At 40.9% G+C, this 72,089-nt stretch overlaps 4 protein-coding genes across 7 annotated transcripts in view; 1 reads left to right on the forward strand and 3 right to left on the reverse strand.

Annotated features, from left to right (window-relative positions):
- Positions 1-3,025: 3,025 nt before the first annotated feature.
- mfhas1 (multifunctional ROCO family signaling regulator 1) lies at positions 3,026-35,792 on the reverse strand. 3 transcript variants are annotated; one of them, XM_053648136.1, is made up of 4 exons: positions 32,335-35,588; positions 6,071-6,234; positions 5,841-5,929; positions 3,026-4,667 (listed from the first exon to the last, which is right to left on the reverse strand). In XM_053648136.1, exons 1-2 carry the CDS (start codon positions 35,180-35,182, stop codon positions 6,104-6,106), a joined length of 2,979 nt encoding a protein of 992 aa, XP_053504111.1. In that variant the 5' UTR covers positions 35,183-35,588; the 3' UTR covers positions 3,026-4,667; positions 5,841-5,929; positions 6,071-6,103. The 3 variants fall into 3 exon arrangements, with proteins under 3 accessions (XP_053504111.1, XP_053504110.1, XP_053504113.1); XM_053648135.1 differs by having other exon boundaries at positions 5,841-6,234; XM_053648138.1 differs by lacking the exons at positions 3,026-4,667; positions 5,841-5,929; positions 6,071-6,234 and adding an exon at positions 30,597-30,608 and having other exon boundaries at positions 31,372-35,792.
- A 2,978-nt stretch (positions 35,793-38,770) lies between these two features.
- Positions 38,771-46,333, reverse strand: eri1 (exoribonuclease 1). The gene is made up of 8 exons (XM_053649516.1): positions 46,229-46,333; positions 45,989-46,123; positions 44,613-44,764; positions 43,328-43,541; positions 42,257-42,340; positions 42,045-42,154; positions 40,162-40,276; positions 38,771-39,966 (listed from the first exon to the last, which is right to left on the reverse strand). The coding sequence occupies exons 2-8, from the start codon at positions 46,070-46,072 to the stop codon at positions 39,724-39,726; spliced, it is 1,002 nt and encodes a 333-aa protein (XP_053505491.1). The 5' UTR covers positions 46,073-46,123; positions 46,229-46,333; the 3' UTR covers positions 38,771-39,723.
- Positions 46,334-47,323: 990 nt separating this feature from the next.
- Positions 47,324-55,782, reverse strand: ppp1r3b (protein phosphatase 1, regulatory subunit 3B). Of its 2 annotated transcripts, none has more exons than XM_053649502.1 (2): positions 55,221-55,782; positions 47,324-50,657 (listed from the first exon to the last, which is right to left on the reverse strand). In XM_053649502.1, the coding sequence occupies exon 2, from the start codon at positions 50,636-50,638 to the stop codon at positions 49,772-49,774; it is 867 nt and encodes a 288-aa protein (XP_053505477.1). In that variant the 5' UTR covers positions 50,639-50,657; positions 55,221-55,782; the 3' UTR covers positions 47,324-49,771. The 2 variants fall into 2 exon arrangements, with proteins under 2 accessions (XP_053505477.1, XP_053505478.1); XM_053649503.1 differs by lacking the exon at positions 55,221-55,782 and adding an exon at positions 53,806-55,158.
- A 12,982-nt stretch (positions 55,783-68,764) lies between these two features.
- Positions 68,765-72,089, forward strand: part of tnksa (tankyrase, TRF1-interacting ankyrin-related ADP-ribose polymerase a) — a 107,898-nt gene continuing 104,573 nt past the window's right edge. Inside the window, exons 1-2 of the mRNA XM_053648834.1 lie at positions 68,765-69,408; positions 71,182-71,406. Coding sequence (XP_053504809.1) covers positions 68,958-69,408; positions 71,182-71,406 — 676 coding nt within the window. The 5' untranslated portion in view covers positions 68,765-68,957. The remainder of the gene's footprint in view (positions 69,409-71,181; positions 71,407-72,089) is intronic.

Here is a 72,089-nt window from a genome sequence, read left to right on the forward strand (position 1 = left end):
TTTTAATGACTACAGAGATTCAGGACCTCGGTTTAAGGTCTCATCCGAAAGACTGTTTTTACAGTATTTTTGTCCCCTTCACTATACTGGGGCATTAGGCCCCACACAGACCACACATGGTGAGCGCCCCCTGCTGGCATCACTAATACCACTATGGGCGGCTGTGGCTCAGGTGGTAGAGCGGGTTGTCGGTTCGATTCCCGGACCACATACCGAAGTGTCCTTGGGCAAGACACTGAACCCCAAGTTGCTCCCGATGGCAAGTTAGCGCCCTGCATGGCAGCTCTGCTACCATTGGTGTGTGAATGGGTGAATGAGACAGTGTAAAGCGCTTTGGAGAAAAGCCCTCTATATATATATATAAAAAAAGTGCAGACCATTTACCACTTCCAGCAGGAACCTTAGAAATCTCCCATCCAGGTACTGGCCAAACTCAAGCCTGCTTAGCTTCAGTTGGACACCACACGAGAACTACAGGGAGACATGGCTCAGGAGTAATTGAATAATTCAGGATACGAAAATCTGGGAACTGTAATCCGTTACGGTTACGTCAAAAAACAAAGTAATCAGATTACGGGTACATTTTGTCCATCAAGATTCAAATTTTTTACATTTAAAACCAAAGAAATGTATCTTTTGACATAACACAATACAGACAGCTGCTTGATTAGCGTTCTGGTTCTCTCTCGCCAGTCGTGACTCACACGAGCAACCTCCTGGTGCATGCGCAAGTACATTTCATGCAAATGAAACCAACACAAATTGTTCTCTGAAATGCTTTCGTGATGTAACGTTACCCTCATCGAGGACATCTTTTTTTTTTTTTAAATCTCATTTCATTTAAACAAATCCAAACATCTGTTAATAAAAGTAATCAAAGCTCTAATAAAAGTATTTTAGATCACATTGCATTTCTCTGGACTTTATTTACATACCTGACCTTGAAGAAATCCTAAAACAATCCCGATTACATTACTTTCATATTGTGATGCTTGGGATTACGTTACTGATGACTTTTTTTTTTTATGAAGTCATTTGTAACTGTAACCGAATAAATTGTTCAAGTGACCCTCCCGACCCTGAATGTAAGTTTACGCAAACTCAAGCATGGAACTTCATGAACTTTCATGAACACCATATTTCTTGTGCAAATGCTGCTGAGAACGACTGATGAATAAATGTGTTTCTTTCCAGCTTGTTTAATGAGGCCCAATAAGAACAGGACGGACCTTTTTACCCTGTAAGAACAAACTTGACAGTGGAGGACACCATGACAGAGGACACTACTGTATAAGTTTGTAACGTGCTGTATACTAGCAATGTCTAGTTCGTGTAAAGTTACAACAGTAGACTATAGCCAAAAAAAAGGGGGGGGGGGGGTTTAAAGGGACACACACAATATTCCAAACCAGACATATTTAGTGTCTGGCTATTGCTTCAAGCTAACATGTAATGAAAGCCTGTCTCACCCAAACTCTTCTTCAATTAAAATACACACGCAAATCTTTAGCCAGCTTGAGTTATGTTTAGGCCCATAAAAGCCAAACTGTAATCTAACCAGCGATGTGTTAAGTTTTAATGGCATTTTGAATGTGGGTCGAAAATGCAACCGATAACTTTATGACATTTGACCTACGAGCAGCAAGTGGCCCACGTGAGAGCTCGGCTCTGAGGTTTGGTCTTATTGTGGCCGAGCTGTGGTCGTGTGGTGGAAGTCAGATTCTGGGGAGTTCATCACCTGCATTCCACACTGGTACTTTATGTGGGCAATCACTGGGACATTTCTCATTTGCTATTGGAAATACTTGTTTATCTTGCTTAAAAAAAAAAAAAACACCATTACGCTTGGACCTTTATAAAATAAGACAAATATTCAATTTGTTAAGTTCAAGGCGGAACTCATAAACACCTTGAGGTTTCAAGGTGAAACTTTCAGAGGTGACCATAAAAGAACTTCTACATGTCTGAGATGTCTGCCTCTATAACGTTCCACCGTGCTGAAGTTTAGTTCATGTTTCTAGTTGGCAGGAAGTCCCACTGTGCCCAAAACCCCATTAGAATTTGGATGAGATGGACTTCTATTGCTACATTAGCCTTGTAGCGCCAGTCCAAAACATGAGCAGACACCGAACATGGCTATAAGAGGTGTAGGCAGGACATCATGGATGCACCGTACTGAACGTATGAACTCGTTTCATTTAAACCAAGCTGGATCCCTTAATATGGAGAATGTTATCGTAATGTATGCTATGGTAATTATATTACTACAGGAAACATCTGTTTTGTCTGTAAATATGGACAATCTTTAATAATTTAAAAAACACTGAGGGAGTTTTTTTCCTCCCCTCCTAGTGTCATTTCCAGTATATAAAAAAACGAACTAGAGGCTGTAAAGCATATAAAAAGCATGAACACTCTGGAAGAAGAACAAGAAGAAGTTGTTTCATGAGCCGTATGAAAACAAATATTTGCATTTGGTGCTTCTGCCAGCTTGACGTGCTCGTAAGTCACGTGAGTCTCTACGCTGAGCACACAGTAGCCATGCACGATGTGCAGCAAACCATACGAGTTCGGTGACAACATACAAAAATAAAATTATTATGTACAAAAACATGTCATCAACTGCCTTCATAAACAATATACATATCATAGGATCTGTCCTTTTCCAGAAGAACGACGACGCGATATTTAAAATGGGCGTGTATAAACAGGTTATCTTTTTTTTCCTTCTCCACACCAGCAAATTTACACCTCCGTCTGTTATGATATGTACAACATGTCCTGGCCTGGCTCGCAAGACAGCGAGTGGTGATATGTTACACGTGTATAAACCAATGATAAACCTTCAGCTCAGGCTACAGGCAGCAATCCATGGCTTCTTTACATTCCTGTTTTACAGTTACAGGGGGTTTATTTTTCAGTGGCCAAAGAATGGAACCTCATAGCTGTGTGTTTGCGAAGGTAAGGAGGAAATGTGAGGACGTGACGCAAGACAAGAAACGTCTCGTGAGTGTCTTTTTTTAAAAATAATAATAATAATAATAATAATTTTATCTTACCGTATTTTCTGACCTATATGATGCTTTTTATTCCCCCCTTCTTATATCACGTGCTGGGACTTCTAGAACAAAGCGATTTCCCGAATTCTCCAAGAGCTAAGCACTTTTAGGCACGTGTGTTGAACTGAACACGACATCTACACAATATTAAGTCTAATAAAATGCCCGGTACATGAAGGACACTTGAACATCACAGCAAAGTAAGGGTGGAAAAATCTTAGGCACGTGTAGAGAACCGATTTAAATTACGATGTGAAGTTTCTAAATAGAGAAAAAAAAAAAAATGATAACAAAGTGTCGTAAAACAGTACAGAAAAGAGCACGTTTGCCTCGCACTTCCAGGGTTGGGGGTTCGAGTCCCACCTCCTCCCTGTGCGCATGGAGTTTGCATGTTCTTCCCGTGCTTCAGGGGTTTCTCCGGGTACTCCGGTTTCCTTCCCCAGTCTAAAAAGACATGCACTGTAGGCTTCTCTAAACTGTCTCTAGTGTCTGAATGCGCATGTGAGTGTGTGCGATTGTGCCCTATGATAGACTGGCACTCCGTCCAGGGAGTCCCCATAGTTCCTAGGGATAGGCTCCATGCCCGCTGTGACCCTGTGTCGGAAAAGCCGTACAGAAAACGGATGGATAGATGCATATACACGTACAATATCACTCAATTTAATCTGAAAAGTGCTTTATTTAACATGGTGACGAAAAGAATTTCGTAAACCAGAAATGTTCTTCTGACATTCATGCAGAGGACATAAACGTCTAATATTTTTTGTAAATGCTAAACGAACTCTACAGTGCCTGAGACTTTTGCACAGTGCCGTATATTAACCCCCCCCCCCCCCCACACACACACACACTAAGCAGACAGAATTTGAGTATGGAGCAACTTATATTCCAGAAAATACGGTACTGTCCAAAATCATGTTCAGTGTCAGTGATGGCGAGCGAGCGACCTGTGTAAACATTTAAAGCCACAAACGTACTACAGAGAATCTGCTGTCTGTAGATTTTATCAGGCAGTTGTTTCGGTGTCTAAATGTAAAGCCTAGTGCACTTGTGAAGAGAATGTACACTCGATCACATTACAGAAATAAATCTACTCCGAGCCTGTGGAGTTCGGTATAGTGTCCTGCTTTGGTCCTGGTTTCAGTTGAACCTGGATATCAGAACAGAAGAAAGATACGCAGATATGTTAAACTGATTTCATTCATCTGAAAACGTCCTACATTAGCATGCAGTGAAAGAACTCTCACGAGCTACTCCACTACCAGCAGCCACTTTTTCTACAGGACCAATGATTATTTATTTATTTATTTATTTGCACAACAGATTATCCCAATCCTCCATCGACTCAGTCCACGTTTTAATAACACCGTGACCTCTTCTTTCAACGTTCGGCATCCGAGGCGCATAACCTTCTTCCTGCATCCAGTATACGACATCCGCACAGAGCCTGTCCTCGTGTTTTCCTTCGGATTCCTCCCCGTTTAGCAAAGCGAGCGGATTAAACGATAAGCTTCTCGTAGAGACGTCCCATCCTGGGACCTGAGACCTCAGCTCCATAGTTTCTAACACTGTTCTTTATTTGACAACCAGCAGCACGAGCTCATCGACCTGTGAAGGAGACAGTGAGAAAGCGAGGACAGCGGGAAGATATTCAGTGGAAGACGTGGACAAAAATACAACATATTTACCTGACAAGAAGTCAGAAGTCATGTAAAACACCTTCCTAAGACGTATATCCGTGTGCCTGGATGGGATATTTGTGTGTTATTGTATTTTATTTCTATGTCCCAGTAATACTGGAGATGTTGCTACGCAGCAATGTTTAGCTCATGCTTTTTAACCCACTCACTTTTTAAGCAGCTTTTGCTCGAATTAGTTCTGAGATCTTAGATAATGTTCGTTTCTGCTAGCGCTCCACTGTATTTTGAAAGCTAATGTGTGTTAGGGCTGGGCACTATGACAATATAATGCTGATAATCCTGATAAATGTTAGAACAATACACTTTCTGGGATATTATACGTGTTATATCGGACACGCACGTCAGATACAGTATAATATACATCTTCTATATTTGTATATAGTGTTGTGAAAAAGTATTTGCCCCCCCCCAATCCTGATTTCTTCTGTTTTTGTGTACAGCTCATACTAAATTATTTCAGAAATTTAAAAAAAAAATCTAAGATCAAACAAAGGCGACCTGAGTAAACACAAAATACAGGTTTTTTTTTAAAAAAATGCTAATGCTATGTATTGAAGCAAAAAAAAAAAGTTATCCAATACCAAATGGTCCTGTGTGAAAATGTATTTGCCCCCATAATTACTAATTCCCCCAGATTTATTAAACTGCATTCATAATGGGGTTCAGCCGGACCAGGTCTGCTACGAAGTGTGTTTGATACCGAATGAAAACTTCTGTTTTGTTTCTTTTTTTTCCTTTTAATTATTATTATTATTATAACAATTACATATTTAAAATGATAAAATGTAAAAATCCCTTCCTTTTCTGTGCTCCTTATAATCAACCTCTTTTTTTTTTTTTAAACCTCTTTTTAATTTTATATGCTAAAGTTTTGCTGGGAGTTTGTTAGCAAACCTGTATATTGTGATACATACTGTGTATTATCTTCATGTATTGTGATGGATTTTTGTTGAGCCGGCCCTCTGGGTTCTGTTTTAATATGTTGCTTCACTGTGCAAGTCACAGTTGTCGCTCTAGAGTAATATAATATTATAATATATAATAAATAATACTCCAGGAATACATTTCCCATGCTACTTACTGCAGTGTGTGGGATTCTTCATGTCTTCATGTGTACACATGGCGGAGAGTGTGTATCCACACTGGCTCATCCGATCAAACCGCTGCCTTCTGGGCACACATGAAGTGGAGAGAGGACACAGGACACACACACACACACACACACACACAGATGTAGCTCCATCTAGTGTTCTGTGTGTGTGTGTGTTAAAGGGAAGACAGAGGTGCAGCAGGGTGTGTGAGGGCGTTTACAGTCACTGTGCTGTGCTGGAAGGGAGGTTTGTGTCATTTGGGACTGGGACTGATCAGAGTGGGAGAGGGAGGGTACACGAGGGCCACGTTGACGCGCTCCGAGCCGTTCTTAGGACAAATGATCTCGGTCAAGCCCTCGGGTCGAGGCTGGCTCAGCAACTCACCTGCGACAAAGAAACACGTTACACATCATTTAGTGATATCACAAATATAGCTGTGCTACATACAATGTATTACCAAAAGTTTATGGACACCTGACCATAGCCTCCACTCTTCTGGGAAGCTTTATCCATTCGGATTTTATAACATGACTGTAGGGAGTTGCTCATTTGGCCACAAGAGCATTAGTGAGGTCAGGCACTGGTGTGGGCTGAGAAGGCCTGGAGTACAGTCAGCGTTATAGTTCATCCCATAGGTGCTCAGTGGGGTTGAGGTTAGGTGCTCTGTGCAACCACTCGAATTCTTCAACTCTAGCCGTGGCAAATCATGTCTTCATGGAGCTCGCTTTGTGCACAGGGACAGGGGCATGGTCATGCTAGGACATGTTTGGGCCCTTTAGTTCCAGCGAAGGGAAATTGTAATGCTACAGCATACAGAAGACATTCTAGACAATTCTGTGCTTCCTTTTTTGTGGCAAACAACCCAGGACAGGTGTCCACATACTTTTGGCCGTATTGGAAATAGGTGGCGCTTTTTTTGTACCTACATAAGGGGCGGGGTTATACCTTCCGCTTCATGTACATCATACACACAAAACCACCATTTTGTTTTTGTTGAGAAATTTAATTTGAGCTAATAATTGACTTAATTCCGTTATACAGTTGCTGAAATTATCACTCGGTCCTTTTTACCACCTCTCAAGTCTATAGAAAATGAACCAGAACCTCAAGTTGTTGTTTTTTTTTTTTACACCGTAAGACAGAAGACCTTGTTTCCGTTCAGACGTTATATGTGTTCACTAGAGGGCAGCAGTATCCCGTCCTAGTGCTGGGGGAGGCTCCTAAATGATGGAGCTCTGTGGATTACTGAAGAGAGCAAAAATACTATGGGTCACATTACAGGTCATGAAATGAAATGGTCACTCCAAGTTTCATCATCATCATCATCATCAGTAAAGCCCCAGTCAGGGCCATGTGCATCCCTCTACACCTAGATTTCGTTCTTCACCTTTACTGCACATATTTTATACCTACAAAAACACAATATCTGTCCAACACAGGACACGTCACTGACACCACATGATACTTGAGTTTTCCACGTCGTCGCCGTGTTCATCTGGGAATGACATCATTTTCAACCCCTGTGTGTTCGAGCTACAAAATTGGGGGGGGGGGGCGGACTCGAGAGCGGATAAACATCTCCATGTAAAACTCCATGTAATTCAGTGATGAGTGATTTCATCTTTACAAAAGCACTCGGTATCGCAGTTAATCTCACTTAAGGAATCCTAAAATCTGTGAAACAAAGAGCACTGTGTGTGTTGGGGGGCACACAGCCTTGTCAAGACTAGCTCGGTATTTATTAAAGAAAACAGCGAAACCTTTCCCACACTGAAGCGGATGTGAGTCACTCTAAATAACAGAAGCTGCACGAGTGCTCTGGCTCTTGGTGGCGTTCACTCTCCACTCCGCACGTTTTTCTCCCGATAATCAGTTCAGTGCAGCACTTAAGCCATTAGTCTTATTGATTTTCAGCTCTCTTGATAATAGAAGGGTGGAGCTGGCCTGGGTCAATACATCTGAGCTAACACACACGGATACACACGTTCACACACGTTATCTCGGCTCAGGGTTCGAGGCTATCTTGGTGGGGACCAAATATCAAGAAGGAGGCGAGGGCTTTGTGTCTCAGCCCTTATGAAGCAGGCGTGGCCTTAGTGTCTCAACACTTATGAAGCAGGCGTGGCCTTTGTGTCTCAACACTTATGAAGGGGGCGAGACCTTTGTGTCTCAGCCCTTATGAAGCAGGCGTGGCCTTTGTGTCTCAACACTTATGAAGGGGGCGAGACCTTTGTGTCTCAACACTTATGAAGGGGGCGAGACCTTTGTGTCTCAGCCCTTATGAAGCAGGCGTGGCCTTTGTGTCTCAACACTTATGAAGCAGGCGTGGCCTTTGTGTCTCAACACTTATGAAGGGGGCGAGACCTTTGTGTCTCAACCCTTATGAAGGGGGCGAGACCTTTGTGTCTCAGCCCTTATGAAGCGGGCGAGGCCTTTGTGTCTCAACCCTTATGAAGGGGGCATGGCCTTTGTGTCTGTTAGTCCTAAGAACGAAGGCGTGGCCGCTGTGTCTGTCAATCCCAGTGAATAGGGTGTGAACTTCGGCCTGTCAGTCCCAGATAATGGGCCATGTCTTGTCAGTCCCAGTGAAAGAGCTGTGGCATTTGTACCTGCCAGTAACAGTAAATAGGCAAAATGTCCTCTGCCTCTCAGTCCAGTGAAGGAGGCGTTGCCTTTTTGTCTGGTAGTCCCAGTAAAAAGGATGTGGCCACAATGCCTGTAATTTTGACTGACTGAGGCATGACCTCAGTGCTGAACATTACCAGTAAAAAAGGCGTGGCCTAAATGCCTGCCCATAAAAGTCAATGAAGCATGGCCTTATTGATTTTCTGCTCAAGTTAAACAGAGGCATCGCCGCAGTGCCTGACCATTCCACTCAAGGAGGCAAGACCTCAGCTCCTATCAGTCCTAGTGAAGGGGGCAGGGCCTCAGTGCCTGCCAGTCTCAATGTAAAAAGCCTACACTCCTTACCTGCCAATATAAATAAAGGAGACGTGTTTTCTGTGCCGATCAGGAGCACTGAATGGGATAAAACAGGCGTAGATTTCGTGCCTATCCGTCCCAGATGAAGAAAGTGTGGTCTCCCTCAGCTCAAAGCTCACTTTCTGCCAAACAAAACTATAATCCAAAAATCACACTAACAAATATGAACATCTCTGAATTGAATAATAATTATGGGTGGGTCATGGGCACTTGTACTAACGCTGTTTTCTGATGATTCAGGTCGGACCGAGTCATGCAATGGATCATCTCCCTGAGTGAGTGACCTCAGCACTGCAGCACTCCATCCTGCCTCCCTCTGCTCTCGCCTCAGGAGTCACAGCACAGGAATGTGCCATTCATTCTCTCTTTCTCAATAACGTTTCCAGGTACAACAAACGCTCACATTCCTGTGCCGCGGTTCTCTCAGGCCTGTCTGTTCCTCTGCCAGGTTCTCCAGCTCACTTCTTTATTTCCCCCCACTCGCTCTCATAGGAGCAGTTTAAGAGCCTTAAAAGGAAACCTTCTGTTTCTCTTCAGTCTGTTGGAAAACGTTTCTTTTCCTGTTTCACAGAATTTCCTCCCTAACAAAAAAAAACACCCAGGCCTGGCTGAGCGGTTGCTGTCTGTACACTATAGAGGAGAGAGAGAGAGAGAGAGAGTCTCCTGTTCTAACGAATAGAATAACAAAATGCACTGAACAGAGGAAGATCTCACATGTACAGTGTCGATTTGAAGAGGCTGGTTCTAGTGGACAAAAAATCTCCAAGGATCACAGCTGGAGAATTGCAGAAGTTAGTTGCGTCTTGGGGTCAGAAAGTCTCCAAAACTCCAACCCGAAGTCTCCGACATCACCACAAGTTGTTTGGAAGAGTTTCAAGCAAAAAAGCCTCTACTCTCATACAAAAACAAACTCGAGCGTCTTCAGTTTGCGAGACACTACTAGACCTTCAAATGGGATCGGGTTCTATGGTCAGATGAAACCAAAATAGAGCTTTTTGGGAATAAACACAAGAAGTAGTTTTGGTGCACACAGAGAGGTAGCCGTATGGAAAAGTACCTCATGCCCACGGTTAAATATGGTGGTGGCTCTTTAATGCTTTGGGGTTGTTTTTCTGCCAGAGGACCTGGACGTTTTGTTAGGATACATGGCATCATGGACTCTATCAAATATCAACAGATATTCAATGAAAACCTGACTGTCTCTGCCAGAAAGCCTCAAATGGGCCGTGGTTGGATCTTCCAGCAGGACAACGATCCAAAACATACATCAAAATCAACACTAAAATGGTTTACTGACAACAAAATCAAGGTCCTGCCATGGCCATCCCAGTCCCCTGACTTGAACCCCATAGAAAACCTGTGTGGTGAACTGAAGAGGAGAGTCCACCAGCATGGACCTCGAAATGTGAAGGATCTGGAGAGATTCTGTATGGAGGAACGGTCTCAGATCCCTTGCCATGTATTCTCCTGTTATCTTGGCAAAGGGAGGTAGCACAAAATTATTGACTAAACGGGTGCCGATAATTGCTGCGCACACATATTTAACAAAGAAATTTTTTTGGATAAACTTGTGTTGTGTTTGCGATTGTTTGATATCCATGACAGCAGAGTATTTTTGTGAATTTTCTGAACAAAAGATCAAAAGGTTAAACAATAAACACAATTTCTCACAGCCTTCTTTGCTCATATATACCAAGGGTGCCACTATTAACGGAGGGCACTGTATGCTTTCTATCCTTCTTTTGATGCTATTCTCAAACAGTTTGGATATTTTAGCACACCTGAAGGGATGACTGAACCTAATTTGTGAGGTCACAAACTGAGCTCATACAGAACACTCAACGAATCAGCTTTCTACATGAACTCTGAGTAAATGATCTCCGTTTGGAATGGAAACATGTCGGTTTAGTGCTGTGCGAATTCATCTGACGTAATCGTACAAGACATTTAAGAAGACTCCGTGTGTACTTTACGTAATATCTCTTCATTCATAAACAGATGAGTTGTGTGCAGTGCAGATGTAGACACATCTGGCTGACTATTATGAGCAGAGACAGGAAGACAGGAAGTTGAGCATACTGGAAGCTAAATTCGCCAAATACATGCTGAGTGACAGGGCCATGGCTCGATGCCAGCGTCGGGCCTGTCGCTTGGAACCGCTCGCTCGTCCTGTCGTCCATATTAACGAGCGAGAGCGAGACTGGCTTGGACTTCTCCTATCACTGTTTTCACTGGCCTGATCACAGCTTCAACAGTGGCATGGCCTCAACATCGAACCAGCACTGCAAGTGTGTGTGTGTGTGTGGATTCTTAGTCACCTCTCAGCTGCTTAGGATTTGCCCAAACATGGTCCAACACTGACACACGCCAAACCTGGCATCTAGTCCACAATGCGTTCTGTCTAAGACCTTGATCTAATCTGGCTTCCAGAGATAACGGACTTGTTCGGCTCCACCGTTCCCCTCATACGTTCACCGTTATCTCCAGATTTCAGAGCGAAGCGCTATGCACAAGCTTTACGTGACGCGTATCCTTAACCACGCAGTCTGAAACTCCGTCCCGCTTACATCCATCCTCTAAAATGGCAGCACGAAGAGACGCCGACGGCTAAAGAATGACGCTACACAACAGCCACATCACATTAATGTACACACACACGTCTTTTTGGCCCAAAATAGAATTGACACGTTTCACCTTTGAACTATTTTACAAGTTTTAACCTACGTTAGCCTCATCGCAAAGTGTTTCAGAAGTACCGATACTTTCCATCCTAATCTCAATGGATTCGTTTCATGTATAGTTCTTGACATCCATGTGATCAAATTCTGGCTGTAGAAATTACTCGTTCAAAACATCTCAAAGTATCAGTGCTGGGATACTAGTCAGTCTTGGTATGACTTGGTAATTCAGTGCTATCGTCCGTCCTTAACGGTCTATGAACATGGTAATGATCAGCCCTGTGGTGACGTTCCAGCACCTGTGCGAGAGATCCACGGCACAGGCGTCAGTCATACGGCGAAACCTCAGTGCGTGCGTGTCCGAGAGCTGGTAAACCTCTCCGGAAGCTGCAGCGCGCACGGTGAACGTCTCCTGAAGAAAACCTGCATCGCTCTCCCCGGCTAATGCGCTCGTAATGAAAGTCAGTGTAAACATTTTTGCTAATGGTACATTAAAAGCGTCTGGAGCAGCTCTTTATTTCTCCTTCCTGTGTCTGTCGCATGCATTAATAAGAATCTAAAAATAGAGCTCGGTGGAAAATAACGCGCAACCGAACACTTAAAGCTTTGCGTCGTCATCGTCGTGACAAATGAAGATGTACAAACAGTTCGAACGCAAATCAGAGCGTTTGCTAGCAAATCAAGAGCAGAGTCATGGGAAATACTGACGGCAAGTTAAAATACAGATCGCGTTCATTCTCTCCCTCTCTCTCACACACACATACACACACACACACCTACACAAAGACCTAGCTACGTGCTAGTTCTGTCCAGCTGAATTTAGGATTGCAGGACTGCTGGAATGCGTCACCTCCTGTTTTAAGGGGTCAGAGGATGTGGATTGAGAAAACCATCCAAGACAAACATCCTCCCGAGCTAAAAATGAGCCACGGGATCAGAATGTGTTCCTCGACTTAAGACTTCACACACACCTCGATGTAACCTAGATGAATACTTCTAGTCCTTTGAATCATGGGGGTTAGCTACATTAACTAAAAAGGGATCCAGCTCTCATCCCCACAAAAATCATTTCTTTGCTTTAACAAGATCATATAGCTCCATAGTATTGTTCGGGGCATGCTATTAAAGGAAATGAATCAATGACAGACTGGTGTGATGTGACCCGAAGGGCAGCGGAGTTACTGTTCCCACCACCAAGGTGATTATTTTCTTATAACTAGTGTTTTTATTATTCCTCTTATTCCACTGCAATTTGTTGATTTTAAAAATAATAATCTTTTTTTTTTTTTTATCCGTTTAGAGTTACATTTTATGTTGTGGAACAAGACAAGTTAGTCCCTGCTTTTGTTTCTCGGTCTTGAAGGTAATAATACGAAAACAAACACCGCAAAACGTCTTGAAGACGTCTCGATGAAGGAAAACTTAAATTACATACTTCGTATACTCCTCCTATAAATGTTTCTATAGTTCCATGGCTGTATCCTTACAGAAAACGTAACCATAACAACTATACGTCTTTGTAGAATTTGTATGAACAATTTTTTTATATTAAAAAAAAAAAAAAGGGAGAGTCTACAACCCCAAGTACAAAAAAAGTTGGGACGCCGCGTGAAATGCAAATAAAAACAGAATGCAACGATTTGCAAATCTCATAAAAACCCTGTATGTTTTTCACAGTAGAGCACAGAAAACATGTCAAGTGTTTAAAGTGAGGAAATAAATACGGTCATTTTGAATTTGATGGCTAGAAAACAAAAGGCTGGAAAAGTAAGTCTTAGTAAAAAAGAAACAGCTGGAGGTTAATTGGGTCAGTAACATGATTGGGTGTAAGAAGAGTATCTTAGAGAGGTAGAATCTGTCAGAAGTAAAGATGGGCAGAAGTTCACCAATCTGTGAAAAACTGCGTGTACAATTTGTGGAACGATTTCAGAATAATGTTCCTCAATGAAAAATTGCGAAGACTCATCATCTATAGTACATAATATCATCGATTGCACCACAGGCCTCCTCACGTGACATCAGTCAGTGCGTTTACATGGACAACAATAATCCAATATTAACCCGATTAAGACAATACTCTGATTAAGAAACTACCATGTAAACAGCAATTTTTAATTACCTTAATCTGATTAAGGTCATACTCGAAGTCAACACTAATCGAATTAAGACGTGTGGAGTACTCCTGTTTTAGTCGCATTATCGACGTGTATTACAGACATGTAAACACCTTAATCACACTATTAACATCATGTGAGACTTTTCGACAGGACGCGTACAGACACGGCAGTGCTCAACATTTTACGGCGAACAAGAAAGCACGGCTGTGTCCCGAACCGCGTACTTGCCTACTATAGGCCTGTAGTGGGGAAAAATTAATGTATCTCAGCTACTATATAGACGGTTAGTATGCGGTTTGGGACGCAGCCCACGGCTTCAAGCAGTTGTCTATCAGCACGTATAGCATGACAAATAATTAACCGCACTTGACACGTCCGTAAAAATTTTTTTAAAAAACACCCAAAAGTGTACACAGTACCATAATGCAGACAAACTGTATGTTGATACGTGAAATTCTGGAGGGACGTCGGACGGCGTGGCGCGGTGACGTAATGACGTGTGCTGTTAATCTAATTATGTTCTATAACATGTAAAACGGGAACATGAAAGGAGTACTCTAAAAGCGACTCACGTAAACACCTTAAATCACAATATTGTCTTACTCAGAGTAAGGTCAATCATTGGATTACCGCTGTCCATGTAAAGGTAGTCAGTGCCTGACCTCACGAATGCTCCTGTGGCTGAAAGAGCAGATCCCCACAGCCACGTTATAAAATCTAGTGCAAAGCCTTCCCGAAAGAGTGGAGGTTATTATAACAGCAAAAGGTGGACCAACTCCAAATTAATTCATGCCCATGGTTTTTGAATAGGCAAATATGGGTATGGTGGTCAGGTATGCACATACTTTTGGTCATACAGGGAATTTTTTTTTAACAGCAGTTAATAAATAACAGTTAATACGTTTGTATGGGGTTTTTTTTGTTTGTTTTTTTCAAACAAGACCACTGGTTTCCATGTTTCCAGACAACTGGGACCCTAAATGACACCCCAACTTCCTGTGATCCTTTACATCTTGCTACTGAGGATGCAATGGTCCACTGAAAACACTTTCTAATCTGAAAACCAAACAAACAAAAAACAGTTTCTATGGTTGCTAATCTAAGCGGTTACATTTCATTCGCACTCTGAGAGAACATTCCTCGGCCATCCACAAAGCCTCCGTTATCAGCCAGCAGCAGGAGGACGAGTACAAACACCGCATATTTCTGCAGAACAGTCTGGGTGGTAAAGCAAACAGTGACAATGCAGTTAAACAAGCTCCATGACACCGAGTTTAACACCTTCTATTCCTTACATGAGAGGATACAGTGAGATAAAGAGGTCATTGACAGCGGAGTGAACGGAAGAATGAATAATACCGCAATCCGTTGTATTCGGAACTCCGGGAAAAAAATCAACAACAAAAAAAAAACCCTAACCTCAGACATTGAAAAGTGCAATGAACGATCATTCAACTCAGAAATCCCAGTTGGGAACTCGGGGAACATCCATCTTGCACACCCATACACAATGTCACAACTAGTAAAAATATATAAATAAATCAGTTTGAGGGAAGGAAGTGATCCGACTATCAGCCATCTCGTAACAGAGCTGAGCAAATGCGCAGGCGGTGATCAGCCAACCGCAAGCAGTGTACCGATCCCTTTCTTTCATTTTTATTTTCAATACAGTACCTAGGCTGGACAGATCATAAATGTATTCGCCAGCCCACCAGGTGAGTAAAAGCTCCAGGGGGTTGGCACGTAAACCAAATTGATAACTGGTAGCTAACGTAATGTAATAAATGTATGGTGAGCTAGTTAGCTAGTTAAGTGCATTAATACGGAGAAGGGAAAGGAATGAATATATGATCGTGTAAGCACATCGCAAGTCTTCGGCCCAAATTTCAGCTATGAGATGTGATGTTTTGGCAAGATATGACGGCAAGACGTCATACTTAATGAAGCCCAAACGATGATATGTATGGAGGGCCCGAATTCTCAACCTCAGAGTCGTAAAATAACACGGATTCACATGATGATTTTTACAAGCTGTTACGGTAATAATTATAACCAAGGGCATTATCTGCTGTTAATCATCCAGGGGCTGAGCCCAGATTCTTTTCCATCGAAAAACTTTTGCAAACGTACTTCGAAATAGACCGAATCCATTTTCCCCCTCACACTAACTGACTGTGTGAGCGAGCGTTTGGCAGAATTGAGGCCCGTCAGCCAATAAGACACGGGTATTTCCACGTATTTTCCTGTAAACCCCGTCTGATTGTTCTCGCTTCCGTCCACTGAAGATAAAATACAGCACTCCGTTCACTAAAGATACAAAATTACGCCTCTGCCGTCTTCTTTTACCGACGTTCAGTTACCCCTGCTGAAAACAACAACAGAAACCCATCACAGAACTTCGAATGGTTTCCACTTACAAACCATCAGCTAACCATTAAAACTATTAGTCTTAGCATTATTGGTCCATAATGGTATCCACTAGACATAACATGCCACCAATAGAAGGCAACAAATTACCAGTGGAGATCCACAGGAACCATTACAGTTTCCATTATAACCATTACAAATACTATGAGGGTCTTTATTGTTGTTTTTTCTCCCCCAACAGGGACGTAGTGTCAAACTGCTCCAACTGGATAAAAAAATAAATAAATCTTCCGGGCTACAGCCGTGAATGCCGTGGCCAGGTTACGCACCTGATTATACCTATTTATTTATTAAAATTCCAGCTTCTCCTACCCCATTTTCCTGCAGCACCGCCATGTCCAACTCACCCCCGTGTTAATTAAAGTGGCCCTGCAGGCTGGACATGTGCATTTGGCGCCAAATGGCAGAGTATTTTACACTGGAGTTCCAGTTTTGAACTAGAAACGCGACATCATATTCTGAATTAGAAACGCAGACTACATGATGCTAAGATGTACGGTATAAGCCTCCCTTACTCGTTAACAACGTTGGCTGCATTAACTCCTGTACAATTGTAAAATTCAGACAATAAACATGTCTCAGCTGATTATTTTGGGGGAAATGAAAGCAATAAAAGCTGGAATAGACATAAACATTGTGTCAAATTCAATCTGAACAGAATTTCAGGTTGATATCAGTTAAGATAATTATATTCAGGAACAACAATGAAGTGAGTCGTGCTCATCGAGGCTGGCGAGTCCTATTGAGAATCTGGAGAGATGATTCTGGCATATCGGGAGGCTTTTTGGTGCCAGACGCATCTGCAGACGTAAGATGTCTGGTGTCCCGCTGAGAAGCAGCTGAGAGTCTACATTTGCAGCTCAGAGCACACCTTTCAAGAGTAGCTCTGATCAGAGTCTGCCAGGCGCTTAAGTCTCCTCCTGATTATTAAACCCTGAGGATGACCGAGCATTCCTCTTCCAGCTCTCTAATCCTCTGGCCCGGGTGAAAAGCCGAGCCAGAGCTCAGTGCAGACTCTGTATGAGGGAGGAACGTGCTGTGAAAGAGTAGCGCTGTGTTTCTGGGTCTGAGGCACAGCTGTTAACATCTGCCGCATTAATGAGCACAGTGCGCACGGCTCGCTAGCCATCCGTGCAATTAGGGACGTCGACTCGCATCAGTCCACACAGGGTCTGTCCTTGATTTCACTCTGTGATCATACAGCAGGGTCTTCACTCTGTCACTCCAACCCTAAACACCCTGCTGGAAGCTGTACTTAAACCCGACAAGCACTGTACTTAGTGATCTAATTGTACAAAAAAAAACATTCCAAAGACACGGTAGATTCCAACAACGACTACACTACCGATCATAAGTTTGTACACCTCTGCTCATAGAATGTCTCCAGTTTTACGATTTGAGAATAATAAAGAAGACACTAAGAAATAAGACGTGGATAAACAGTGAATTAAGTGTCTGCCAAATCAAAACTATTTCATATTTTAAATCTCCTTAATAAATATTCATATTAAATATTCTTAACAGTATTCCTGATGAAGATTTGCGTACTCTCCATCTTCTCGACCAGGAGCTTCATGAGGGAGTTTCACCCAGGAGGCTTTTCTTAAAACTTCCCAAATAGGTCAAGCACCTTCTGCTACATTCAAAATAAATATACTCCTTTAGGGAAGCAATCAAGCTGTAAAAATGTCCTTTTTTGAAATAATAAAAAGTCAAAATCGTACTTATTTTAAGTACAAAATTAGTTATTAAAACCAAGTTTCATTCAGACATGGATATACACATGGCCATTAACATCTTTATTTGTCTTAAAACAATTGTATACAATTACAGCAGCTTTTTAAGGTTATTACGTGTCACAATGCATGACAGCTCAATAAAACTTTGGCTGAATGCCATTACAGACTATGTGGTAACATGTTCTCCATGTCAGATTACATGATAAACTCCTATAATGACAGATATGTCAATACATATGTCATATGTATGTCTGATTACAACGTCAATTAACGTGATCCGTGCAGAAAAAAAACAAAAACATTCTTCACTGTGAGCTTGATTTTATAAGCACATTACAACCAACATGATAGATCAGTCGGGTTCTTCAAATCTGGTCCTCGGGGTCCACTGTCCTCCAATCTTAAACTCTCAATTTTTTTACAGCAGAATGCTACTATAGAGGACTTATTTCTGTGAAAATTTCAGGTTCGTATCTGGTCCCCTACCAGAGATATTCAACTAGAAATTGAGGGAATTTTTTTTAAAAATTGCACCTTCACACCTCCACAAAAAAACAAAAACAAAAGAGAAGTCTCAAACCTGAAACGTTCTGTATGCACACTATACTTTCCTAGGTACCCCCTAAAAAAATTAAGACTGAGACTCGAACATTCCCCGATATAAACTGACCCTAAAAGTGGAACTGTGAGCAACCGTGAGATTTACATTTGGACGCAAGTTCAAATCGAAGTCTAAGGAACACTAACGTGCCAAATGTTTATTAAAATGTCCATGTACCTTGTAATGTGTTCTAGAGATCAGTTTTTGCCGCAAGAAGCTAAGACCATCCTGAGCCGAGATGTTGAGGTTTCCGAAAACAGCTGTAGAACCAAAATTTGTTGTGCGGCATGATGCAAAAATGGCCGTCGTAGTTAAGCCAAGTAAAATAAAAATCAAATTTTTTTTTAAAAAATGATGGTTTTGCAATGCCAATACATATTGGCAATCACTCAAAAAGAAAAACGGTCAAACAATCAACTTGGCAATTCTTGGACCACTTATTCACACGTACCCTTTATTAATTAACGTGAGCAACGAAATGATCCCTTACTCAAACTAGCATTTCATTTCGCATTTCGAGTCTGGCGTATTCCTATGCCGTCCTCCTATTGGTGGCTCACGGCACATTAAGTCTCATTTGTCTCCATCGAGACCTCTCTAGCACTTTCACAGACCTTGTGTTTCAGGTTACGAATACGTGTGGGTGAGTGTGGCGCTTTGTATCGCTGTGCCTTCAACCGTGTGCACTCTGGATAAGAGCATCTGCTAAATGACTGAATGTAAACGATAAGTCACTGGAAGATTTATGACCGGTAGCCGAGCTGTACAGAAGGAAAAAGGTCACGACTGGGGCAAACTTGGAAACTCCTAACAAGGGGATAGAGCACATATAGCACAGAGTCAAACAAAGATAGAGGGGCAGAATTAGCAGTCTGGTCATATGAGCATTCAAAACGAGTACAGTCATTCCGAGCGGCTCCAAACAAGCAGGGTACGGGTCACTTAATGTGAATAAGTAACTTATCAATCAAGCTTTGATTAAATAAAGCACCGCTCCTTGCAACACACTGAAGGGTATTCAGTCCTGCTGAAGGTGGCTTTAGCTCTGACATGGTGCACTTGGATTATTTATTCATGTGTGCAGTGACCTGAAGGGAAATTCTGCAAACAAAGAGGTGTTGAAGTGAGATAGAGCTCGGGATTGGACATGTCCCGTAAAGCCAGTATGCAGCATGCCATGGGGATAAAAAAAAAAAAAAAAACCTTGGAAGAAGTGAGGGCTGTGTGTAATTTCCTGCCTTTAAATTCCAAACATTATGGTTAAAAAGTTACCTGGTTACTAAAGATCCATAGTGTGCATTAGGGCTGGACATTATGATATGTCACTAATGCAATAAACTGAGACATAATACGTTTGTTTTTTTTTAACATTTCCTTTGTATACAATTTATTCCACCACAGGAAAGTATCAGAGTTTTAAAATATGTCCCGTCCGGTAGCCTAGAGACAAAACGATCTGAAGGAACACCGAGGAAATGGAAAACTGCACACAGATGAAAGGTAATCCCAGACATCCCAGAGTCTCAGGACAGGAAAGCCCTCGTTAAATCAAACCAATCTCACATGGAAGAAGCTCAAGACATCTGATAACGGCACAGGGCCGAGGACAAGTAGTGCACTGTTTCAAGCTTCAATCTGCAACCCTTCAGATCCAGGACAGGTTAAAAATGAATTATGTGATAGTGCAGGCATTACCTAACAACGTGACATAACAGGACTGACCTCGTCTCCTAGGGATTTACCGAGCGTACACACTGGATGACATCATCTCGTGTATACATAACATTAATATAAAGACCTCACATGGCCAAGCAGAACACCGGATTATGTCACGATTTTACATCAAATGAACCAACTTCGATAAAATCAGCAGTAGTTTTTAAATAATTTACCAATTGAGACGTTTCTTATCCGTATTAAAGCTACAACACTAGATTGGGCGGCCAACGAGCTCTATAATATCCTTGTCTCAGAGCTTGTACATTTGTCGTTAATGAAGAGTAAATAGAGAGAGATCGCTGCCTCTCACGCACATGACAGCTACACCAATCCTGCCATTGTAAGCAAATCTGAATAGTTTTCAGTGTGCATGGCCTCACGTGATAATGTTAGCTTTATGTATTAGCTATGAAAACAGCCCAGGCTGGTGATTACTACAATGAAACGTTCCGTCCTTTCAAAATAAGGTCAAAATCAAAAGGGCTGTGTGGGGGATTTTTACAACGAAAGGCCAGAGGTGCAAGCGGTAAACATCACATGCTCACATTTCGACACCACAACGTGGCGTAAACAAGAAAAAAAGGAACGATTTAAACGTAGGGGATGAAATCTTTTTGTTTTCTTTTTGCGTTTGGTTCGATTCATGCCGTTTCTATGGCGCCCCAAGCCACAAAATCAATCAATCAATAAATAAAATGTGAAAATATTTAAATGATAAAAGGTATTGTACAAAATAGAGCTAAGCAATACGATAAAGATTAGCATGATATATAAATTTTTTATGTTACAATCAACATATTTCTTTCAGTCCGTACAGGATTGCGCAGATCTTTTTTTTTTTTTTTTTTTTTGTGATTTTTGCTGCAGCTTTTTTCGCATTTTTTCCAGAAAACTACTTGAATTGGCGTAACTGCAATTGCACGGTCTTTCGCAGCGATGTTTGTTGGTAAATGCGACCTTTGAGCTGTACTCATGTTCGACGCACGTGAACTGAAGAGTGCGTTGGGTGAACGCGTGTTGTGATGAGGTCACATGACGCGTCTTGGCCCAAATCTGTGGAAAATCTGCAGCTTGCTGGATTCTGCGTAAATTTCTGCCAGTGCAAAATCAGGAACTCCTGGTTCTGCGACTGTTCGTTTTTTTTATTATTATTTATTTATTTTATTTTTTTTAAAAATGATACACTCTTGATTGGTAGCAGATGATTTCGTGTTAAACGTTTTTACTAAAATTGAACCCTTATCCTTCAGTGGCTCCAGTGATGATGCACTGAGGTCGACACTGCATTCTCATTCTTCCAGGCCGGTTTGTGCAAAGACAGGAATTTTGTTGTACTGTGCAAATACATAATCACAGTGAAGGAGCGGTTTTAGGACGGGTTTTATTTTGGTGCACATCTTCCAAAAAAAAAAAAAAAAAAAAAAAAAGACATTCCAAGTCAGAAAGGGTACGGAGTATCACACCTGAATAAGCCCTCTGCACTTTAAAATTAAGACATGTTTACTGCACGGAAGCAGTGATGAAAATAATATCGCTTGAAGTGAGTCGCTCAGTATCACTTTCCCTTCCCAGCTTGAGGGTTTGCCAGGAAAATCAGACATCTCGTGAGATCTAATATCATGGAAACACCCAATGAGTTTCCTGTTCCACTCTCCTGTACTGTAGCAATCTTTCCTGCACACAGAAGCGTAACCTAATTTTAGCGTAACCTAATCTTAACCGTATTTCTCGATTTTACGGCATTTTACGGCAGTTGCCGTACACTTCGCTGGCCAGAAGCTTCAGAAGAAAACTTAAAGAAAACAACTTGATTATTTTATAAACAATTATTGACAGGAAGAACTCATTTTGAACGCCGTAACGGTAAAGAGCTTTCCACAGCATGATATACACTACCGGTCAAACGTTTAGACACACTCAGTTTTTATTTTGATCTTTTCCCACATTGTAGAATAATAATAATAAAAGTCTGGAAAACTCTGGAGTAACACAAATGGAACTATGGGAATTATGTCGTGATAAAAAAATCCAAAATAAATCTAAATAATTTAGGATTTTAGCATCTTCAAAGTCGACGCGCTTTTTTGTCAAGAATTTCCAGAAATGTATTCTTGGCGTTTTCTCGATTGATTTCTTGAGGAATTTCCCGGAGATGTTTTTTAAACAGTATTAAAGGAGTTCACGCTGACACCGGACTCTTATCGGCTGCTTTTCGGAATATTTCGCTCCGAGTCGTCCGTTTAAAAAAATATTTTTTTGTGAATAAAATGTTAGTTTTCTAATGAAAGAAATGAATATGTCGGCAAATAAATCCATCAGCGAACGATCGTCAGCTCAGCTAACGTGATATTTGTGAATGCACGTGAATAACCAAACTGATTAACATTAAAACATCTCATTTGAATTTATTTTGATACGTTTAACAAAAATATATATCATAATATTTAAACATTTTAAAAACTTTCCGACGGACCCCCTGCAATTACACCACTGACCACTAGGGGTCCGCGGAAACGCTGCACTAGATGGTAGGGTACATAATGCATAGTGTAAGTGTATAGTACATCATTTGCGAGCCAACTTTAGTATTTACTCTCCGAAACGTGTTTTCGGAAGAGAAGTAACGTAGTGAGTAAATGTACCAGCTAATCGATAATGAGATTCGTTGACAACAACTTTCATTATCGATTATTATCGATTAATTGTTGCAGCTCTAGTCTTCAGCATTTGCAGAAGTCTCCGTTTTCGAGGGTCAAAAAACGCCGGAGTAGTGTAGACGACAGGCGTAACCGTAGCAACAATTATGCGTTTTAAAACGAAAACGCACTGGTGTAAACAGGGCCTCAGTTGTCATTTTGTCCTTATCAGCACTCTGTGAGCTGTCATTTTTGTGTAAAATCAGCCATGCTGTGAACGCGCTCGGTACTTTGCGGCCAAGTGGGATCCATCATCGTACACACGAGTACAAAGAAAATCGTCGCGCGTGTCCAAGCCGCACTACAGTAAACGTGAAACCAGTCAGGATTTTGAAATCTGCTTTACTTTTTATCTTTCACAGAAACCTGAACGCCTTGGAATCCACCCACCAACACGCACAAACCCCAAAAAGGGAACCTTAGCAACCGCTGCCCAAAATATCCAGTGCTTCCTCTGTGCAGGATCAAGTCCTGTTGTGGCTTTCTTGTTTGTTTTTGGCTTTGCATAGAGGTGGCAATCAATGTGTTTCCACTGAGGCTGGATAACGATCAAGGAAACTAGAAGAAAAGCTGCACTGGACTGTGGAGCTGCTGCAGTCATGAAGCTCTTTTCACAAACATTTCCCAGAATTGCCAAGAGGATAAAAAAAAACAAAAAAACAGCACTTTTAAGGGTGGCAAAATAATCATACTAAAAAATTGACAGGCATTTTTAGAAATGTACCGATCTATTTTTTTAATTTAAATCCCTGTTGTTTATTCAATGTGTTTTTTTTTTTATTCAGTGCGATATGATGATTTTAAATATTTTCCTTCAGCGTGTAACGTATCTGTATAAGATCTGCAAAGTTACATAGCTCATAGGGTGGGTTGCACCAATAAGGATTAAGCTTAAATCTAGATTAAATCAAGGCTTGTCTAATAATTCTGTCGCACCAAACTTTAAACCTCGTTTAAAAATAAGCAGGCTTACATTTAAACCATCACTTTAATCCTGGATTTAATTTCACAATAAACCTGGATTAACTACAATCGCGTTGCTCCATCACTTTAAACTCAGATTTAAATTTCAGTTAGGGATTCAATTTAAAACTTGCGATTGAGCAGGTTTAAAGTGTCTAAATGGCAGCACTTATTTGGCGGATTGGAGAAAATGAAAGGAGTTCCTTGCAGAAAAATAAGGGACCGTCTCAACCCTCTTGAGTTTTAGCATCATGGCGGAGAAAATGAATCGTAAATGGAGGTTTGAATCACAAGTTAGAATTCTAATCCCCGACTTGTTAATCTGGGTTTAAGATCAAGTGGTGCAAAACAACTCGATGTAAAATAAAGCCCAGATTAACAAATCCTAGATTAGCTCTAAACCTGTGCTTAATTTAATCCTTGTTGGTTCGACCCATCCATAGTCTCCCACGAAGGGATTTATTCTATCTAACAGAACACTGCTCCAGACCTGCCTAAAACGCCTCGATCCAAGTCCAGACATTACTTCCACAAACGTCTATGCCACAATTTAATCATTTTTAACATTTTTTAAACTGTTGTCACTTCAGGACACAAAGTTGTTACAGTGAAGAAGACAAATGAACCGGTTATAACATCGTATCTGAAAGGTAAAAGAGCTACGACAGAAGAACTTCCCACTGTGAAACGTTCTGTTCAAGTCCTGCCTGCCAAGTCGGTTCCGATTGATCTTTCTTGATCGTCCGCATTTTCAGAACCTGACTCGGGCTCGATCCGATACGGTAAAACCGACGACATTATTAACCGTCTTTATAACGGCTTTAGAAGCCTTGGAAGCCGAGGCTCACGAATATGGTGAAGGCCGTTACATTTCCGACACATGCTTGAGGTTTCTGGCCAATCGGAACACTCGGGGCTTTTCAGAAGGAGGGGCTTTGGAGAAACCGGAACTCATTCGATATCAATCAGTGCGTCTCAGACAGTCTGGGAATAGAGGTACTGCAACTGTGTCCAGTATGTGGAAAAAATAATGTGTTTTTTGAATGTTAAAGCATGTTAACCTATTCTATTACAGCCGATAAACAAAATAATGAACTTTTCAAATCATCATAGGACCCCTTTTATAGGGATGTACTGATCGGATATTCACTCGGTTTCAGTAAGAGTGTTTTCCTGGTCAGGGTGGCGGTGGAACTCTGGGCGTGTGAAGCAGGGATACACCTGGAATGGGACACCAGTCCATCACAAGGCAATATCCACGGTCATATTCGCACCTAGGGACAATTTAGTGTTGCCAATCCATGAACCAAGCTTTTAGGAGGCGAGAGGAAACCAGCGAACATGGAAAAGACCAACATGGAGAATCCGTGAAACTTCGCACAGACAGTAACCCAAGCTCCAGGGATCTTGGATATGTAGACGCAACGCTACTCATTGAACTTGCTCTACGCTCCCAGCTACTGATCCGAAGAAATAAGGACCAGTGATGAACTTAAATTTTGACGGAAGTAACATCCAGGAAGTGGCTGGAATGAGTGTAACAAATAAAGGTCCATCTCAGGGCTGGAGTGGGAACCATTTTCATCCCGGGATTTTAATGCCCAAGGCCAGCCCATTTCTTTCCGTTGTGGAGGAACTGGGAGAAATGCTTTGACAGTTCAGTGGTAGCCACTCCGTCTACCGTCCATCTAAAAAACGATACATGTATCCATGTTCACGCATCGCATCAATACATCGGATCAGTAGTTATTTGTCGATACATCTCGATGGGTCGTTACACGCTGACCAGATCGAGCGAATAAATACAAGAAACAAGCTGCCTTAAAGCATCTCTACAAACTTCTCCTCTCATCAAGTATCACAATATCAACATCAGAGTGACAGGAACCAGAGGAACAGCTGTAGAGCAAATATAGGAATTATCACTTGCAGCTACACCATTACATCTGAATCACATAATCTCTAGATCATTCATTACAGCAGCATATAAATCTTACGATATGGCATTTATAATACATGGCAGCATGAGTTTTTTTTTATTCTAATGACATGTGGCTGCAGGGTCTGCCACGCCCTTAATCACAAAAAAACAGTCATGCCCGAGGGACATTTCTGAAAACCTGTGTAACCTTTCCTCTTAATTACTTAAACCTTATCCATTCACATGGCCCTGGGGAATTAACGTACTGGGTTTTGTGGGTTGAGTTGTTTTGTTGTTTTTTTTTTTTACAAGGAAATGAATGATCCCAAAAAAAAAAAAAAAAAGAAGTCATGATGTGAATGATTTATGCATGAAAACTACACACAGTTGCGAAAAGATTATAAAATGGCATCTGGATGACTTATAAATGCGACTGAGTCACTTGGGTTTCAAATATGCTTTCTGTCACAAAGAGTTGACTTCTACACCCTGACACACCCAACCTGCTGTCAGACAACTTTCCCAAAATTTCACAAACCTCTGCTCACCTGCGGTTAGCTGTATTTTTGCAGCAAAATACTGAGTCACTGGCTCCGTCTCTCCATGATTATTAGTTTGGGGGGGGGGGGGTTTGGGGACACACAATTGCACCATATGGTTAGACATTAACCACATGGTTAGACATGGTCAGAATTTAACCGGACTCGTTTAGCTTTGTTGCTTTTCCGCGTCGTAACGAACAGAAAACGACTACTGGAATGTTGCGTATTTAAATTTATTACAGAAAATTTTGCACTGGCTTGACAGCGAGTCCTGTTCACACTCGCACTAATCCAATTAAATCCATTAACGGGATTACAAGAGGGCATGTCGCTCAGTAAAAATGAGCGCTGTCCATAAACAGCCTCACACACAGGGAAAGAACTGCAGGGACCTTCTAACAATGCAGCACATCCTATCAGAAAATACTTCCTGCTCTAATAGCCATGTCTAATAGCCATGTACTTGTACTATACATGCGGCTATAATATAACCGCGGAGGAAGCTGTACCGTTACGGCTGGATTACAGAACTGTGTCTTATATTTTGGCTTGTGTGCTGTAAGCATAACTTTTATACAACGTTCTTACAATATATAATCGGCAGTCTTTTGAACACTTGCCCCATGGTCAAATCTTGACATTTTCTGCAACACAATAAAAGTTCTAGCATTTGAAAAACTGATTACCTCGAAAAGTAAAACGGGAGAAAACTGTATTTACGGATTTCATTCCGAATGCAGCTTGTTAGGAAGCTGGGGTCGGAGCGCAAGGTCAGCCATGATACAGCGCCCCCTGGAGCGGATAGGGGTAAAGCCCTTGCTCAAGGGCCCAACACTGGAGCTTGAACCCCCGACCTTCTGATCAGTAACCCAGAGCCTTAACAGTCCCTGACAAGCTGAACCAATTAAGCTTATGTCTGTTTCACTATGGCACGTAGCTATTCAACAACTTGATGGAAGCATGGCATTCACTGTGTGAGAAAATCACACTGGTTTAACACTACTTACACGACAGGATCGTCGCAGGAAAATCGCATAGGCAAGAATAAAAATGAAATAAAAACATCATTTTGGTGAAATGCCTTTATGCTTCTTAAAGATGACAGGATCAAAGTATCCTATATATGTAGTATATACAAAATATGCTGTAAACCTAACACCAGATACTGAAAGAAACGGTTCACATACTTTTGCAACTCACAGATATGCAGTATTGGATCATTCTCCCCCCAATAAATAAATGACCACGTGTAATTTTTTTGGCTCAATTGTTTAACTGGGTTCTCATTATCTACTTTTAGGACTTGGATGAAAATCGAATGATGTTTTAGGTCATATTTATGCATATTTATATATATATATATATATATATATAGAAACTCCTAAAGCACCACTGTAGGTTATCCGTTTCATACTCAGAACTGGAAACGGACATAATCTACTAGCTAAAACTGTACACATCTCATACTTGTGTAATCCACCTGTAACAGTGCATGCATCCTCAGTAGTTGCATTATAGTTGCACGTATAGTTTCTGCAGAACCACCACAAAAGCTGGAGACACTTAATATAAAGTGAAACAGTTGTCCATTCTTCACGAAAATAATTGCCATTCGGCGTTGTGCATGGTCTTGCTGGAAAAATGTCGGGTGTGAAATCCGTTCAGGACATACGGACATCGGGACTATGCAGTGAATTACGACCATGTATGTTATTTAAAACCGTTAACATTCAAAACATTCGGTGCTTTGTAGAAAAAGACCATCATGATGTAGCCATGTGTGCTTAGAAAAGTGCTATATAAACATGTGGTTCAAATAGTTTCTAGTCCTGGGCGTAGGACAACCAGCTAAAATTGGACGACCTGTGCACTTTGGACAGCTACGTTATAGCAGAGTACAGAGCATTTCCTTATGTTTTCTAAAGAAGATCACAGCACAGACGAAGAAAGAAATGGGAGTTAATGTTACTACCCTGAAGTTTGACTCAGTATGAGTGTGTTATATTGTCTGTACAATCCGTTATTAATTAAAGTATGACACATCATACTTATTATCCATTTACAGTTACATGTAATGCTTTGGAACATCCATGAAACGAGCTAGTTCCACGTTCTAACAGCTATAAACAGTTGGTCTTTCAGCAGTCTCTCTTTTTCTCGCGCTTTATTACTGAGAAATCGCAAAGTGTAAACTCCTCTATGTTCAAAAAACTAACAGTTACACCTATCTTTGACTTATTAGCTCTGACTGTAATGAAGCGCTGACACTAAACGCTAAAACGTCTCAACTGGCGTCCCTCGAATCCACATGAATGAGCTGTTACCATAGAAACAACCCATTAGAATAAGCACGTTAATGTAAACCTGCGATTTTCACAAACCAGCGACACACCACATCACAAATGCCCAATCTGCTCAAAGTCAAACCGGTTTGAAGTAGATAAACTTGCAGGTCGCTGACCCAGCGCGTGAGTTCAGGTCTGCTTTCAGGTTCTGAGACTCGTCTCTTATTTCTCTCACATCTCTAGCCAAGAAACAAGCGGCAACAAGTCGGGTGTCCAAGTTGGCGCCAACACAAAGACATCTTCTCTACACCCGATCCCTTCTTCTTCACCAAACACGTCTACATGGGTGTAGCTAAAACTCTGCGTATTCTCACCAATACCGATAGGACTGCCGCCATGATGACGGGTGTGTGAATAAGAAAACTCGGCAGCTAATAACGAGTTTCTGAAAGCCAACCGGAGAAATCTCAGAGGCCCGAGACTGAAGAAGTTTCAAAGAGAGAGGGGCTGAATTTGAGGAATGTAAAAGACAAAAATAAACCATCTCCCTAATAAGCGCCTTCGAGACCCGAGGGCAGGTTACACATTCAAAATAGGTTACGGTTTAGTTTAGCTCTACACAGAATTCTCTACTCTGATTGGTCAGAAGATATTGATCCACCTTTTGAAAATAGCAGCTCTAGCATTAGCAGTAGTATCAGCTACAAAGCACAGGTTTATATTAATACACACTGGATTTAAAAAGTGTATAATCATGGATATGCTGAAGTTTTCTGTAAGGAGACATTTATTTTACGTTTATGGAAGGAGTCTCCAGTGTCAACGCGTAGTAGTCAGGTCACTCTTCTCGGACCTCTCTCTCAACAGCAAGAAGCATCTGCCGAGAGAACTGTAGCTCACTGGAACTTTTTTTTTTTATCGCACACCATACATTGTAAACTCTAGAGACTGTTGTGTGTGAAAACCCCAAGAAAAACACTCAAACTAGCCCGTCTGGCATCGACAACCATGCCACGGTTTTGCCCGCTGAGACATTTTATTCCCCTGTTCTGATGTTTGGTGTGAATATTAACTGAAGCTCTTGACTGTATCTGCATGATTTAAATGCATTGTACCGCTGAACGATTAGCTATTGAATAACTGCATGCGTGTGAAGGTGTACAGACGTTCCTATTAAAGCGACCAGTGGTTGTAGTTTGAATAGAGAAAGTAAGGCTGGTTGGGGCCCTTTTAAATGTTCTCATGTTTCCCACTACAATGGCTTTTCCAGTCAAACATTTCCACTGTAATTTTTTCCAAACGAACCAGGTTGTTGATACTCGCATTACCCAGCAAAAAAATCTCCGCAAAGACCTCAAACATATTTAATAATGGATTGATTGTGCTTCTGGATCATGTGATGGGAAAGCCAAGGTTCTGCATTTCCTCTGGGTTTAGTCTGTAAGAACTGAGGAGCTCTGAGACAGAATCAACATGCATGTGGGCCAAAAACATCAGCCCCTAATATGGTGTGATGGAAAAACTGTGGCTGAAATCTGTTGTTCTGTCTAGTCCAAGAAAGTGTGCATATGGCAACAACAACAACAAAACACCCAGAGCTCGTATTTGACCAATAAACAGCATGTAATCATTAAAACTGACCAGTTTAATGAGGTAGAAGCACTGTGTTAACGTTTACATACATATAAAGACATCCTGACGGACTCGCAAATACAACTCTCATTAAAACACTTAAAAAATATTCTGATAACAGGACGTCTGGGTAAATTCGTCGGGGATATACAAAAGCCCAGCTCAGCATATGTATAGAACAGCTCTATAAAACTGGAACCGCAAAGGGATCAGGGATGTTGTAGTAAAATAAACGTTGAGTAGCTCTAGAGTGGCGCAACATAAAACAATGGGTCTATCCTCAAGAAATCGCAAGTTCGAATCTTTATCGATGCCGGGAGTCCAATAGAGCGTCATTGGCTGTGGGATAGATGGCATTCTGGTCTCTTCGGTCAGTTAATGTTCTCCTCAGCTGCTCTGTGACATAACGTGAGCATCAGATGGAAGAGATCTAGAAGCTTCACATGTCAGACATGTCTGGAAGAAAGCACATGCTAGACTTTACCCTCCCTGGTCTCATTTTAGGAGAGAGCTAGTAAGTGGGTAGGAGTTGGCAAAATAAAAAAAAAAAAAGGGGTGGGGCGCTGGTTGGTGAGTAAACCTTTAACTTCTGTGCTCATGTATATATTTACGAGAACTCAAGTATATTTATTTATTTATCCTAGACTAAGATTTACAATGATGTGGGCGGAGCTGCCGGTTATGCAAATGAGAAGCTAAGCAACACAACATTAAGAGAGGTCATGTACACAGTGGGGTCAAAAGCTTACGATCCATTTTAGATCAAAATCTTTCAGCGCATCGTCTGAACACGTGCTTCGATAAAGAAGATTCGGTATGAGGAAAATCTGACCTTTTGTACGACGCTCTTAACTCGATCAATAATCACACACTTGCTTACATTTATTTAAATAGGGACCTAGAACTAGTGTAAAATCCTGAATATGAAATATTCACGATATTTAATATAACGTTTACTTTCTTTGTTTGAAAAATTTCAAAACTCTAAAATCCTTCTGATTATTTCCCATTTTAAATTAAATGTAAAAAAAAAAAAAAAAAAAAAAAAATCAATGTGTTCTCAGGCTTTTTGACCCCACTGTATATTTAAAAAAAAGTACATAGTCCGTGTTTACGTGTGTATATTCATCACATGACGGTGGTAGATGATGAAAAGAACAACCACAAAAACAACAACATTTTCATCCGCCACAAAAACCACAGCAATGTGCACATTTACCCTGTTCTCTAGAAACTCCCAGCTTGCCATAAACTGCCCATGGAGCTGTTATGTAAATCTTCTGCTTGGGGTTTTAGATCAGAACCGGAAAGTTTTCCTCTCTGAGCTGAGTTGCTGGTGAATTACGCCACATCAAGCTCTCTCGATATTGATTTAGGACTGATCTTTGGTCTGTAGCCTTTTAAGGCATCACGGTTTTGTTCCACAAGTTTGAGTGACACGCCAAATAGAGCATTCTGCGGAGAACGGCACGGTGTGAAACGACTGGAAGAGCTATAACCACAGACGTGAACTAATCCACTGCGGCGGCTTAAACAGGGCAACCGAAGGCTACGAGGAAGAGAAATCCGACAGAAGCGTGACGTCTGCATGTCACCTCACAGTAACTCTGCATGAGGAACATGAACAACATGGCTGTCATGTGACATGCAGTCTTTGCTTCACGAGCGCACTTGGCAGAAATCAGGACCATTTTTTGCATCTCGGTTACCATGGCAATCCTCGCATCTTTGGCTCGACAGAACAGTGCTGGTTTATTTATGTTTCTAGGCGGGGCTGGAAACCCACCGAGGCATCCCTGTCCTGTCACTAGCACCCACCTCGTGTGCTTTTGTTTAGGCTCCATCATCTCAGTGCTGTCCACTCAGACATGTCACGTTTACCTGACAATAAATCCATCATTACCTCACATGGTAACGGCGCCGTTATGCCTGCCTGTCTTTATGCGAGTTCGTATAGATAACGTTTGAGAGCTAGTGTTATCTTTTCAAAGCCAAGGCCTTCGTTCATTAACCAGAACTTGATTTGATTAAGCTCTTATGCTCCATTACATCTTATCCAGAAGATAAATCTAAACACTTCCAAATTCTATAGCTTTTTTGAGTTTTAGAGATTAGTTTTTCGATGACCACCCAGAGGAGTCGTATTAATAAATGGTCACAAAGCAAACAATAGTCCACTCACCTGGAAAGGAATGTGGGTTGGGTGACCCTCGCTTCAGGCACTTGGAACACAGGATATGTACAGAATAATGGAGACCAGGCCATTCCTGCAGAAGAACATTCAGCTCCTCTACAAGTGGGGTAATTGCCTGCCAAGCTGTCCAGATATTTGGCAAAGATGCATGACTAGAAATGGCAAGAGTCTCCGGGTGCAGTCTGTTTCGAGACGGCCGGTAGTTCACCATCACAGGCACTTTACCCCGGTAGGCAAAGATGTAATCCTTTCCGTCGGTGCGTTGCACCACGTGGCTGTTGATTTGCACGCTGAACCGTGCAAAAAGTCCAGGAGGAATGAGAAACGGAAAGCTATACTCGATCTGCAAGTGTTCCACCGAGAAGAACTGACCAGGAGCTGATGAGCCACCGTTGTGCCAGGGTTCAGTGCTGGGCTCCTCACTGCTGACCAGACTTGGGAACTTGTAAACTACAGGCGCACCGTTTAGCGGTCTGCTCCGAGGTTTGTTGATGCAATAGCAAACCCCCATCTTTTCAAGCAGCTCCATGATAAGGTGCAAGTCCTGCTGTGTCTGCACAAGAGGTTTGAGGAGCTGGCGGATGACGTTGGAAGGCAGCAGACCATGCAGCAGAAAACTTTCCACGTGGTGCTGGATTTGGGACGGAGCGACGTTCTTGTCAGTGTCTCTCTCGGAATTTAATTTTTCCAGCATGGCAGTACGGTCCTTCTGAAAGAAGACGTTCAAGACGGCGATGAACCGGGGCAGATTATGGAAGACGAATTCTTTTAGTGTTTTGCTGTCCTCGAAGTACAGCAGTTTCCCGCTCTCGTGTAGGTAGGACAGCGCGCTTTGCAGACGGTCTTCCGTCAGTCCCGCTTGCAGGCCCAGGCGAGCAGAGTCCCACCACGACAGCCACAGGTCCTGCGGCTTGAAATGGAGCTCCTCCAGCATCTGCCACGATTTCGGCAGCACTCTGTGAAGGTTAGGAAAGATATCGCGGTGATCGGCGACGGACATGAGTTTCTCCTTTAACCGCTGGATATTTCGCATCTCCACGCAACTCACACAAAACACCGGAGACAGGATCTGCAGTCGGTTGTTCAGCATGTACTGCAGCTGGGCTTTTTTACGTCTCAGGTTCCTGTCCGAGACTCCGTAAAAAAGTACATGTGGGCTTGACGACCTGACGTCATAATCCTGTTCCAAGGCTTCGTCCACCTGCTTAGCAAGTGTCCGCAGACTCTCCGTGTCTCTCTTCTCCTGCAGAGAGATCTGTCTGTGGATATCCAAGCACTTTTCCTCCAATTCTGCCTCAGCACAGAGGTCAATGTGTGTTCCCACTATACACACCACTGCATGGGGCACCTTAGCGCCGAGCAGGTGGAGGAAATATCCTACGCTGGAGTAGAAAGTCTTACACGTGTACGACTTTAAATTCACTACCACTACGTACAGAGCGCATGGCGAGAGGAAAAACGGTTTAATGAGTTCGTAATTCTGCTTCCCTGATAGATCATACACGATGAAGGTAAGACTGCGGTGAGCATCCGCTACCCAGTTCGTCACGTCGATCCCTCTACCACCGGTTATCGTCTTAGCGTCTAACGGTTTGCTTACAATGCACTGCCTGAGCTTAGTTTTCCCTGCATTTGTCTGGCCCATCAAAACAAGTTTGAGTCTCGGTTTCACAGCAGTCTGGGCGTGGGCGAGCTCCTTCTGATAGGCAGCGATATACGGGATGCCCTTCATGCACACCTCATACGGAGGTTGTATGAGAGGATTGTCCTTAACTTTCCAAATGTTAACTTTGGCGAGCTTTCCGAAATTGTCTGGCAGGATGGCAATTTGGTTGCCCTGTAAAACCAGCTCCTCCAGTTTTTCCAGCTCCACTATGGAGTCTGGGAGAAACGTTATTCTATTGTTGTCCAACCACAAATTGGCGAGATTAGACAGCCGGCCCACTTCGTGTGGGAGGAAAGACAACCGATTTCTGCTCAAATACAGCTCCTCCAAACTAGCGATTGTGAGAATGACCTGAGGAAAATCTTCAAAGGAGTTGGACGACAGATTGAGCATTTTCAGCGTTTGCATTTTTCCGAACGACCGTGGCAGCGCCGCAAGGGAATTGTTATCGAGCATCAAGCTTTCCAGGTTCTGCAGATCGCAGAAGGTCTCAGGTAAACATGAGATATGCGTGGAGCTGAGCCACAAAATTTTGAGAGTCTGCAGCATCGTGATATTGCCTGGCAGGCCCTCTAGTTTATTCCCTGAGCAATCGAGTTCCTCCAGATCGCTGAGGGCGAGAAGCTCCGGTGGGAAGTTTTCGAGCTTGTTATGGTCAACGTCCAGCGTCCTGAGCTTCTTGAGCTGCGTGAAGGACCTGGGGAAATCACGGAGCTCGTTGAAGCTCACGTCGACCTCCTCCAGGGCCTGCAACGTCCCTATTTGGGACGGCAGGTACCGGATCTTGTTGTGGCTCACACCGAGCTTTTTCAGCCTCTTCAAATGCTCGATGTCCTCCGAGAGATGGCTGAGGCAGTTGTGACTAAGATCCAGCTCAGTCAAGTGACTCAGCTGGAATATTGGAGAGGGCACATGGGTGAACTTGTTCCTGCGCAGGATGAGGATGCGAAGCTTGGTCAGAGTGGATCCCAGACCCTCAGGAAGCTCTTGGAGAGAATTATTGCCCAGGTTGAGGACTTCGATCTCCTTGATGTCGTCGGGGAAGATGATTTTCTGGTTGTTATTGGTGCTCAGAGTGAGCTGGCGCAGGTTGCTCCTCAGTTTCCTGGAGCGTAATGCTGCGTCTCGCCATATCCTGGCCGTCCTCAGATTAGTCTCATTCTCAGCCATTGCGTTGCCTTCAAATCACGTTACAATTTGACCCCGGCAGCATGGCGGCCCTTTTGTTTACCCTTCTCTGTCCAGCACTCCACACGTTCAGAAGCACAGCTGTAAGGTTTGCTCCACCTGGGGACAAAAACCGTTCAGTCGCTCCCGAACGCCTCGGCGGTGTTTCCCACATCCTCTTTATCTGCGCCATCGGAAAACACCAACAATTAAACCTGATGCTGAGATGTTTGTTGTTTCAGTCCGGACTGTTCTCCTGGCAGCGCCAGCGGCTTCCCCGGAACCGCAGCATCAACACGGATCCAAACAGAAAGCAAGCGGATTAAAAATAACAGCACTACGGCGTGCTCGCTCCGCTCCAGTCCTCTCCTCTCCCTCTTCTCCACTCCCTCCTCACGTCTCCGCCCGCAATCCGCAGGGCTTGGAAAGCAGGGTTGCCAGATTGTATTTTTTTACATCCCGACTGTGGATCAGTGATGAAAGCAGTTATTGATGTTTTAACATATTCAGTGAAAATTAATTTACTGGAAAACAATTAACTGAAAAAGTGACTTAGGTGTAGGATTTATTTTAACAATCTGCCTACTTCATTTGGAAGAAAAAACAACAAGTTTTCATGTAAATAGCCTACATCCCTTCTGTATGTTTATATATCACTTATAATGACTGATTTTAAAAATAATAATAATAATAATAATAATAATAATAATAATAAACAAAATCTACAATTTTTTTCACTTTAGGTTTTAAGTAATTTTTACGTTTATTTTATTCTAATTATTGTACTCATTTTAATTTTACAAATTTTGTTATTTATTTGACATTGTTTATTATTCTGCTATATTATTTTTGACTACGCTTTTATGTTTCTTTATTTTTTGCTTTCACGTCACGATGTAAATCACTTTGAGCTGCTTTATAATAACGGAGTTGCTTTATAAAGAATATTTATTATTATAATTGTCATTATTATTATTATTAATAATAATAATAATAATAATAATAAAAACCAGTACAAATTCTATGAGGGTTTCTATTGGGGTTTTCTTTTCAGCAGGGTACTCCTCCTTTGACATGTGACTGTACTTTAAAACCCCACTTTAGTAAAAAAAATAATAATAATAATAATAATTAATTAATTAATAAATAGAGAGTAACCCATATTTCAGTCAGTAATGCCAGTGGGATTTCTAATGTTATTTCTGACTGTGCTTATATGACCTGTTTATATTCTGCTTTTCAAAAATGTTGAATATTGTAGCTTTAAGTAGCTCACATTATATTTGAACTGTCGTTCAGTATTAAAAAAACAATTAAATAAACTACTACTACTAATAATAACAATAATAAATAATAATTCTTACAAGCTTCTTAGAGGGTCAGTTTTAACAATCTGGCAACCGTGCTGGCAAACAGCGCAATGGCAACGAACGTCACGTGCTCAGCTTCCCCGAGTAACGTGACGTCATCGTTGATCACACTGGAAATGTGTACTTTATTGCTTTATTGTACTATATTATATAAATAATAATAACAATTATTATTATTCTGATCGACAGTTCAAATATAATGTGAGCTACTTAAAGCTACAATATTCAGCATTTTTGAAAAGCAGAATATAAACAGTTCCTATAAGCACAGTCAGAAATACCATTAGAAACCCCACATGGCATTACTGACTGGAATACAGGTTACTCTCAAAAATATTTTTTATTAAATTGGGGTTTTAAGGTACAGTCACATGTCACCCTGCTGAAAAACAACAATAGAACCCCTCAGGGAATTTGTAATGGATTTAATGGTTATATTGAGAATTGTTTTGGTTTTAATGGAAACTGTAATGGTCTCCATGGGTCTCTACTGGTAATTTGTTGCCTTCTACTGGTGACATGTTATGGCTAGTGGATACCATTAAGGACCAATAATGGTAATAGTTTTAATGTTTAGCTGATGGTTATTTGTAGTGGAAACCATTAGAATTTCTGTGATGGTTTCTATTGTTTTCATGTTTTCAACATGGTACCTTTTAAAAGTTGTATATATTTAGTTTGATGAACATATAGTTAGAGCTTACAGGACCATTATTGTATATGTATGGAACTGAAATTGTACCTACATTCCACCTACAGTCATTTTTTCCTGACAGAGTACAGCATGTAGGCTGGCTTTGGGTTTTTGTTCTCAGTTCCCAGCTAAAATAGATACGTACCAAAGCAGGTTGACAGGAATCTGGATGTAGGTTTAGATCTGCAATGAGCAAGCCAGAGGTGACAGTGGGGGGGAGGGGGGGGGGGGGAATCTCCATGAGGAAGAAACCTTAAGAGGAACCAGAAACAAAAGGGAACACATCCTCTTCTGGGCGACATCAGACGGTGCAGTTATAAATGATTACAGTACACAGGTGTTGAAGAGTAAAGACAAGAAGTGCTAAGTGAATGGGATGAAACGTAGCTCAGTGTGAGCAGATCCGGGACTAGCACAGGACCATCCATTCCAGTGCTGAGAGAGCTAGACAAGAAAATATGATGAAAAATATGAACATTATCGAATACGATGTATAAAGTTCTCTCATGTCTGCAGCTGAAGCTGTGATGTGAGAAAAGTTTATTTGACCTCTGCTCTAAGCTGTGCACCACCTAACTGTCAGCTCTCTGAAGGAGAACTTCTTCGGTGCAGCAGGCTCCATCTAGAGGCTACGAGTGGACATGAATTTAAAAAAAATTACAGAATTGAATAAGCAGTTTATATTATCCTAGTCATCCATTATTATTATTATTATTATTATCATCAAAGTAAAAAGAATAAGACAGATCTTATCACATTATATGCTTCCTAGTGTAAATGGTGTTTCCTAACAAATTAATGTCAATTTAGCATGTGTCATGATGATGCACAAAACTACAAGAAGGACAATAGTTTAAATTAAATGACCAGCTAACACTACCCATAATGGCTGAACTACAGTTTGCTTTTTTATGTTTAACCTTTACACCAGAGTTGCAAAGCTAACATGTAGTAACGTCTAGCTGCCAGTTTACAAACTGAACATCTAAAATCATCACACACACACACACACACACGTTGTTTTGGTTTGGAAGAGGTTTGGCTCAGTAACACCCTTCCTACACGTCAGTTTAATCAGACGCATCCGAATTCCATATTACGATTTACTGTTGAAATGTGAACGTTATTTTCATGCAAATACTGTGACTTCTAATATACAAGAGTTATAAAAATGGAACTTCGGGCCACACCCACTATTTGAATATGATGCGACTCTAAAGTCGCACAAAGTGTTTTTATCTCTGTGACTCTGCCTTTTGCCCGCGTTTATAGCCATCAGTGTGTCATAAAGAGTCCGAAACCACATCAGCAAGTCTGTTCGAGATGCTGAACAACTCCACAAAATCATCCACATGCAGTCTGCACAACGCTAATCTGGAGACTATAAGATTCCATGAGTTGGTAGCTATATTAGATTTGTTTCTTCAGTGCAAAACTTATATATATATATATATATATAAATAAAAGCAAACTTCAGACTTCATGTTTTAACTATAAAAGTTTAGACATACAAATTCTTTATTTTTCCCCCACATTTTTAGAATATTAATAAAGTCTGGATTGGCACCCTGTCCAGGGTGTACCCCGCCTTGGTTCCGATGCTCCCTGGGATAGGCTCCTGGTTCCCCCGTGACCCTGAAAAGGATAAAGCGGTACAGAAGATGGATGGATGGATGGATGGAATAAAGTCTGGAAAACTCTGGAGTAACACAAATGAATTATGGGAATTATGTTGTGCTAAAAAAAAATCCAAAATAAATCAAAATAATTTAGTATTTTAGCATCTTCGAAGTAGACGCCCTTTTCGCCTAGAATTTCCAGAAATGTATTCTGGGTGTTTTCTCGACCGATTCCTTGAGGAATTTCCCTGAGATGCTTTTTAAACAGTATTAAAGGAGTTCCCACCGACGCCGGACGCTTATCGGCTGCTTTTCCGAATATCTCGCTCCGAGTCGTCCGTTTAAAAAAAGATTTTTTGTAAATAAAATGTTAGTTTTCTAAAAAAAAAAGAAATGAATACGTCGGCACGATGATATTTTTGTCTACGACACCGATTTCACACATTTAATCCCACACCTTCAGGTCAAAAGGCTTTTAAGCTCATGAGAAACATTTCAGTCGAGTGTCCACAAACTTTTGACCGGTAATGTATCTTCAAGAACGATTCAAGACAGAGCTTAAAACTGGAATGGCACTTTATTGTTACGTTAAAAAAATACGGGTGCAGACTCAGGATGATTGCTGCTAAAGAGTAAAGAATGAATGTGGAGATGTAAAATCCAAAATAAAGACTTCTTTGTGAAATGTGTTTGTGAGAAATGATGCATAGTATAAAAACACAGACAGGAGATTTGGTCCGGTCGTTATTATTAATCTTACGAACTGGCAGTAAACAAAGCACGCTTTTTGTCAAATCAAATTACTCACACTCATTTCCACTCCTGCTCACTTACTGCCTGCTTACCAAATACTCTACTGAATTAGTCTCTGCTTTTGGGGTACTGAGGAGGCGGAGCTACTTCCAACACCACCGTGCTGGACACGTTCTGCAGCTCGCCTTCGTACAGACGCTCGTTCGCACGCAGCCGACAGCCGTCCTTCAGCATGCGGATGGCGACGCGGGCGATGTTGCGTGAGTCGTCCAGGCCGCAGTGCGGTCGGCCCTCGTACCGCATGCCGAGATTCTCCAACATGCAGTTCAGCCTCGTCTGGGTCCGAGCCACCTAAATAACCCGATACGAGACCCTCACTGTTGTGATATTAACTGAAGAACCCCAACAACACGTTTTTGTTTTCCTCTTGGGATTTAAAATTCTGACAGCTCGTTTACACGAAGTCGTTTCATAAGAACACGTCAGAAGACTCGTCAATTAAAACGTGCGCAATTCGCTCGCGCGAGTATAAATATCAGATAGTACCTTATAATAGTTTCCATAAGACTTTCTGATGTTGATCCAATTTCTTGCAAACTGAGGATATCGGAGTCGACTCAGTCGGCATTGCGTGTGAAGGAATTTACTCATATCCCAAGATCTGTGGAAGGAAAACAAATGACTTTCATTCAGATATAATGACATAATGGTCAAAATCGGTAGCATCGGTGATGGCCGTGGACTTCTCAGAGCCCAAACCTTCTGCCTGCATCATACACACCATCTCAACTACAACAACAGATATGAATTTGTCTTTTTTTCACACCTCTCTCTCTCTCCCTCTCTCTCTCTCTCTCTCATCACAGTCTGCTGTGGTGTAGTGAAAACGCCAGATCTGAATGTGGCAGAGTTGATGCTGTGAAAGCGGAACCGAAGTGCTCCTTCTCAAAACTGCTAAAGCACATATGAAGTGACACCAAAAGTTACTTCTGCAACTCTATGTTTATCGTCTCAGACAGAAAGAAAGAAAGAAAGAAAGTCTACGACGGGTTTAGACGAACAACAAGCCAAGACACTGAGACTGATCTGATATATACACCGTAGTTCCAATAACTCTAGCTTATTTACATTTGGGGAGCGTCTGTAGTGTAAGCCTCGTACCCCTTCCACTCACTGACTAAAACGTGATCGGAGCAGAATGAGGTGTGATTTATAAATAACAGTTCTAGGTGTTCACCTGCTGTTTGACTTCAGTACCGTAACCTTACACCTTTGTGTTTTCTGTTCTGTCTGACATCATGATGCATTTAAGCCAAAATACATCGGACTGTGGTGGAAATAAATATGCTGTTCAACGTGTTTATCGTACAACGCCAGTTCCAAAAAAAGTCGGGACGCTGTGTAAAATGTAAATAAAAACAGGGATTGGTGGATTAGTGCCTATGGAATGGACCGCTAGCGTGCACATCTGGAAAAGCACCATCAGTGCTGAAAGGTATACAGTACACAGGTTTTAAAGCAACGTACGCCTCCGATCAAGTTTCCATCCCATATCTTTACTTCTGACAGACTCCGCCTTTCTAAGATACTCTTTTTTATACCCAATCACATTACTGACATGTTGCCAATGAACCTAGTCGCAAAATGTTCCTCCAGCTATTTCTTTTCAGTACCGCGTACCATCCCAGCCTTTTATTGTCCCCGTCCCAACTTTTTTGAGACGTACTGCGGCCATCAAATTCAAAATTCCCCTTTAAACGATACACTTGCTCAGTTTTGATATGTTTTCTATGTTCTACGGTGAATAACATGTGGGTTTATGAGATTTAAAGGCAAGTCGTCGCATTGTGTTTTTGTTTACATTTTACACAGCGTCCCAACTTTTGTGGAATCGGGGTTGTATTAGATAGACTCTGATACAGGGATACATATGGGCACACGTGTTATACGTGATAAAGGAGCATGTAGTTTAGGCCACGTGGCCGGAAAAGTCATGCGTTTGAGTGAATCTACAAAATCAACGGAGCGGAGGAAATATTATTATACTGCCTACGTGCTGCGTTTACATACAGTTGAGGTCATAAATTTACATAAATATACTTTACAGAATCAGCAAAATCATCTTTTTTTAAATTAGTAGTAGTAGTGGAGAAACTAATACATAATACATGATACACAATACTAATACAAAGAGATATACTTGAATATTTGAGACTTACGTCCGCCTTACAAAATGTAAACCTTTGCTTAGTTAAGCAATAAAAGAAACATATAGGTATTATCATTATTATTATTATTATTATTATTATTATTATTATTATTATTATCACAATGTGGAAAGAACCAGCAGTTAAGAGTGTACCGTTATTGATCGACCTCTGTCTGTGAAACGAATTCCAATAACAAACAGCGCAAGGTTGTGTCTTTACCCGTCTGTTAGCAGAGTGTATTTGTACTTGGTGCCCAGCTCTTTCTCCTGCAGCCAGTCCACCACTCGGCGAAGAACGCGAGGGAACGGATCCGCCTCGTCCACCATTTTCTGGAGTAGAAATAAAAACAGGCGTGCGTCGGGAATCTAGTGCGGGGTTTTAGTACCGTGCCGTGCCGTGCTGAGCAAGTGCTGGATTTCCCACTCACGTACCTGTGTTATTCCCGTTAGCTCCACGCAGAAATCCGAGAGCTTCGGGTTCAACTGGGGCTTCACGTATTCCTGAAACGAATCGACCTGCAAGCCGACGGAAAACGCAACGTCAAAATATGCTCCGTATAATGAGTCTTTATCGATCACATAGACGTATGTACAGTGAAAGTGTTTTCTTCGCATACCCCAGCTTGTTAGGAGGTTGGGGTCAGAGCGCAGGGTCTGCCATGATATACAGTAGCGCCCCCTGGAGTAGAGAGGGTTAAGCGCCTTGCTCAAGTGCCCAACAGTGGCAGCTTGGCCGTGCTGGGGCTTGAACCCCCGACCTTCCGATCAGTAACCCAGAGCCTTAACTGCCAAGCCACCACTGCCCCCCGACCTGTTATACCAGTTACCCAAGTGCAGCAGTTTGTGTTTCCAACGTGTGCTAGTCCTATAAATAGTGTTATTATGATGTTTATGTAATAACATAAATATACAGGGAAACATTCAAGTCACAGCTGAATTTTTGGGAATGTACACTACCGGTCAAAAGTTTCAGACACACGGATGACACATGGAACTATGGGAATTATGTTGTGATAAAAAAAATCCAAAATAAACGACGCCCTTTTTGTCTAGAGTTTCCAGAAATGTATTCTTGGCGTTTTCTCGACCGATTTCTTGAGGAATTCCCCTGAGATGCTTTTTAAACAGTATTAAAGGAGTTCCCACCTACGCCGGACGCTTATCGGCTGCTTCTCCGAATATCTCGCTCCGAGTCGTCCGTTTAACAAAAGATTTTTTTGTAAATAAAATGTTGGTTTTCTAATGAAAGAAAAGAATACATCGGCACGATTATATTTTTATCTACGAAACCGATTTCACACATTTAATCGTACACCTTCAGATCAAATGGTTTAAGATTATGAGAAACATTTCAGTCGAGCGTCCACAAACTTTTGACCGGTGGTGTATATATATATATTTTGCAGCCTGACTTTTCTGTGTATTATCAGCATCTATTAATTATACTTGTCAAATGTCTTACTGTTATTCCACAGAGTTTTACATCGTCCCTCACCAACTCACAATCTCCAAAGTGTGCATGTCGATGAGGACCATGGGGAACTCGATGATTTCGTGGATAAAGTTTCGCGGGTTATTCTCTTCACACGTCGCCTCGAAGTCCACCACGCAGATGTAGTCGTAATACGAGCCGTCGGAGCCGGCCGTCGCCGACTGCTTCAGCTTCTGCTTCTTATAGTAGTTCTTAAGACGCTTCTTCAGCACGTCTTTCACACCTCTAACAAAACCCACACACAAACACGTACACGCATTTAAAGCCGTGTGATGTTTCACGCAAAGGAATAAAACGTTCTGTGTTCAGCGGTTTTAGGAAAATAATCAAAGTCAGGGCGGTTTAATGAAGCGAAGTGGAGTTATTGTAAACGATTTTCCCACAACACCACGTCCAGAAGTGTTTTATTCCTCATTCTTTCGCACATTACACGTTTTTAATCCGCTTATGTGGAGCGTCTACTACACAAGTCCCTGTGGATCAGCTGTTACTATAGTAGCGATAACGTATTAGAACGAGCGCACTGATATAAACCTGTGACATGCAGTTGCACTACGGATCGGACCCGCTGTTAATGAACATCTTACGATTGATCAGAATCCAGAATTCAACAGCGCTGTGGGACAAGTTTTCGTACACGTTTTTCAGTAGGTGTATGATTTAGAGATCGACCGATAATCGGTTTTACCGATATTTAAGCACGTTTCCACAATCGGATGTCGGTTTTGTAATATCGGATCTGCCGATAAATGGCCCCATCTTGTGGCCGTTTTGAGAATTGCGCGCAGGACCGATATTGCAGCACTGTATCTGGTTTTTTGCATGTTTTTTTTTTTGTTTGTTTATTTGTTAGAATTATTTTTGTGCTTTATTTGTTTACCTCATCGAAGCTCTTATTTAGTAACAGCGCACTTTAGTTTTTATTTTTTTGCACTCTTTCAGACCCCTCTATTTATCGGTGTATACATAAGAGTTGTTTTCTTCTGAATGCAAGGTAAAGTAAAATTTAGAAAATTGTTATAAATAAAACAGTTTGTTCAGTTCAGTGGTGGTGTTATCATTGTGTCAAAAACAGAAGCAAAACAATAAATAAATAAATATCAGTTATCGGGCACATAAACATGCAAATAATCCGTATCGGTCAATCTCTAGTATGATTACTGACTGAATTAATGCTGTGCAGAATTCAGTGCATGCATTGTCCCTATATAACCTGTCCACGAATGGACGGAGACCTAAAAACGTACTTAATCCACTTTACCACTGGATTCAATCGTGTTAAAATACTGATCCTACCTGGTGTCCAGCTTGAGCTCAGCACATTTAGCACGCAGTTCATCTCTGTTCATGCGGTTAATGGTGCCGTTGGCCAGAGACAGCTCTTTATACACCGGATCACTGAAATCCGCAGGTGCCGTTTCTTTACACGAGCCGTTTTCCTGTTCGGACTAAACGGAGGCAAAAAGAAGCATTACAGTCAGCTATGCAAGAAGTCTAGTCACATGCATGCTTTATTTTTATTCCCACAATTTAGAATAATAATAAAGTTATCAAAACTCTTGAATAACACTAAATGAACTATGGGAATTATGCTGTGATAAAAAAAAATCCAAAATAAATCAAAATTATTTAGTATTTTAGCATCTTCAAAGTAGACGCGCTTTTTGCCTAAAATTTCCAGAAATGTATTCTTGGCATTTTCTCGACCGATTTTCTGAGGAATTCCCCTGAGATGCTTTTTAAACAGTATTAAAGGAGTTCCCTCCTACGCCGGACACTTATCGGCTGCTTTTTTAAAAATATTTCGCTACCTGGGAGTTAGTACAGATGTGAGTTTGACATCTGGGAGTTAGTACAGATGTGATTTTAACATCTGCGAGTTAGTAGAGATGTGATATTAACATCTGGGAGTTAGTACAGATGTGCATTTAACATCTGGGAGTTAGTACAGATGTGAGTTTGACATCTGGGAGTTAGTACAGATGTGATTTTGACATCTGGAGTTAGTACAGATGTGCGTTTAACATCTGGGAGTTAGTACAGATGTGAGTTTGACATCTGGGAGTTAGTACAGATGTGCGTTTAACATCTGGGAGTTAGTACAGATGTGAGTTTGACATCTGGGAGTTAGTACAGATGTGATTTTAACATCTGGGAGTTAGTACAGGTGTGATTTTAACATCTGGGAGTTAGTACAGATGTGATTTTAAGATCTGGGAGTTAGTACAAATGTGATTTTAACATCTGGGAGTTAGTACAGATGTGAGTTTGACATCTGGGAGTTAGTACAGATGTGATTATAACATCTGGGAGTTAGTACAGGTGTGATTTTAACATCTGCGACAGTACAGATGTGATTTTAACAACTGGGAGTTAGTACAGATGTGATTTTAACATCTGCGAGTTAGTACAGATGTGATTTTAACATCTGCGAGTTAGTACAGATGTGATTTTAACAACTGGAGTTAGTACAGATGTGATTTTAACATCTGCGCGTTAGTACAGATGTGATTTTATCATCTGGGAGTTAGCACAGATGTGATTTTGACCTCTGGGAGTTAGTACAAATGTGTCAGGAAGAATGTAGGTATAAAGGTTATTAGAGAACATTCATCATCTGCAGAAAGATTCATGTAAACTTTGAAAAAGAACAGATTTGAACAGGTCCTCACTTTAGACTCGCCGCTGTTCCTCTGCTCGGTCCCACATTCCGTCATTTCGGATTTAAAAAGGACTTTTTTACTCTGTTCCTCCATTACAGCTTTACTTCTTCAGCGCGCCGCCATGGCTCCGTTTCGCGCCTTCTCCTGACAACACACGTTATAACACCCTGCATATCACTCTTTATAACACATACACATGGAATTCAACATTAACATAACTTTATTTCTTTATTTCTGCTGTCACTGTACCTGAATAAAAATAACTGGAAAGCAGGAGAGAGCAAAAAGACGCCAAACCTTCTGACAGAGAGCTCGCGGTAGAGGAGACATTCATAACCGGAAGTGCTGTTTTTATTTTCAAAATATAAGTCCTAAATAACGTTTAACACAAGGTAGAGTAATAATACTAATAATACTAATACTAATAATTGTTGTTGTTATTATTATTATTATTACTATTAGTAGTCGTCGTCGTAGTAAAGAATCTGAATATAATTTTGAATGCTTAACAATGTTTTCAATATGTATGCAGTGAATGCAAATGTCCAAAGTGTCCGTAGTGTATGAATGTGTATGTGATGCGATGTATTGGCACCCTGTAGGATAAGCCGGATGGATGGATGGATGGATAAAAAAATATAATAAAATAAATAGATGCCTTGCTTGAGGGGAGCCATTACTAACCAGAAGTGGTTTCTTTTCGGGGAAAAAGGCTACAGTAGATTGCAAAAATAATAATATAGAGACAACAACAACAACAATAATAATAATAATAATAATAATAATAATTGTGGCACGGTGGCTTAATGGTTAGCACGTTCGCCTCACGCCTCCAGGGTTGGGGATTCGATTCCCACCATGGCCCTGTGTGTGCGGGGTTTGCATGTTCTCCCCGTGCTGCAGGGGTTTCCTCCAGGTACTCCAGTTTCCTCCCCCAGTCCAAAGACATGCATGGTAGGCTGATTGACATGTCCAAAGTGTCCGTAGTGTGTGAATGTGTGTATGTGATTGTGCCCTGTGATGGATTGGCACCCTGTCCAGGGTGTACCCCGCCTTGTGCCCGATGCTCCCTGGGATAGGCTCCAGGTTCCCCGTGACCCTGAAAAGGATTAAGCAGTATAGAAGATGGATGGATGGATGGATAATAATAAATCTCTATATTATTCGTACTTTTATTTTAAAAAGGACAGGCTATTATCCAGTTATTATAATTGTTGTACATTTTGTTATAGAATCTGTACAGAATTTTGTAAAACCGTCAAGTATTTTGACTACTTGCCGATTATACAACTCATCTGACCAAGCGATCTTTTTCTCAGCAGTAAACTGAAGGTGCCCTTTAGAGTTTAGGCTGAGGGCTAATCGAACATATTTAAATACTTTTAATACCGAAATATCTTCTGTACCGCTTATCGTTCAGGATCGTGGAGAATCTGGAGCTCTGGAGTGCCAATCCATCGCAGGGCACAGTCATACATATTCACACACCCATTCATACACTACGGACACTTTGGACACGCCAATCAGCCTACCACGCATGTCTTTGGACTGGGGGAGGAAACCGGAGTACCCGGAGGAAACCCCCGCAGCACGGTGGGAATCGAACCTCCAACCCTGGAGGTGTGATGCGAACATGCTAACCACTAAGCCACCGTGCACCATAATATTTAAATATAATGAACATATTAAAAAGTTGAATCTACACTTCAGCAGCAACCGTGGTTAATAATAATGATCTCATCTTTAAACAAGTGTACACAGTTTTCCTGCTGTCTTAAATGTATTCAATCAGACAAGAATCGTTCAAGAATTTTGCATCTTTAGTTTGACGCTGAATCTTAAGGAAGCCAGTCATTTAAAAACGGTAAATGGTAAACTTATATCGTGCTTTCATCCAAAGCGCTTTACACCGTGTCTCATTCACCCATTCACACAGGCGCTAACTTGCCTCTGGGAGCAACTTTGGGGTTCAGTGGGCCGGGAATCGAACCGCCAACCCTACGATTAGTGGACAACCCACTCTACCACGTGATCCACAGCCGCCCCGCAAAAATATTTTGTGTAATCTCTTTCAAACCAAATAAGCGACCCCATCACATCAGCTCATGCAGAGTATCCTCCAAAAACTTTAACCCCTTCAGATCTGATGGTTTTGTGTGTGGTAAAGAAAACATCCTCTGCTTTTTCCTTCTTTTTTTTAATATTTTTTTTAATACACTCAAAAGGTGGAAATGAATGGCGTTTCATGTCCAGTGCTTGTAACATGGTTGACGGTCTTAATTTTGTAAAGAAAACGTCCATAAATATCTGGACATTCCAACGACATGTTCGTCTGGACAAAATCAACTATACTTATGGATCATGTTTAACTGTTTTGCATTAAATATCCTTGAAAATGACTTCATGAGCACTTAATTAATTATTGTAGAAACACAATCCTTTATTCAACAGCAGTGAATTAAAACAATTTAAAATAAAAAAAAAAGAAAAGAAAAGCATTAACGGAACATCCCAAAACCATTTACAAAAACAAATTTCACAACGTGAGGTGCTCAAAAAATAAAAACGAGGAAAAAAAAATAATAATAAAAATCAAACATTCACCCAAATAAAGGAACAAAAACCTGATTAAAATACAAACCTGTGGTGTAAAAACACTGCTTCCGAGATCCCAGTAAAAGTGAAATATTTTCTTGAAAGGGATGATGCTGTTGGTTAATGCTTAAAATCAGATTTTGCACTTAAAGATGACTGGCTTTCTTTTGAATTAAATAAACACGTTACACAACACAGACCCAAGAGTCCATTTCCATTACATAACATAACATAACATAACATAACACTTTGTATAAGAAGTCAGTAACATCTGTATTCCTGCTCTGTTAAGAAACCGAATCGATTACACAAACGAACATAAAAAAATGGCTTTCTTTCCAATTACAGACACTCTGAACATTACAACCTTATCGATCATATCTTTACATTCGGACGGTTCTGATCTTTGGTTGAAGATAAAAGCTGGTGTTTACTGACAGGTCGGGATTTACAAAACATCTTCCGGTGTGAGAAACTAATGCGTTCAATTCATTATCCCGTGCGTGCGCTTTTCTATTAAAGAGCGGCGCACACGTGGACCCACGTTCCAGCGGACGCGTGACTGAACGGTCCGCGGTGTTGTTCAAGCGCTCGTTAAAGGCAGCAGCAAACTAAACTCCGTCCCATTCGAAATCACAGACATGTTTCAAGTCGGACACGGATGGATTCGTTTATCCAGATGTTACAGATCGCTATTGCACCGGTTGGTGTAAACAAAATAAACTATTATATTTTTCCCCTGAAATGAAGTGGATCGGTTGAGACATGTTCGGCGTTTGCGTTTATGAGGTTAGTGTAGATAAGAGTAAAGGGAAGCTTATGGATAACGGTTTAGCGGTGTGCAAAGTGCGTGTCTTCTGTCTAAGGACAGGTTCATAAAATAAAAACATGTGGCATACAGTCAGAAATATGCAGTAGAGGCGTGTAGGTGTCGTGATGCTAATCAAGTGGCCATTTGCTTCCATTTTTTTTTTTTTTAAATCTCATAGTTCCGGTTCAAAACTACAGACGCAAACTTACAGCAAACAGGAAACGCATCCTCACTGACTGACTACATTATTAGGAAGGAAAAAAAAAAAAGAAACACTGTGTAGATTGAATATTTTGGACAAAATATTCCTTTAATGTAAAAGCTCATGTCCTGGTTTCGTATTCCTCACAGATCTAGGCTGGATGGGATGTCACATGACGCACGAGTCAGTAATACGGGCCGAGGTCCTCGTACCCGGTGTAGCTCGGCCACTCGGGGAAAATGCCGTTCGAGCACCTTGGGCTGCCGAATCGGTCAAAGTAAGCGTACCGGTCACTGCCGTGCTGATGTCCAATGCTCGCGTCGTGTCCCGTGCTCTTCTTCTTCAGAGCAGAGTGGATGATTTTATAGTTCTGGCCCTGGTTGCTGTCCCAGTACGTGTTCCCATCGGCCACATAAAACACAGCGAACTCGACACGCTCGTGTGGCTCCACCCAGGCTGGTAAATTCACCTCGAACGAAAAGGTGTCCCATTCAGAGCCCAGGTACGTGTCCCTGACATACTGGCAGTCGACGTCGGTGTGGCCCTTCCACGTGTCGAACGTGATGCGCACCTTCACTGCTTTTTCGTAGGACAGGTTTTTGACCTTGACGGTCCCCGCAATGGCTCTGTCCTTCAGGACACAGTGCTCGAGGCAGACCGAGTCTCGCTCTAGCCGCTGACGAAACTGCAGGTAATCCGCGCTCGGCTGCTTGAAGTCCAGCACCAGCTTGTCGTCCTCCTCGGAGACCTCGAGCGCCGAAGTGAAAAGCTGCCGGATGCTGAGCGGGATATCGATGGGGTCATCGAACTCGGAGAAAATCTTCACCACGGCGAGGGCCAGGCCCTTGTGGTCGGCGAAGGACACCTGCTTTTTGGCCTTGCCATGTTCCCGCTCCAGAGACTCGGGCTGCTGCAGAGGAGAGCGGAAGCCGAACTGAGTGACCGTACGCGTGTGCAGACATGGACGCAGAGGTGTCTTACACTTCCCAGACATCCTGCTCTGGAAGTCATCACTCAACAGATAAAGCGGCATCGCCAGGTCGACCGGCATGACGGAACCGTCCTAAACACTGTTTGGAAGACAAGAAATTAAAAAAAGGAATCGTGAATATGAAGAAAAAAAATAAGACTGTAAAAATGAAGTAAATATAGACTATGAAAATATTATCTTTGATATTCCTGAATACAATCATTTTAATATCTTTTTAATTTGATATTCCTGAATATAATCATTTGAATAACGTACAAAAATGTACTTATTATGCAAAAAAAGTTTTTAAATTATTGAATACATTTATAATAAATGTAATTAATTTAATTATGCAAAAATATATACATTTAATAATTTTTTTATACTGAAATCTGTAAAAAAAATTATGTACATATATACTATGAAAATATTATCTTTGATATTCCTGAATACAAATCATCATTTTAATAACATACAAAAATTCACTTATTATGCAAAAAAGGAATTAATTAATACATTTACAATAAATGTAATTAATTGAATTATTCAAAAATATATACATTTAAACTTTTTGAATACCAAAATCTGTAAAAAACCGTGTAACAATGTGGATTCTTTAATATAATATTCAAAAGTATACGGTTTTATTTGAATATTATGAACTATACAATATTTCACACTGCATGACAACGCAAACCCTTTTGCCTTTTACCGTACAAACTAAACTGCTTACAATCCCAAATTCCAAAGTTCCAAAAATTCCAAAGTTGAGTGCAAAAGTTTGCACACCCTTAGGATTAAGCAAAGAAAAAAAAATGCTATTAAAAAAAAAAGCGCTTTCATTTTAACCATCTGAACTGAGGAATGTTATTTATGTTAAAAACCTAAAACTTTCTGAATCGGACATGAAGAAAATACGTTGTAAAGACTTGTACGTCCACCCTTTGGATCCTCTCTATAAATGTCCTGCTCTAAACATTTTTTCTAAATACTCTGCTGTTGATTTTGCTTTACAGTTTGGATTGTTCCAAGATACACACGTATTATATCTTCTTGCAGGTTATTTTTGTATATAAATTCAGAAACAGGGGGACGCTTTCCTTCTCACAGAAACCATGAGGGTAAATCAGCTTGAAGCATAAACACACTGCAAAAACCTGACGCTCTGAGGCCTGATGTCGATCAAATGCAGACAATAAGTTAACCATTAAATCAGCCAAGGGGTTCAAACGAGTCCAGCACGAAGGCACCGTGCGGTGAGGCTCAAATAAACACAACACAGAAAGAAGGCCAAAGATAAACGACTAGACCTGGGTGTCGAATCTTATCTGTAAAGGTCCAGTGACTGCAGGTTTTTGCTCCAATCAATCACGAACCACGTGTGATTCCACGTGTTAAATCAGTTCTGCTATCTTTCTTCTGCTTCTGACCTTTTGGCCCATTTATTTATTTATTTATTTTTCAACAGGGGGCGGGTCTTAGAAGGTGCTCGACTTAAATATGGATTGATCTATTGATATTGGAGGGGGGGGGGGGTGTGCTCTGAAAGTTAACCACGCCCACTCCATTAATCGGGTGGAACGGACGGAGCCGAGTGCAGCAGGGAAACTATATCGTAATCGCATTTTTTTAAAAAAAAGCTGGCAGGAATAACATGGAGTAGCTACTGAACTGTTTGTAGATGCGTTCACACATTTCTTTATCATACAAATGTCTTCATTCCTTCCATTAATAAGCAGTTTAAACAGATAACGAGGCGGAAGCTGGCTTTCTATTCATTATCTTCTTAGTTTCCACTTTCTGCCTAATTCCAATACCATTATCTCCTAGTTAGGAAAGTGTCTCAAAAAAAATCTGACAACTCTGCATGAAGCGAAATATACTTTCAAAATATTCTATATGAAATAATGGCCCTGTGAACTTGGCATTTGAGACATCAGTTAAATATCAGTGTAATTATTTGTGTATCATTATAATAATAAGATAATGCATGAATGAGGCAGAAAGTACAATTAGTATTATTATTTTTTTAAATCCTACGGTTACATTTCTTCATACTGAGCATTTCTACAATACGTTACACTTATTTTCATATGAAGGTGTCAGATTTTTGGGGGGACGTTTTGCGAATCAATAAAAAAATTTAATTGTGACATTATATCCCAGAATTGTGACTTTATTTCTCGAAATTCACACTTTTTTTTTTATTACTCGCAATTCAGACATCCACTTGACGCAGTACCTGAAACGTGACTAACTTGAGGTAACGAGCGCGCACTAGCCTCTAGCTTCCCTTGTCTTGACTAGCTGATGAGTTTTGTTCTTACTGTATAGGACCTATTTATAGAGAATGATTGATGCTTTGTCGGTGCATTCTTTGGAATTCACTAAATGCCAAGTGAACGTCTAAAAAAAATTTTTTTTTAAATCTGAATTGAGATCTAAGCTCGCAACTGCGAGAAATAAAGTCGCAATTGTGAAAAAAAGTCAGAATTGTGAGATGTTAACTCTTAATTGTGAGGTAAAAAAAAAAAAAGGTCAGAATTGTGAGGCCAGAATTTTTTAAAATAAATTATTGTTCGATTCTCATTACTTTATAAAATAAAATGTAATTTTGATAAGTATTATTTTGCTTGATTTTATTAGTATATTTGAAACTTTTGGCAAAAAGTTAACTGCATATGTTTATATCAGTATTGCATTTAGATCGGTTAATATACAGACAGTGCTGGGTTAGAAACAATTATATAAATACACACACATTTTATATATATATAAAATAAATACTGACCCACACTAATCACTGCTTTGAGATGGTAATCATTAACATGAGAGTTAACATAAGATAAACTTTATTGATCCCACAAATTCATTGTGACAAATTCCCTCGTTAGAGCAGATTATATCTATATCTATATCTATATATATATAAAAGAAGAATAGAAAAATAAGAATATCACTAATGTTAGCCAGCTAGCTTGTTTCTAAACTCCTCACTATTGTCTGCTGTTTGTTGCTGTGCTGCGATTTCAGTCTTGCATGCATGTTTAAGATTCACTATAGTAGAATAACCCCCACCCAGGCTGCGGTTAAAGGAGCTCATTATGGGTTTTATGTGCTCTGACAGAGCAAACAAAAACCATGCTTTCATGGAGGTGTCCATGTTTTTCCCCCACGTCACACGCTGAGCAACCCGAGGTGTGAAAAGACATCATTACAGCCTGCAAATGACCACATACACAACTTACAGCTTCCCCTGTTACAAAAGCACTGACACTGGAGACTCCTTCCATCAATGTTACATTTACATCTCCTTACAGAAAACTTTTACACATTCACAATTATTACAGGTTACATAGCGTCCGCCATACAGGTCCATGCGAAATAACTTGTTACCATAGCAACGATGATGTATTTAGAACTAGTATATATATATATATATCTCTGCAGCTGCACCATTTTCAGAGCTGCTGTCATAGAAAACGAATCAACAACTCCTGACTCGAGAATTCAACAGTGCTGTGTTAGAAATTTAAAACAAAACCAGGCTCTTTAAAAGAGAAAAAAGGTCTCAAATGAGGCTGAAGATGCACATGTCTATACAAGTCTTACTAAAAAGGTCAGAAACACCATAAATCTCTTGTCAGGGTCGTAGGTTGTGATTAAAGACCAGGCAAAAAACACACAAAAACAAACCTTGTGCTGTTCATACTGTTCAACAGGTTGAAATGACAGAATTAAATATCTGATGTATACTAATAAATCATAAGCTTGTATAAACTAGTTGGGATTGTTTAGATATTTAGCTTTATGTCACTTATGTAAAAAAAAAAAAAAAAAAAAAAAAAAAAGGCAGTAGGATGAGACAAAGCCTAAGTCAAATTTGTGTTATACATACATACACACACACACTTTATAAACTGTATGTATATATAAATGCACAGAGCCCTTATAAACATACAAACAAGTTTGTTTGTTAATTTGTTAAGGAAAGGTTACATTAACTCTAAATAAATTCCACTTAGTGCAGTTCACAATGTTGCCCTATGACCTTGGTGCTAATTTTCAAGTCCACGTTAAGGTCAGTTTCTGAAGGTAACACTGGACAAAGACAGATTTTATAACCACAAGCCTAATAACCTACACCAGAAGGTGTAATACATACTAAATAAATAAATAAATAAATAAATAAATAAATAAATGCACCGCTAATACGATTATGTGGTTTTAAAAAAATGAATAAAAATAAAAAACTGAATCAATAGTTAAAGAAATTAAGCTTGAATGTTATCCTTCAGCTTCACTCAAACAGCATGTAGTTTTGAGATCAAGCCAAAGCTAAACTGTCTGCAAAATTAAAGATAAAAGTTTTCATCACTTTCAAATGTGACGACTTTTGTCATCAACATAGTGAAATGAAAACCGGAAGTTCGGTTTGTTCTTTTGTAGATTTGTTTCTTCAAACTAAATAAATTAATAAATAAATAAATAAATAAATAAATAACTTAACTAAGTAACATTTTAACGAAATATTGTTTATTATTATTAAAAACATTTCATCAGTGAACACTACAGATGGTGCTCACTGATCATGCCTCATATCCGTCAAGACTTTTATTTGTTTGATGAATTAAAAACCAAGCAGGAAGTGGCTCTTGCTTACCTTGTTCGGAGCATTTAAAAAGCGGAATAAAATGGAGCACCTGAGCGACCTTCAGCTAAACTATATAATTAAACGTGTTGCTTTATTTCGCAGCCAGGTAAACCACCGCTGTTCTCCGTGCAGAGGCTTTAATCGCAAGGACCTGGCGCTGACAGTAGTCGGCTTTCCCTATGGGAAGAATGAATATCACTCAGTGTTCACGTGGACGCGCTACATTAACCAATCAGAGCGCAGGACAGCCGCATGGGAAAACGATGGGAAAGAGAGAGGGGGGAGGGAGCATGATCACGTGACATCGGAACGCAACAACTACCTTTGGCTACGTCCCAAACCACATCATCTGCATGTTCATTATTTACAACCAAACAGCACATTTATACACAGACTGTGAACACTTATAAATTACACAAAGCAAACAATAAATCCACCATCAATTAACACAAATAAGACTAGCTATTAAAAATGAATAGTACCCTATACAAGCAGGAAGAGTTAGTGTGTGACTGTGGTAGCTGACAAGCTACAGTGGCTGAGCTGCATTACTGGAAGGGTTTACACCACACTGCTTTTAGGAGGTTCTCTTCCACATTTTATCGTCATTTTAATATTTTCATCTCTTTATGAATTTTTTTTTAATCAAGTTTTTTGGGGGGGCGTCATTAAATGTAAATCAGCTGTGTGGTGAACGCGTTTCATGTACCCGTTATTAGCATTTACAGCACAACGCTAGTAGGAAGAAACTCAGAGTTGCAGAAACTTTTCTAAAATTGGTGTGAATTTGGCTTGGTTTGGCTTATGAAAAGGTTGACACGTTACAAAAAGATTTTTAAATGAACTTAAACGAATAACAATGTTGAAAGTAACTAGCTTGAGGGTTTTTTTTTTTAAATAAATAAAAAATAGAATTAGCATGTAAACAAAATATGGTTAACTAGCATCCATCAGTTAATGTATTTATTTTAATAATAATTTGCTTTCCGGTCAAGTGACCTTGTCGGTCAGTATCACAATATGACTGAAAATAAAGAAAAAAAGACGGACAGAACTTTAATTTTGTGCGTCCCACGATCTTTAAGAAATTCAGATGATGTGTAGTTATAGTACTGAGGAGGAAAAAATAGAGCTGTTTTTATCTCTGCGGAAATGTACTTTTGCCCATGTTTGTGTATATATAGTATATATATATATTTGTGTGTGTCAGATATATACAAACTATACAGTGTCAGAAACCACATCAGCACATCTGTTTGAGACCCTGAAGAACTCCACAAATTATCACACTTGTTCATCTCAATTTAGATGCTAAGCTAGCAAACACTACAAAAATAGCGCTAGTGCAAAATTAAAGAAGCAGACTTCAGTCACCAATCATGTCTTGGCCCGTCAGCCACATTTAGATAAGGGGTGGGGGATGGGGTTGGGGGATGGGGTTGGTGGTGTTGGTTGTAGTATACATTTTATTTTTGGTCAAATCACCCATGTGTGAATGCAAAAGTCCCCAGACAAAAGTGCTGCTGGTGTAATATCATATGAGGAGAGCGTGCTACATGCTAACTTCTCTTTTCTTATGAATGGCTATTGTCTGTCTGATTGACAGTGGGCAGAGAAAAGCTGTATTTCCCACCCACAGAGCAGGACATCTATACTCTGCTGGATTTCTGACCCCCTCTGACATCGTCGGGATTTGTTTTAACCACCAGTGAGCAAGCCAGAGGTGACAGAGGAGAGGAGAAGATAAAGATAAGGAGGATTGAACCTTTGGAGGAACCAAGGAAGCTACGTTTGTAACTCTGAACCGAGACTAGGGAAAAAAAAAAACAGGGAAATAAGGGGGGAAATCAATAATATATGATAAAATATTTATTAAAGGAAACATTTCATTTCAGTCAGCATACCACAAACATATCAAATTACACAATAAGAAGTTGATAATCAGAACAACAAGAACAGAATGAGTGGGCCACAAGACAAAAGTACATTATATGAGTTATCTAATTAAAATATCAGGCTAGATATTAAAGATTAGGCAAATGCAGCGTTTGACTAGGAAAATTCAAAGAAAACCCTGAAATTCTTTTTAAAATTCTTACTCGGGAATTCCTACTCGGTCTCCTCAACTCCGAGTTCAGCAAGTGACATCAAATCAACATGGCTGCTCACAGCCCAAACAGTAAACAAGTAGAACTACTTACCTTTAAATAAGTTATGCTGTATATTCAAGTATTTGCTTTAGATACGTATATCAACATCCAGATATATTCACTTGTTAAATCTATAACTGACTATACAGTTCATTGTTTTGAGGAGGAAAATATACAGTGGTGCTTGAAAGTTTGTGAACCCTTTAGAATGTTCAATATTTCAAATGAGACAAAAATATACTTGGTCATTTATCTGTTGAGGAAAATGATCCAATATTACATATCTGTGAGTGGTAAAAGTATGTGAACCTTTGCATACAATATCTGGTGTGACCCCCTTATGCAGCAATAACTGCAACTAAACGCTTGCGGTAACTGTTGATCGGTCCTGCACATCGGCTAGGAGGAATTCTAGCCCGTTCCTCAGTACATAACAGCTTCAACTCTGGGATGTTGGTGGGTTTCCTCACATGAACTGCTCGCTTCAGGTCTTTCCACAACATTTCCTCTGGATTAAGGTCAGGATTTGACTTGGCCATTCCAAAACATTAACTTTATTCTTCTTTAACCATTCTTTGGTGGAACGACTTGTGTGCTTACCGTCGTTGTCTTGCTGCATGACCCACTTTCTCTTGAGATTCAGTTCATGAACAGATGTCCTGAAGTTTTCCTTTAGAATTCACTGGTATACTTTCAGAATTCATTGTACCATCAATGGTGGCAAGTATTGGTGCAGCAAAAACAGGACCAAAATGGTGCAGCAAAACAGGACCAAACCATGATACTACAACCACCATGTTTCACAGATGGGATAAGGTTCTTACGCTGGAATGCAGTGTTTTCCTTTCTCCAAACACAACGCTTCTCATGTACACCAAAAATTCTATTTTGGTCTCATCTGTCCACAAAACATTTTTCCATTAGGCTTCTGGCTTGTCCACGTGATCTTTAGTAAACTGCAGAAGGGCAGCAATGTTCTTTTTGGAGAGCAGTGACTTTCTCCTTGCAACCCTGCCATGCACACCATTGTTATTCAGTGTTCTCCTGTTGGTGGACTCATGAAAATTAGCATTAGCCAATGTGAGAGAGGCCTTTAGTTGCTTAGAATTTACCCTGGGTTCCTTGTGACCTCACAGACTAGTAAATATCTTGCTCTTGGCATTATCTTTGTTGGTCAACCACTCATGGGGAGGGCAACAATGGCCTTTTCCATTCCATTCCAAATTTTCCTCCATTTATATACAATTAATGGAAATGGAAATCTTTGTAGAACTTATTAAACTGCTCACTTGCAGATTCTAATGCGACTCTAAATGAAGGCTTTATCAAAGGCAGGTGCACATGGAGGGTAAAGCTGTTACACATATAGATAAAAGACTCATAGATAGCCCTAAGATTAACTTTAAAACCTAAATATGTGTTTGTGAATAGAGAGCTTAATTAGAGCGATAAATATTTTGGCCTTTTCACGTAATATTAGATCGAGATTGTTTTAATAAAATAAAGTCGTTTCTAACATTTCTTAATTCACTAAACATTTAATGATAAACATTTCTCCATTCACTTATACTTATTCCTTAGTTAGAGGTTAACATTTTGAATATTTGAAATTAGGTCATTTAAGCTAAGCGTTTAGAAGGTGTTGAAAAATCTTTGACTGGCAGTAGACATTGCCATGAATCTGTGTCTAATAATACATCAGAGTACCTGAAACTGAATGGAAGTTTCTTATTAAGATGAAGGCCTGGACTCTGACTTTTAACTTTCTAAGTGACCTCGCGGTTTTTGTTTACCACTTAAAATACCCAATGTATGGCCATAGGCATGTGGTATGGAGGGTATGGGTTAGGCAGTAGTCGAGTCTGGTTTCAAAGACTCATATTTAGGCATGACTGATAAGAAATGGAAACACAAGTGGACCTGTCACCTGTCAGAATTTTATATATTACCACTGCTAAAAATAGGACTTCCCTATAGGCCTGTATAGGTTTATATACATACAGCGAGAGCTGGAAATTCTACTCTGTGTGATAAATGAGTGGAGAAAAACTCATAGCAATGTCTTGGTTTTGTAGGTTTTGTGAATGGGACACAACCGTAATTCAACAAATTAGTGGAAAGTTATCGGAGAGTCATGCATCCACGCAGGATTTGGATAAAGGTCAGGTTTCTGTCCCTCAACATGCCTTCCACATGTTACATACCAAATAACAGATACGAAATAAATATGAAAAAACAGATACATCTAATCATTCATAATAATTCATTCATCTAATCATTCAATCATGTGGCAGCAGCACATAAAATCATGCAGATACAGGTCAAGAGCTTCAGTTAATGTTCACATCAAACATCAAAATGGGGGGGGGAGAGGGGGATGTGATCTTTGTGACTATAACCATGGCATGGTTGTTGGTGTCAGATGGGCTGGTTTGAGTATTTCAGAAACTGCTGCTCTCCTGGGATTTTCACACACAAAAAAAAAACAAAAAAAAACCATCCTGTGAGTCGAAGGTCTGCAGGCTGAAACACCCTGTCGATGAGAGAGATCAGACAAGAATGACCAGACTGGTTCGAGCTGGCAGGAAATCTATAGTAACTCAAATAATCACTCTTTACAACCGTGTTGAGCAGAAAAGCATCTCAGCATGCACAAAACATCAAACCTTGAGGTGGATGAGCTACAGCAGTAGAAGACGACATCCGGTTCCACTCCTGTCAGCTAAGAACAGGAATCTGAGGCTGTCATGGGTACAGACTCACCGAAACTGGACAGCTGAAGAGTGAAAAAAAGACCAGGTGAATTTTTTATCTAATCTTCAACTTCTCAATTTCCTCATGAGCTTTAGCAAGCTATTCTGTAAAGCTCCACATGAAAGTAAAACCTCATGACTTTTTTTTTTTTTGCTTTGAACTACAGGATTCCAACCTGTGAAGCTAGCATGGAAACTGTTGTTGTTGTTGTTGTTGTTGTTTTTTGACATATTTGAACAAGCAAACATTTGATCCTCTTTGAAACAGTGCCTATTAATATAGTTGATACATTCTATCAAATCACACATACAATTGACATTTTGTAGTAATTTTCACAGTTTAAATTGACTAAAAAATAGATCAGTCACATGGAAAAAGTAAGTACACCCCTACATTTACACCTTCAAATCCGTAAAATTAGAATCAGATGTTCAAGATTGTGTGCCAGTGATTAGAACCTGCTTAGGGAGTGCAGGTGGAGCCTGTCTTATTTACACCCCTCTCATATCTAGTGACTGGTGTTCCCTTTGTTATTGAGGTGTGTGGTGTCATCATGCCAAGATCTAAAGAGTTCTGTAATACCTTCTGAAAAAAAGATTGTGGATGCCTATGAGTCTGGCAAGTGATTTAAAAAGATCTCCAAATGATTTGAAATGCATCATTTGAAATGACTGCCAATGTGTCCAGGACTGGTCATCTCAGCAAATTCAGCCCAATAGCAGACCGTCTGATGCAAAAAGAAGTCTCCGGGAACCCTAAAATTTCATCACAGCATCCGCTAGCAAGTCTTGCAACTGTTGGTGTCAAAGTGCACGCTTCTACAATCAGAAAGAGATTGCACAGATTTGACCTGCATGGAAGGCGTGCCAGGAAAAAGCCTTTGCAAGGCTACAGTTTGCCAATGAGCATACAGGCAAAGACCAGGCCTTTTGGAATAATGTTCTCTGGATATATCAGTGTTTATTGAAAGTGAATGAGTGAAAGGACATACTGTGTGTGTGTGTGTGTGTGTGTGTGTGTGTGTGTGTGTGTGTGTGTGTGTGTCCTGTGATACACAGTGGCTTACATAAGTAGTCACCCTTTGAACGTTTCCACATTTTAGTCTTACAACCTGGAGTTGAAATGGACTTCATTGGGTTTATACTGTAGATCATGGATCTACACAAACTGGACCATAATACTGAAGTGGTAGGAAAAATCTATATAATTACAAAATTACTTACCTTAAATGTTATAGCAGTCCTGCTGCTGTGAACTCCCTCAATTAGTTATGGTGCAACCAGTTGCCTTCAGAAGTCACAATTATTTGAATGTTACCGTTCCACATAACGCTACCAGCTTTCTGTTAAAGCTATAAGCATTCAGTCTGTCCAACATGGCCATCCCATAATGCTCCAGTATTCAGTGAAGTTATGTTCATATTTATAGACGGTATATAACAGGAAGTACCATTGTGTCCTAAATCACATCAGCACGTCTGTGTGACATCGCTGAAGAGCTAGACGTGGTTTGAGGCGGAGGTATACAGATTGATTTCCAGTGACACATTCCATTACTTGCGACCTACATTCGCCTTGTAGCTCTAGTGCAAGAAGAAAAAACCCCCCAAAAAAACAAGCAAATATCAGACACCAAACATATATCTGGTGATGACATTTGAGGAGTATTTGATTTTCTTTCTTTTAAACATCATTGAATTTGATTGATTTACACAAGTCAAGTTCCTCATAAAAATCTCACTTAAAATAAATAATTCAATTGAAACTGAATTGAATCTGAAATTGGCAAATCCTTTCAGGCTGATGTTTGCATGGAGTGTGTATTCAATAACCAACAACCAACCAAATCTCTGGTGGGATTTAGAAGACGGGGGTTGCAGCACGCAAACACAAGAATATTACTCCGCTGGAGGCCATTGATCATGCGTAATGCGCTAAGATTCCTCAGGAACACTACCAGAAGCTGGTGTCTGGCTATGCATCTCATTTGCAGCAGGTCATAACAGCAAAAGGGCGCTCTACTAAAGTACTAAAGATGCTTGCCATGAAGGGGTTGAATCATTTTAAGACTGGAGAAATCATTATAAGTTGCATTTTCAGTTGAATTTGGAGAAACCACTTGAAGCATTCGTTGTGTTGGACTATTTCAACTGCGTTAGTTTGATTTGTTCATTGCAAACAGATGAAAGTCTGTAAATTTTGACAATAAACCTGATTTGCAATGGGGCAATGGGGGTTGAATAATCTTGATTGCAACTATAAACGTCATGTCGATACAGCTGTTATGTAATGATGTGGTCACATTTGGACTGTAATCAAGCAGACGAATTAGGATAGCGACTGCAACCATTCACTCTGACTCACATCCGAGCAGGAGGGCAAACATTTAGCAAAGCGTTTTTTAGCCAACAGGTCTGGATATTACTGCATATTTCATCATCTATCGGAGCACACTGCTGCCTTGCTGCACTGGTCAGTATTTGGTCAGGGATGGATAGTTTGCTTAATGATGTTCAAGGACACAAGTAATGTTGTTTTACAAATAGCTGCGAGCCAGAAACAACCAAAGACTTTGAACCATGCCTCTGCATGTGCTCCTATTAATAGAAAGCCTTTGTGGCAAAGGTCTTCCAAAACATGCTTACCTAATCAACTGGGGTGACTGTTTGCAAGAAAACAACGCTTGATTAAAGAGAAAAGAAACGTAGTGTGGGTTTTATTTCAAGTTCCATAGCTACATATAAGATTACTACAAAATTACCCTAAGACTAAAGTATACTGAGGTGACTGTAATTACAAACTGTAAATATGATATGATATTTACTAATGAGTGAAAGAGCAGCTTTCTGATAAGATTGCTCATGACAGGTTTGTTCAATCCAAATACGACAAGCTGCCCTGCCTTTTTGTTTGTTTGTTTGTTTTGTTTTGTTTTCTCATGATGATGGGACAGGGTCCTGCCAAACATGTTCAGCACACTTCATTTCCTCGGCTAATATAGTACACCGTTGGGGTTTTGTTTTGTATTGAATTCTATTTGTGTACTCAATGTGAACACACTAGACAGCCTAGAGTAGTACAGATGGATACTGTTTGAGAGACCATTTTCCATTTTTTTGTTGCAGAATAGCAAATGATATTGCTTGTATATGGTAATGCAGTTACAGAGGAACCTGTTGAGATCAGTGTATAAAAGATATATAAAAGACCAGATCACTCTCCAAGTTTTGTTTTCCACATTCATTTCTCCTTTAAGACACTTCTACGCTCAGACCAACATACAAAACTTGGCTGTAGTAAGGTATATTATGACATAAAGAGAAATATGGGAAATGCTTATTTAAATGGAACCCTTTTTGGAACACAAAAGGATCCTCAGAGTAGAATTCACAATGGGAGATCAACCAGAAGAGAGGGCTGTAGGACCCTGTGCTTTCCTTTGCGACCCCTTCTATCTGACACATAAACTGCATGACACCGAATACAATCTCGGATGTTTTTAGACCCAGAGAGCATTATGACTCACAAATATTTTCTACTTCAGGACAATGTAGCCAAGACCATTTTTAGCTGCATGTGATGTAAGCAGTCATCTAGGGCCCCGAGCCACCAGGGGGCCCCCCATAAAAATGCAGTGTTATATGAGGTTATTATTTTCCTATTACACCACATCCCAAAGTGTTTTTTTCCCTTCATATACTGTAGCAATTTGCCAATGCTACCACTTTTTTTTTTTTTAATTAAACGTGTATTTTTTCATCAGTCCATAGTTACATCTGAGGCGCTGTATCATGGCTGACCCTGTGCTCTGACCCCAGCTTCCTGACATGCTGGGGTATGCAAAGAAAAGAATTTCACCATGCATATGTATATCTGACCAATAAAGACTCAGTATTTAATGTTGTGGCATGTCTGTGAATTACTTCCTGTCATCACTTTTGCTACAGCAGCTACAAAAATAGTTGTTCCCTCACCAGTCTTTGTCTTGAATTTAATAAGACCAAAAAAAAAAAAAAAAACACAGCTTCTCATGTCACGTCTTTATTCTGTGTCAGATAATGTAAAGTTACAGCTTCACCGCTGACTATTACGAAGCACTGACACTGGAGATTGCTCCCATGAATAAATAAACGCCTCTTCAGAGAACTCTATAGCATATCAATGATTATAATTTTTTTTTTTTTTAAACTTCCATCATACGAAACCCAGTGAATGAGCTGTTACTACAGAAACAATTTCATACTAGAAGGAGCACATTAATATAAAACTGTGATTCGCAGTTGCACTAAGAACACCAATTACTACTGGGTAGGAAGCCCTTTGTTCCCAGAACAGCCTTAATTCTTCATGGCATGGACTCCACAAGGTATTGGAAACATTTCTCTGAGAGATGTTGACATCACATAATTGCTGCAAATTTGTCAGCTCCACATTTATGTTGCAAATCTCCTGTTCTATCGTATCCCAAATGTGCTGTATAGTTCAGATCTCACCGTCATGTTCATGGAACCAGTTTGCGATGACTTGTGATATGTAGCGTGAAGCGTTACCAACTGGAAGTACCCATTAGAAGATGGGTAAATTGTGGTCATAATAGGATGCACATGGTCGGCAACAATACTCAGACAGCTCTGATGTGCTGTGGCATTCAAACATTGCTTGATTTGTAATAAGAGAACATTCCCCACACCATCACACCACCACTATGGGTCCATGGGTTCATGCTATTGATGCCACATTCTAACTATACCATCTGCATGTTGCAGCAGAAATCAAGATTCATCAGACCAGGCAATGTTTTTTCCAATTTTCAGCTGTCCAGTTTCAGTGAGACTGTGCCCATTGTAGCCTCCGATTCCTGTTCTTCTTCACCTCATGTAGTCTTCTTCTGTTGTATCCCGCTCACCTTGATGTGTTGTGTATCCTGAGATGCCTTTCTGCTCATCATGACTGAAAAATGTGGTTATCTGTGTTACTGCAGCCTTCCTTGTCAACTTGATTAAGTCTGCCCTCTCTCTCTCATCAACAAGGCATTTCCACTCACAGAACTCCTGCTCACTGGATGCTTTTTGGTTTTTCACTGCATTCTGTGTAAACTCTAGAAACTGTTGTTTGTGAAAATCCCGGAAGATCAGCAGTTTCTGAAATACTCAAACCAGCCCATCTGACACCAACAACCACGCCGTGGTCAAAGTCACGGCGATCACTGCGAATTTCCCGACATTCTGATGTTTGATGTGAAGATTAAATGAAGCTTTTAACCTGTATCTGTATGATTCTATGCACTGCGCTGCTGCCACTGATTGCATAATTGCACTAATGAACAGGTGTACTGCTGTTTCTAATAAAACGGCCGGTGCAGTAAATATGTGCAATATCAACTCTCTATTTCTCCACTAAACTGTGTAATATTTATCGCGTTTCTCATATGCAGTGCCTTCTTGTGCACTATTAAAGCTTTTTCTTTGATCTTCTGTCTATAAATCTATATTCGACTAAGAACCGTTTAAGAATTCCAGTGCACCTGTGCTGTAAAGGACAATAAAGGCATATTAAATCTCAAACTCAATATAACATATTTATTGGTGCTGTACTTTTTTATGACATTCATAAAAAAGTAGACCTCCCCCCACTCTGCTCGGTCACGATTTGACCTCTGGTTTTAGCGCAAAAGCGATTGAAATGATCATTTCAGGTTGGGACACTTCATTTATTCATTCGTTAATCTTTAGTAAGGGTTTTATCCTGGCCTTGCCTGTGATGGACCCAGAGTCTACCGCAGAAACACTCTGTACAATGCAGGGATACACCCTGGAGGTGACACCGTTTTATTGCATTTATTTACCTTTATTTATTTGGCTAAAGCTTTCATCCAAATTGATTTACATTTGAACCTTTGAAGGTTAATGGTCTTCCTCCAAGCACCCAACAGTGGCTGTTGTAGGATTTGAACTCACAACCTTCTGATCAGTAGCTCATAAGCGTTAATTAACCATTAATTAATTAACCATAATTTAATTAACCATTAATTCAATTCAATTCGATTTTATTTGTATTGCACTTTTTTACAACGGACATTGTCTCAAAGCAGCTTTACAGAAACATATAAACACAGGATACAGATTTTAAATGTGTGAATTTATCCCTATTGAGCGAGCCTGTGGCGACGGTGGCAAGAAAAAACTCCCTAAGAAGATATGAGGAAGAAACCTTGAAAGGATCCAGACTCAAAAGGGAACCCATCCTCATCTGGGCAATAACGGATAGTGTGAAAGTAAAGGGAAGTTCATTATAGATATTCTATGAAGTCTGTTTTGTTGTACTGATCCACTGGTCACTAAAGCATTAAGCAAACACTGTCTCGTTGTATTAAAACACATTTCAATTATAGGTGCACTATAATATATAATTATAGGGCTGTCTAGGGTTCAGATGTAATAAAATTACATTTTTAGGAGGTGAAAATGAGACCCTTTGAGAATAGATTTGCTCAGTGGACAGAATTTTGTTGAATGCTCATCTGGCCAAGAGGGGTCGCTGTGGAGCAAAATCTCCAAGGTGTCCAAATCCCTTGCCTTCATCCTTTGAATTCCCTTTAGGCCATCATTAGAAAGAAACCACAACAGAGTGAGATGCACCTACCATATAGGTGCACTTTATGTGGTACATTTGCTGACTGTAACCCATCTGTTGCTATGCACAACTGTTCACTCTGTACAATTTTCAAAATCTCCAAAATCTTTCAATGTTCAGCTGGGGTTTTACCTCATTTTCATCCTTATCAAAGCATTATTCCCATCAGGAGAGACATGTTTCTTTGAACAAAGAACCTTGTATTGGTTTGCAGTGATGCTGAGTGTTGCAGACTTTTTAGACAGCTTTATCAACTTTATTTATGAGTTGTTTATTTATATCTATTTATGACGGATTTGCACTTGTTTGAGCCTATGTTCTCAACGGCCAATCACTGACCACCGTCGCTCCCAATGTCCAATCATTAATCACCATTGTTCCCATGAACCAATCACTGACCGCCATCGCTCCCATTGTCCAATCATTAATCACTGGTGTTCCAAAGAACCAATCACTGACCATCATTGCTCCCAATGTCTAATCATTAATCAACATTGTTCCAAAGAACCAATCACTGACCATCATCGCTCCCAATGTCTAATCATTAATCAACATTGTTCCAAAGAACCAATCACTGACCACCATCGCTCCCAATAGCCAACTTTCAATTTTCAATTCAATTCAATTCAATTTTATTTGTATAGTACTTTTTACAATAGACATCGTCTCAAAGCAGCTTTACAGAAATATCAACACGGTATACAGATATTAAAGGTGCGAATTTATCCCAAGTGAGCAGGCCACTGAGTGGCGACAGTAGCAAGGAAAAACTCCCTAAGATGTTTTAAGAGGAAGAAACCTTAAGAGGAACCAGACTCAGAAGGGAACCCATCCTCATCTGGGTAACAACAGATATTGTGAAAAAGTTCATTATTGACTTATATGGAGTCTGTTTGGCCTTAGAAGCAGCCGTAGTCCCAGCAGTCTGGAATTGGAGTAGATGAGAGCTCCATCCAGAGGCAGGACATCCGAAACGGATCAGGCATGTCCGGAGATCAGAAAGGATCAGGATCTCTAATCTCCATAAAATCGTGTGTGACTCGGCAGAAGGAGAGAGGGAGAGAAAAGATTATTAGGACTGGGAATTAGCATAATAGAAAGTCTAGTCAGGGTAGGTTTGAGTAAACAAATATGTTTTAACCCTAGACTTAAACACTGAGACTGTGTCTGAGCCGAGCACTAATCGGAAGACTGTTCCATAACAGTAGGGCTCTATAAGCGAAAGCTCTACCCCTGCTGTAGCCTTCACTATTCGAGGTACCATCAAATCGCCCGCATCTTTTGATCTAAGTAGGCGTGGTGGATCATAGAAAACCAAAAGGTCGCTTAGATACTGTGGTGCGAGACCGTTTAGTGCTTTATAGGTTAATAAAAGTATTTTATAATCAACCACTGATCACCACCATTGTTTGTTCACCACTCACTTCATTGTTCTTTGTTCACCACTCACTTCATTGTTCTAATAATTAATCACCATTGTTCCAAAGAACAATCACTGACCATCATCGCTCCCAATGTCCAATCATTAATCAACATTGTTCCAAAGAACCAATTACTGACCACCATCGCTCCCAATGTCTAATCATTAATCAACATTGTTCCAAAGAACCAATTACTGACTACCATCGCTCCCAATAGCCAACCACTGGTCACCACCATTGTTTGTTCACCCCTTACTTCATTGTTATTTGTTTTAAACTCTCTTCTTGGCACTATGTACAGTAATAAAAGTGAGTTATTACAGCCAGAACTGTTTCCACTGCTTCATTTTATCTGTTGAAATAAAATAAATTGTAAATAGAGTTAGTTTACAATGCTGTGTCCAAAGAGCTCTTTCTATGCTCTATTCAATTCAATTCTATTCTAAGTGTCTTCCGAAAACCTTCCTTCTTCATTTGCATATGCAAATAATCATTACATTCCATTAAAATGGAAATCAATCTATGACGTCATCTGGTGACTTAGCGACTTGAGCATGCATTTGTTATTTGCCCCTGAAAACAGCTGACTTGGCAACCTCTAAATGGAACCAAACTGTGTCACAGCATGACAGAGAGGTCGTTAATTTGTCCTTATTAATTTGTCTATATTTGTTATTGCATGCCGCCAAAATGTAATTTGAAACCGGAAGTTCCTCCCGACACTTCCCGGAAGTTCCCCTCTGAGCTTGTTGTTTTTGTTTGCTAGTAGAGGGATTGTGGTGGAAAAAAATGGCGACGTCTCGTCGCGCTTCCCAGCAGCAACACCAGAGCTTATCTTCGCCTCCGCGCGTTGCCACGAGTTCTCTCACTCCGCCTGGATCTCCTCCGGGTGCCGGCGTCCCGAACATATCACCTCCGGCCGGTGGTGAACAGGACGGGGCCGGAGATGCTGACCCGAGCGCGGCCTCCTCCCCCGCTCCACTCCGCAGTGCTAGCAGCACTAGCAGCAGTAGCACCAGCACTAGCAGTGCTAGCTCCCCGAGCACCACAGGAGGCTCGAGCCCGGATTCAGCTAGCACGAGTCCGTCTGGCGGCTGCGCGAGTAGCGGCGCTTTCCGGGAGCTGTTCGAGGCCTGCCGAAATGGAGACGTGTCTCGGGTGAAGCGGCTGGTGGATTCGGTTAACGTTAACTCTAAGGACATGGCCGGGCGCAAATCCACTCCACTCCACTTTGCTGCAGGTAAATAACGTCGTTACCCGTACTTTATTGCTAGGTACTCCGCTAGTTAGCTAGCTAACGCTAGATAGCTAACTACCAAACAGCTGAGATTTCAAAAGCAGTATTAGCATATTAGCTAGCATGCTAACTTTCCCTGGTATGTTGACTATACAGATCGTATTATTGCTCGGCTAAACGAAGTTCAGTATCAGGTCAGCGATATAATAAATACATCGTGTTATTTTATAATTGTCGGTTTATTCTAAGGGGCGTGGCCACATGGTGGCAGCTGCCACCCTTGAAATAAGTTTTGCCACCCCAACGCTAACTTTTACTTCTGTGCAGTTCGCACTGATTTTATTAATCATATCTCCCTCGTATCACTTCAAATCATAATTTCAAGGTGGTTTCACTAAACTGCGACAGTATTGGGAGCAGTTGTTTAGTGGCTAATTCTGCCCACTGTTGCCACCCCAAGTCTAAGCCCCCTGTCCCTGTGTATTCCTAAATAACTGGTCTAGTCGGGTTTCTTGACAGGAACGAAGTTGTCTTCTTACTGGTTTCGTGTGTGTGTGCAGGGGTACTGAGTCGTTCCGGGTTAGTGTGTGTGCGGGGGTACCGAGTTGTACGTGGTTAGTGTGTGTGCGGGGGTATCGAGTTGTACCGGGTTAGTGCGCGTGCAGGGGTACTGAGTCATGCAGAGGTACTGAGTCGTACCGGGTTAGTGCGTGTGCAGGGGTACCGAGTCGTACCGGGTTAGTGCGTGTGCAGGGGTACCGAGTCGTACCGGGTTAGTGCGTGAGCAGGGGTACCGAGTCGTACCGGGTTAGTGCGTGAGCAGGGGTACCGAGTCGTACCGGGTTAGTGCGCGTGCAGGGGTACCGAGTCGTACCGGGTTAGTGCGCGTGCAGGGGTACCGAGTCGTACCGGGTTAGTGCTTGTGCAGGGGTACCGAGTCGTACCGGGTTAGTGCGTGTGCAGGGGTACCGAGTCGTACCGGGTTAGTGCGTGTGCAGGGGTACCGAGTCGTACCGGGTTAGTGCGTGTGCAGGGGTACCGAGTCGTACCGGGTTAGTGCGTGTGCAGGGGTACCGAGTCGTACCGGGTTAGTGCGTGTGCAGGGGTACTGAGTGTTACTGGGTGAGGTGTTCGGCTAGCCCAGGTGAGCGTTGGGAGGCAGCAGGGTGTTGAGTAATCTGACTTCCTAGGTGAAGAAGCTGTTGCGGAGTCTCTGGTGGTGGTGCGGATGCTCCTGTACCTTCTGCCAGAATGCAGGAGGGTGAATAGTTCATGAAAAGGACTGTTGTTACTAGACTTGTGTTGATAACTGAATAAAAATTGGTTAACCGTGTAGAAAATAACCATGCTAAACTGCATGAGGAGTTTGCCAGTCTTTAACAAGGATGAAGGCCACTTATTTATTTGTTTGTTTGTTTGTTTGTTTGTTTAATTAAAAAAAAAACCCTTCCATAAAGTGTGTCTCAGTGCTCGTAGAACTCACGTGCTCTCATATGTGACGTTTTCTCTGCAAGCTCATTTGTCATGACCACAATCGCTGATGCTGCTCTGATCAACAACTGAACATTTTTTTTTAAAGCATTATACTGATATTTATAGTTGCTGTATGGGCTGTTCCCATGGTAACCCAGTTAACCATTACCAGGCAATGTGGCGGTAGCGCCCTGGGAAACTAACATCGTTGTAATCGGGCTTATGCGTAATTAGTTTGGTCGTGTAATCTAACGTAGGTTAATCCTCTTACGTACGGTTTTAAACGCACTTCTTGTCCTCCAGGTTTTGGGAGGAAGGACGTAGTGGAGCATCTTCTGCAGACAGGAGCAAACGTGCACGCTCGCGACGACGGCGGTCTGATCCCCCTTCACAACGCCTGCTCGTTCGGCCACGCCGAGGTGGTGAGCTTGCTGCTGTGCCAGGGAGCCGACCCCAACGCCAGAGACAACTGGAACTACACGCCACTCCACGAAGCCGCCATCAAGGGCAAAATCGACGTGTGTATAGGTAAGAGACTCCGTTACTGACTCGAGTGCAAGCGCGATGTCCAGAATACCCTCAAATGTAGTTCATCAGCCAAGACAGGTTTGGTGTTTGGTTTGCATTCGAAGTATTGTGCTGGAGCTACGAGGATAAAATAGCGAACAAGCAAGAGAAGCTCGTAGCTTTTAGCTTCGCAGTGTCCAAACTGCATGTCTGAAACATGCAGGGGAAAACACGGTGTATGTTTTCTTTAAGGGATGGTACGTTTTATTTTAAACATTGCAATGTAAATAACAGTAACCGTGTGTGTGTGTGTGTTCTTGGGTCCCGCTTCCAACGTAGCCGCATGCTGCCGCTCCTCTTCACTAGCGTTACACCAACCTTTATTTCATCTGCATGACTGATGATGATAAATCTAATCTAGAGAACAGACTAGGCTGGTTAGGTTTCTTATCCGATATTAGCTAGGACCGAAAAGCGTTGTCGTGGCTACAGTGTGCATGTCACGTGAGGAGAATTTTTTTTCTTTTTCTTCATATGAGCACAAAAAGTACACCATGCCAGTGGGTGTTCTGTAGGAAGACAAAAACACTCACTTTAAAAAATTTCTTCTTCTGAAGATGTACATTATTATCAGGATATTTAAAAAAAAATTGTGACCCTGTGTGTTTTTCACGTCATTTCCTTACCCGCGTGATTTCTGTTTG

Source organism: Ictalurus furcatus, chromosome 18, assembly GCF_023375685.1.
Source record: "Ictalurus furcatus strain D&B chromosome 18, Billie_1.0, whole genome shotgun sequence".
NCBI lineage: Eukaryota > Metazoa > Chordata > Actinopteri > Siluriformes > Ictaluridae > Ictalurus > Ictalurus furcatus.

Excerpts from the sequence above, each read along its gene's own strand:
- mfhas1 (XM_053648136.1), bottom strand. The coding sequence starts at position 35,182 with ATGGCTGAGAATGAGACTAATCTGAGGACGGCCAGGATATGGCGAGAC. Across the intron at positions 6,235-32,334 it reads CAACCCACATTCCTTTCCAG|GTGAGTTGCTGAGCCAGCCT; the intron begins GTGAGTGGACTA and ends TCTTTGTCGCAG.
- eri1 (XM_053649516.1), bottom strand. The coding sequence starts at position 46,072 with ATGGAGGAACAGAGTAAAAAAGTCCTTTTTAAATCCGAAATGACGGAA. Across the intron at positions 42,341-43,327 it reads ACATGCACACTTTGGAGATT|GTCGATTCGTTTCAGGAATA; the intron begins GTGAGTTGGTGA and ends GTCGGCTTGCAG. Across the intron at positions 42,155-42,256 it reads AGCTAACGGGAATAACACAG|AAAATGGTGGACGAGGCGGA; the intron begins GTACGTGAGTGG and ends TTTCTACTCCAG.
- ppp1r3b (XM_053649502.1), bottom strand. The coding sequence starts at position 50,638 with ATGCCGGTCGACCTGGCGATGCCGCTTTATCTGTTGAGTGATGACTTC.